Source organism: Benincasa hispida, chromosome 3, assembly GCF_009727055.1.
Source record: "Benincasa hispida cultivar B227 chromosome 3, ASM972705v1, whole genome shotgun sequence".
NCBI lineage: Eukaryota > Viridiplantae > Streptophyta > Magnoliopsida > Cucurbitales > Cucurbitaceae > Benincasa > Benincasa hispida.
Window position 1 is genome coordinate 6,941,559 of NC_052351.1, and position 69,497 is coordinate 7,011,055.

The window sequence follows — 69,497 nt, forward strand, 5'->3', positions numbered from 1 at the left end:
CATAACATGGAGATGTTTAAAACTGTCGTAACTCAAAATAAACAACTCAAAATTTCTCCTAAAGAAAACGTCCAACTTTGGCACCTACGTTTAGGGTACATTAATCTCAATAGAATTGAGAGGTTGATGAAGAATGGACTTCTAAGCGAGTTAGAAGAAAATTCTTTACCTGTGTTTGAGTCATGCCTTGAAGGAAAAATGACTAAAAGGCCTTTTATTGGAAAAGGTTATAGGGTCGAAAAGCCTCTAAAGCTAGTGCATTCAGACTTTTGTGGTCCGATGAATGTGCGAGCCAGGGTAGGTTATGAATATTTCATCACTTTTACTGATGATTATTCAAGGTATGGGTATGTTTATTTACTACAACATAATTTTGAGTCCTTGAAAAAGTCCAAAGAGTTCAAGGCTGGAGTTGAAAATGCATTAAACAAAATGATTAAAACACTTCGATCTGATCGAGGTGGAGATTTTTTGGATTCTGAATTCCAGAACTATATGATAGAACATAGAATAGTTTCTCAACTTTCAGCACCTGTGCACCTCAGCAGAATGGTGTATCAAAGAGGAGAAATCGAACCCTGTTGGACATGGTTCTATTGATGATGAGTTACGCTTCTTTACCTGACTCGTTTTGGGGTTTTGCAGTAGAGACTGCAACTTATACCATGAACTGTGTTGCCTCCGAGACTGTTGTTAGAACACCTTTGGAGTTATGGAATTATCGTAAAGCTAGTTTACGTCATTTTCGCATCTGGGTGGCCCAGCACATGTGCTTGAGGCCAATCCTAAGAAATTGGAATCACGTTCAAGGTTATGCCTCTTTGTAGGCTACCCCAAGGGAACGAGAGGATGTTATTTTTATGATCCTAAAGAAAACAAATTGTTTGTATCAACAAATGCTACTTTTCTTGAGGAGGATCATATAAGGGAGCACAGATCTAGAAGCAAAATCGTGTTGAATGAGCTTTCTAAAGAAACTACTAAGTCTTCAACAAGAGTTGTTGAAGAGCCTACTACCTAAACAAGAGTTATTGATGTAAGTTTATCTAATAGATCAAATCCACGTCAAGTATTGAGAGAACTTTGACGTAGTGGGAGGATTGCAAACCCACCTATTCGCTATATGGGTTTAACTAAAATCCTAGCTATGGTAACTAATGGCAAGGTTGAGGATCCTTTGTCTTACAAGAGGGAAATGGAGGATGTTGACAGAGATGAATGGATCAAAGACATTGACAACTTGTAGAAATACAAGTTATTTTTGCTCTTAAGTTGGAACAACTAAGGTTTTTAACGATAAATTCTCCTCATTTTTAGACGAAACGCATGGGTTTATTCAAACATTAGCAAACTCATACAAAAGAAGTTTTGTTAATAAATATCACGGCACTAACACACTGTATTGCAGAATTTCAATGCAAGGATTAACATTAACGTATTAGACAAGTGTCGCAGGAAAAGCTCTAACGCATGGGCCACGCGTCGGAGGGAGTTCAACGCAGAGAAGATTCATTGCTCCAGGCTGATTGTGTCACATCACCACTTGCAAGTATGGGCGCCTGCAACAGGCGGCGTTTGAAAAGCTTCCAAGAGTCAGGCGGCTAATCAAGGCATGGACTTTAATGCTGACCAGGACATGGATTTTAATGCTACCCATTCACCAAGTGGACGTGACCAACGCCTATAAATAGATGAAGTCACTCCAGAGTTAAAGAAGTTCGAAAATTATCAATGTCCTTACTCTCTGTATATTGTAGTCATAGTTTTAGTTCTGTAGAGGCTGTGCTGTGGTGCTAGACGATCAGAAGTGTTGAGAACCACCACCACCGCCGGTCAGGGATGGAGGAAGCTACTCTTGAGAAAGATACTCCATCCAAGTCCTAAATAAGTGATTGTACACAACGAGATTGAGCCAAAGAAATACAAGAGATTGTATTCTTTGGCTTGACTCAGTTTCCTTCTTCTCATTTATCACTTCATTTCATTTGATTAAATATTGCTTTTTTGAAGACTCTGTTTCTTTATAAAATTCATATGTTTGATCCATCATACTTGCCATTGTTTATTTCTTTTTTATGTTGAATGCATTAATACTTTGTGCACAATTTCATTCTAAAGCTCAAGTCAATTTGACAAATTGGTAAAAGCATTTTTTAACTTAGATTGTTCGAAAGAATAACTAAGCTGGTAGGACGCCTAGTACAGCTAGAGATAGACTTACTGGTGTCTATTGCATTTTGTGTTAGACGCATGCATCCTAGAGATAGGCTTTGTATGTCATTCGCGTTGAGAAATGTTGAATGAAGTCTAACGCATAAATAAAAGATAAACAAACCATTCCATCTCATTCACACCACATTCTAGTTGTGTACAATCGTCTTAGACCAACGCGTCTACTTACCTTAAACTCCATTTTCGCATGATCCATCATTCACTACTCAACTCTTTTGCATCTCTTGCACAAGCACAACAATTTAGTGTAAATAACACATTTCTCACATTTATTTAGGAAAAAACCCTATAGTAGATACAACGCAAGGTCTGCGTTTGGTTAACTGAATCCCTGGGTTCGACCTTGGACTTATCAGGAACCTAAATTAAATTTATACTTGGGGGTCTAGTTTAGGAAAACTTCAACGTCATTAGAAGAAGTTGTGTGCATTCTGCTGCAAATATCTAACGCTCCAACACGTTACATTTACTTAAATGCATCACTTATACTTATAACTTATTTCTCCAATTTATTTTATACAATACACTCCTAGAGCAAATCATGGTAGCAGCGAACAACCATGAATCTCAAAATGGAGTCTATGTACTTCAATTCAGTTTGGGATCTTGTAGATCTACTTGATGGGGTTAAATTTATAGGTTGTAAATGGATCTACAAGAGAAAGCGGGGTGCTGATGGGAAGGTGCAAACCTTCAAGGCTAGGCTAGTGGCAAAGCGTTATACCCAGGTAGAGGGAGTCGACTATGAGGAGACTTTCTCGCATGTTGCTATACTAAAGCCTATCTGGATCCTTCTATCTATGCCTCAAATTATGACTATGAGATATGATAAATGGATGTCAAGACTGCCTTTCTGAATAACAATCTTAAAGAGACCATTTACATGGTGCAACCCAAGGGATTCATAGTCCAAGGTCAAGAGCAAAAAGTTTGCAAGCTAAATCGGTCCATTTATGGACTAAAACAGGAATCTCGATCTTGGAATAGGTTTTATACTACAATTAAATCTTATGGCTTTGATCAAAACGTTGATGAGCCTTGTATCTACAAGAAGATCATCAATAGTTCAGTAGTTTTCCTAGTGTTATATGTAGATGATATCCTACTCATTGGGAATGATGTAGGTTTACTAACTATAGTTAAGAACTGGTTAGCGACCCAATTCCAAATGAAAATATTTTAGAAAGGCTCAATTTGTTCTTGGTATTCAGATCTTTCAGGATCGAAAGAACAAAATGTTAGCACTATCTCAGGCATCATATATTGACAAGATGTTGATCAAATATTCGATGCAGTACTCCAAGAGGGGCTTATTGCCTTTCAGGCACGAAGTTACATTATCTAAAGAACAGTGTCCTAAGACACCTCAAAAGGTTAAGGAAATGAGTCAGGTCCCCTATGCATCTTTCATAGGCAATTTGATGCATGCAATGCTATGTACTAGACCTGACATCTGCTATGCAGTAGGGATGGTCAGTAAATATCAGTCTAATCCAGGATATGATCACTGGACAATCGTCAAGAACATCCTCAAGTATATTCAGAGAACAAGGGACTACATGTTTGTGTATGGTTCTAAGAATTTGATCCTTACAGGATACACGGACTCTGATTTTCAAACTAATAAGGATTCTAGGAAATCCACTTCAAGATTAGTGTTCACTCTTAACGGAGGAGCAATAGTATGGCGATGCACCAAGCAAGGGTGCATCACGAACTCCACCATGGAGGCCGAGTATGTAGCGGCTTGTGAAGCTGCTAAAGAGGCCGTTTGGCTCAAGAAATTTCTAACTAATCTGGAAGTTGTTCCCGACAAGTCAAAGCCCATCACCCTTTATTGTGATAATAGTGGTGTTATGGCTAATTCCCGTGAGCCTTGGAGTCATAAGTGCGGCAAGCACATTGAGCGAAAATACCATCTCATCCGAGAGATTGTGCATCGAAAGGACGTGATTGTCACGAAGATAGCTTCAGAGCATAACGTTGTTGATTCATTTACAAAGGCCCTCACGCTACAGTGTTTGAGGGTCACTTACAAAGTATGGGTCTATGAGGCAGACCACGACTGAACTAAGGAAAGTGGGAGATCTTGTATTGGGCGTATTGTGGCCTAGTTTATTGTGTTGTGTACTTGTAATTTGATTATCTTGTACACCCCACTAGCTTTAGAATAAGTGGAAGATTGTTGGGGTTGATGTCCTAAATCTCGTAGGGTTCTATAGTTTGTAAACCATGCATGAACAAACATTTCAGTGATCTATAATATTTGATATGTGATTCACTCTGTCTATGAAATATATGATATTTTAGTTGCATTAACCACAAACCAATAAACTAACATTCAAGGTTATCATTGTAACTTAAACATGTATGTGGAGACATACAAGTGGATCATGTTTAAGTGATAACCTAAATGGTCTGTAGTATATGAATAATGTTGTGTACCTTATACTGGTAACACTACGAGTATGGCTCGCTTTATAGGTGTTACAATTGTTGTAAGGTGCTACTAATGATCTGATCTTGATCATTCATGTATTAGACATGCGAGGGGGGATATTCTATATAAAGGAGTTTGTATAAGACTAGACCATGAAATGTTTAGTCTCGTTATATGACGTCGTTCATAATAGAGACTTTCGTTTCACTAGGATGACCGTAGGTAACATGACCTTAATCCTGAGTGAGTTGTGAAGGAGCCTATGAAGGCAGTCCTTTGATTTGCATGGGTGAGAGTGGTCAGATCACCAACTCAACAAGCCTACCATTTTGGGAATTCGTCAGATTGGGGAGCTGGGAACTCAGCTATACAAGATGGAATTCACTTCTTCTCCGAAGCAGGGGTAAATAGATAAATTCCTCCCTTAAAGGCTTATTCCGGGTCTTAACAATATGGTGCCACACCTTATCTTGGCCCAATAGGGGTTTAGTCATAGTGGGACTATTATCTATTGTTTATTAGAGGGATTAATGGCACTTAAGAAGTTATAAGTAACTACAGGTGCAAAACGGTAATTTGGCCCAGCTATACTTATGAGCGATTTGTGAAGGGTCATCATACTATTGATTGGTTATATCCAATAGATACAGAAATATATTGGTAGTGCGAAGAGTGCAACTGTCGATCTTTAGTGGAGTGTCCAATAGTTAACGGATGATGGATAATGTGATTAAATAGTTTAATCAGTTATTCACGTATCGTTGGAGCTTCAAGCTACAGGTCCATAAGGTCCCTTAGTAGCTCAATGGATTTAAGTTGAAAATCAGTTTTTAGGTTAATTTGAAATGTTCAAATTAATAAGAGGAAATTTGATTATATATGATACAATTAAATTAATTCAATTATATATGATATAATTGATATAATGTATTTGATACATTATCGTTTGATTGGAGGAACTAATATTTGAATATGATTCAAATATATTTTCTATGAATTAGATTCATAGTTGTTAAATTTAATATAAATGTGATTTATATTAAATGACATAAAATAAAGAAAAAGAACTATGGTTTATATATTGTATATGATGTAATATTAAAACTATAGATTATAAATATAATATGATAAGTTAGTTATCATATTTATTTATAATTATTAATTATTTGATAATCCATTTTTCTGCATAACCTTCCTTAGTGGGTTATATAGTTTTTTGTGGCAAAATCGAATATATGAAATATGATTTCATTATTCCTAAGGATAAGCATTTTCCATGATCGAGTAACTACACGATAACTTTGAAAGCCTATGCGATAGACTCGCTTCTCTAAACGATCGAGAGTGTCTTACTATACGATAGCCTTGCTTCCTCGATCGTCTTCCTCCTCTAACTCCAAACTTCCCTCTAACCAAAATTAGTCAAAGCCCACCACTCCTGGATTCTCACACCGAGAATACCAAGGTCACTAAGTGGTAGTGTCCCTGTTGGTTCGAGTTTGCGTTGTTACTTACTGCTGTTCGAGGGAGGTCATGTTGTTCGACACGTTTGTGAACACTCGTGGGATTTTCTTAAAGATTAGTTCTTCAAAGGTATAATCTCTAAACCTTTTGTTTATTATATGAAAGCATGTTGTAGTTTAGTTTTATGCATAATCTGTTCTTATTGACTGTAAATGTATGCATTCAATCGAAATGGGATTTGAACGATCTGCTGACGCTCAAAGGTTCTCTGTCAAAAGAGTTCCATCAGACCCTTCACAAATCGCTCATAACTATAGTTGGGTAAAATTATTGTTTTACCCCTATAGTTACATTTAACTCATTAAGTACCACTGATTCCTCTAATGAACAAACAGTTTATAGTCCAACTATAAACTAAAACCTCTTGGGCTAGTGAGAGGTTGAAGCCTCATTGTTCAAGACCCAAAATCAGATATTAAGGGAGCAATTTATTTACTTTCCCTAAAATCGGGAAGGAGGGAATTCCATCTTGTGTAGTTGTGTTTCCAGTTCATTACTCAGACAAATCCTTAAAATGGTAGGCTTGTTGAGTCGGCTAACGTAGCCACTCTCATCCATACAGATCAAAGGATCACCCCTCATAAATAGGAGTTCATAACTCACTCAAGATTAATATCAAGTCACCTATGGTCATCTTAGTGAAATGTAAATCTCTTCTAGTAACGGTGTTATATAGAGAGAGTATTCATTTTGTGGTCCGGTCATGAAAGATCAGGATCAAATCATTTGTAGCACTTTACAACAATTATAACAACTACAAAGTGGGTCGTATTCATAATGTACCTAACCTTATCCATCTACTACGACCATTTAGGTCATTGCTTAAACATGATCCATCTGTATGTCAACCACATACATGTTTTAAGTTACATGAAATAACTTTGGATCTTAGTTTTATTGGATTGAATTAATGAAGGTTAAATGTTAATAAAATACCTCTTATTTCATTAAATACATGATTTTTATCTACAAACTACAAGATACATGAGATTTAGGACACCAAATCCAACACCGTGCAACAGTCATGGTGGAGTTCTTGGTGGTGGATGATAAATCAATCTACAAGTTATCTTAGGAAGACCATCCCTTCATCAAATGAGAGTTGTTTCGTCTACCTATCATCAACTCTTGAAGTTCCCTACTCCAAGTGGGGTTGGGATTGTAAGAAGAAAGCAATTGATGTCCCAAAATACTATCGAACTGCCATGAGAAATCCAAAGGGTAAAGTAGAGGTAGTGCATGCCACTAATGATATTGCTAGAGAGGGAGATGAGATGGTTCTTCAAGCCACAAGGGAGCTCAAGGTCAAGGCACATGCCTCAACACCCGTGGTGAATGATACGTCAATTGATGAAATAGATCTGGATGATATTACCAATCTCGAGCAAGAAGCTGAGCTCGTGCCTCGAGGAAAGCCAGTCAAGCCATTAGTGTTTGTCTCATTGCTACATGACACTTAAAGAATTAGCATCAGAACAAGGTAGGAAGTTAACGAGAGAAAAGCTGTTAAAGTTTTTTTTGAAAAAGTAACGTAGACATGTTTGCTTGGTCAGTAGATGACATGCTCGGAGTGGATTCACAAGTGATGGTGCATCAACTTAGCATTGAATCAAACTATTATAGATTTCTTAATGAACACTTTTATATTTTTCAACTTTGCTTCAAGTTTGCGAAAAAGAATGTCGTGGTTTCTTTCTAATTAAGCAATGAGAATTATCTTTTTGAGTCTTCTATTTTGCTCAAGCAACAAGAAGTTTGTCTTGAGTGGGAAGAGAATGCTATAAGTCGAAGCAAACGCTGAAATTACAAGTTTCATTAGATCAAGCTGCCAGTTCGAACCACTAACAAGTGTTACATGCTCTAATAATGATTTTGTAAAAAACAAAAAACAAAAGTTGAAATTCCAAGCTTCATTAGATCAACCTACAAGCTTAAGCTGCAAAGGATGTTATGACTTTGTCGAAGTAAAAGCTAGATATTGCAAGTCTCAATTGTTGGGGTTGATGCCCTAAGGCCTCGTGTCCTGTAGTTTGTAAACAACTTGTACGAACACTTGTGTTGTTAATATATGATATTTACTTCACATCTTGTATTTTGCTCGGTTAATTGTTTTATTTTCTTTAGCACAAACCAATAAACATAAAACCTCTGGTTATCTAGATGTGACTCAAGCATGTATGTGGTGACATACAAGTGGATCATGTCTTGAGTGATAACCAAAATGGTCTGTAGTATATAGATAAAGGAGGGAAACCTTATCTTGGTAACGCTACGGATGCGGCCTGCTTTGTGGAATGGTCACAAGTGTTGTGACTTGTCACAGATGGTCTGATCCTGATCATTCGTGTTGGGGACATGCGAGCAGGGGCGTCCTATACAAAGAGTTTGTATAAGATCTGACCACGAAGTATTAACGTCTCGTTATATAACACCATTCATGACAGAGACTTCACTTCACTAGGATGACCATAGGTAACATGACCTCAATCCTGAGTGAGTTAGGAACTCCAACCAGTAAGGGCGGTCCTTTGATTTGTATGGATGCGAGTGGCTAGGTCGTCGATTCAAACCTACCATTTTAGGGATCATTTAATTTAGGAGCTGAGAACTCAGCTACACGAGATGGAATTCACTCCTTCCCCGAGGCAGGGGTAAGTAGATAGATGGCTCTCTTAAAGGCAGATTCTGGGGCTTGAACGATGTGGCGTCACACGTCTTCTCTTGGCCCGAGAGGTGTTCACACATAGGTGGACTATGTTGTATTGTTCATTAGAGGAATCAGTGGTACTTAAGGAGTGAGATGTAACTATAGGGGCATAACGGTAATTTGGTCCATCTGTACTTATGAGCATCTGTGAATGATCATCGTACTCATGATTGGTTATATCCGATGGACACAGAAATATATCTGTGGTAAGAAAAGTTCAGTTGTTGGTCTTTAGTAGAATGTCTGACAGTTAACGGATGGTGGATCTTGTGGCTAAAGAGTTTAGTCAGCTATTCACAGACCATTGGAGCTTTGAGCCATAGGTCCATTAAGTCCCCTGAGTAGCTTGGATAAAGTCGAGAACCAGTATTTGGATTAATTTGAAATGTTCAAATTGACAAGAGGAAGTTCGATTATATATGATATAATTGGACTGGTCAATTATATATGATATAATTGGCTAAATGTATGAGATACATTATTATGGAGAAAATTAGATATAAATATGATTTATATCAAGTAGAGGAGAAAATACTATTGTAGATATGTGATATCAAACTATAGGAGATAAATATAATATGATTATATTTATTAATTAATTAGTTGATTAATTATATGATAATTAATCCTAATATCACGTTTGGACGTGAGTTAGTGGGCAACGCCGGTTATGGTAACCGATGGGTTAAAATGAAAAATATTTTTATTTTTGAATCGTTCAATCGATCGTCCGTCAGATCGCCCAAAAGAATTGTGAAGCGCACGTTGGTGAAAGAAAACGATCGCTCGAGAGCCTATACGATAGTCGCTTCTCCACCTAAACAATCGTCCACCTCATGCTAAACAATCACACACTCTCGCCTACACGATCGGATAGCTTCTCTAAACAATCGTATAGTGTGTCGGTTTAACTAAACGATTGTATACCTTTTCCTAAACGATCGTTCAGCAAATCCTACACAATCGTGTAGCTCCTCTAAACGATAAGCATTTCTACTATGTGATAGCAGCTTTCACCCTCCCACTTGCTTATCGGCTACACGATTCGTGTTTCCTCCATCCTTTACCAAATTCACCAAAGCCCACCCTTTGGGTTTTCACTCCGAGAATACCCAGGGTCTCATTAGTGGTGGTGTCGTCCCCGTTGCAGCGTTCGTGTTCGCGTTGATCGTGTTGTTACAGTCGACGTTCCCGTCAGGTGTTGGTAGATCTCTTGGAGGGTTTCTGCTACGTTGGAGTTTTGGAGTTTTGGAGTATGAAGATAGTCTTCAACTAGTATGGAACTTTATCCCTTATGATTTTGTTTGTTCTTAGCATGCCGATAATTAGGTTTATTTGTATAACTGTATGTGTTAAATGTATAATGTTATATTTCGGTCACGGTGAGATCGGAGTGATCCGAACGTTCTCATGGAACTCATCGGTATGAGATCCTTCATCAATAGGCCAAGCTACAAGCTTGAGCCACAAATAAAAGCTAGATAAAAATTTCAGTGGACAAAAGCTGAAATTATGAGTTTCATTAGATCCAGCTGCCAACCCGAGTTGTCAACCTAAGCTTCCAACTTAAGCCGTGAAAAAGTGTTACGTACTCTAATAATAAGTTTGCACAAAAAATAAAAAAACAACATCAACAACAAATGAAAATCATGAGTTAGGAAATTAAAAAAAAAAAAAAAAAAAAAAAAAAAAAAAAAAAAATCCATCTATGTGTCCAATGTCACCAAGTTCTGTTAGGGTTCTTGAGTCAAGAAAGCTAGAAGATGCCTTAAATGAATGTATCAGTAAAGTTCGAGGGGAGCCCAATCAAACTCCTAGAGGGGTAAATTAACCGCTAAGTTTGGATAGTGAGACCCACAGAGGGTAGCCCAACCAGAAGCTCATAGGAGGAACTGGGACCCAGGGGCTTAGAGGAGGGACCCATAGGAAGAGAGGTCAACCTAAGACGACCTCCCAAGAGAATGAGGACCTACAAAGCAAGGTGAGCTGCAAGGTCGAGCTACAGAGTCAAGTTGCAAGTTTGCATTGGAGTTGCTTTAAAACACCTTAGGTCAAGGGTTCAAGCCTCAGTTGTGTATTAATTTCGTTAAATTAGCTCCATCTCTAATTTTAGGCTAACGAAGGAACCAACCCAACCATTCATAAGTCAAATAAATACTCTCGACCATGACCCCATAAGTCAAGCTCGAAAGTGGAGGCAATTGTTATGGGGCAAATTTATCAAGCCAGGTCGAGTCCAAATAGTGGAACAAGCCTAGAGCCTAGCATCTCAAGAGGAGCAGAGCCTAGCTTAGTCTCCCAAGAGAAAGAGAGTCTAGCCTAAAAGGGCTCAGAGGTGGACCCATATATGAGCTATAGAGGAGAGCTCATAAGTCGAGCTACAAAAGATAGCTTAAAGGTAGAGCTAAGAAAGGAGGTCGAACTAAAAGAAGAGTTTGAGTTGAGAAAAGAGGTCGAGCTCAAAAAGAAGGATGACCTAAGAAATGAGGTTGACCGGAAAGGTCGAGCTAAGAAAGGAAGTTGACCTGAGAAAGAAGGTCGAGCTAAGAAAGGAGCTCACGCCAAGACAAAAGCTCGAGCTAAGAGATGTGTAATCGAACTATTAATTAAGCAATTATTGTAAAGAGTCATAATTAAATAATTAGTTTAATGGCTCATTAATCAATTGTTAATCGAACGTCGTAAGTCTACCCAAGAGTTGAGTATATTGAAGGCTGAAATATATAACAACTCAAGCAATGATGTCTCGGATGGGTAACAGTTGAAGTGAAGTCCAATAATGGCTTGGAAGTTGAAATAGCGTGCAAACTTCAATTACTAATGGGCCAACCTAAATAATCTTCGAGTTGCTATCAAAGAGAGGTATGCTAAGAAACACAGACTTATTTACTATCAGTTGAGCTATTTTTCAAACTTGATTCTAACTTGAGCGTCAGAGTGTGTTTGGTTCAACACCACATCGACGTTTAGATCTGTTCATTTTGTAGGATATTGAGCTACTCTTCCTCGAGAAATACAAATTCACCATTGGTGCAATTTTTGGCATCAACAGAAAATTAAATTTATAAACAGTACATCAACTTATTTGAACTGTTTTGTTGTGTACTTTTTAAGAGTGCTATAAAAAATGAACCAGAAGAATTATTAGATTACAATAATAATTATATAGAAATTTTTTAAATAAAAATATTGACTAACAATATTTTGTATTCAACCTAACGTTTGGTGGGCAATTACAATTAATTTTACTATTTTTTTTTGTTGCAACTAATTTTATCATTTATAAATATATTTCAAACAACAATTATTTGAATTGGAATCTAATTTTTGAGTATATAAATAAAATAAAATAAGTAAACATTAGTGCAAATTCAAGGGTAAATATATAATCTTATAACATTTAGAAACCATACTAAAGCTAAACACATAATTTAGGGGGAAAATATTTGTTAAAAAGTTCATAAAAACACTTTATTTTTTAGGGAATCCATAAGCATTCAAAGGTGAGAATGAAATTTTGAAGGAAATTTTTGTTTCTTTCGAGGGTGTAATTCTTAATACTGAGCAACTTACTGCTTTTTCATTTTTTATTAAAGCCAACAATTTATTGAATAATTTTTACGTTGCATTTTGAAAACAGCCATTTTTAATTGAAGCAATTTTTAATACTACAAAGTATCATTTTTTTTTTCTTTTATTGTTAACATTATAGATTTGTCATCTTAAATATTAACCACCAACATTAATGTCTATGAATCCCAATTTATTTTAAAAAACCAGAACATGTCATACAATACATGAAAATAGTATTGAAAAATTTTTAATACTATATAAAATTTCTTTATTTGTGCTTTTTGTGTGTGCATTTATTTTCAAGGAAAGTGCTAAGTTTACTAGCAGATCAAAAACTACAATTGAATTACAGATATTATTGTAATAGAATTGTTAAACTTTACAGAGTTATTTTATAGAACACATCTTGATTGTTTAAGGCATAATACTATGATTTAAAGATTTTGGTTCAAAGATTCACTTCCACATGTTCGAAAAGTTTGAAAATTATTTTTTTTCAAATTTGTAAAATAGATAAGATTAATTTTCACTATTATATTTAGCATAACTCAATTGGCTTATTAATAACCATAAGGTGGAAGGTTCGAATCCCCTAACTACAATTGTACTAAAAAAAATCAATTTCCCTAAAATTCAACTAGTTAAGACATATATGGTAATTGTTAAAATCGCTACAAAACACACTTTTAATCATTATCTATTTTCATTCCAGTAAAAATACTCAATTCAAATGTCTATGCTACCTGAAGTTACATATTTAAGTTTGAAATAAAAATTTTAGGTAAGAACTTAGAAGTCCATTAGAGACCCATAATGCTCCACGTCTCCCCCATTGGCATTTACCACACAGCAAACAGCAACTTTCCTCCACCAACCCCACTACCGAATTTGGTTGCGAAGCTGAAACAGACTACAGCATCAAATACACCAACCTCCTCACTGCCCCTCGGACAACACAGTCATGCGAGTCACAGCATCAGCAACCACTCCAGTTCTTCCTTCTCGCCCCGCCTTTGCCCACAACCATGTCCTTTCTCTTTCTCCTCTCGACATAGATCCCAATCTCCGCGTCAGTTTCCGCTACCTTCGGGCCTATGTCTCCACCAACGCCCCCCAATCTCCTTCCCCCGATCCCTTCGACGTCATTGCCACCGCTCTTTCCTCCGCCCTCATCCATTATTACCCCCTCGCCGGAACTCTCCGCCGTCACAACCACCGTCTCGAGCTGTTCTGTGCACACGGCCAAGCCGTGCCTCTCATTCGCGCCACCGTGGACTGTGAACTCGCGTCCGTGGATTACCTCGATAACCCGGATGAAACTTTTGTAGAGCAGTTGGTGCCCGATCCGGACGAGAATGAGGGGATGAACCACCCTTGTATTCTACAAGTTACGCTGTTTGAATGCGGTGGGTTCACTCTTGGGGCTTCCATTCATCATTCTGTGTGTGATGGACTTGGGGCAACTCTGTTTTTCAATGCTGTGGCTGAATTGGCCCGTGGGGCGAGGACGGTGTCGATCAAGCCAGTCTGGGATAGGGCTAGTTTGTTGAGCCCGAGGAATCCGCCCCGAATTGAAGCACCAATCGGAGATTTTTTGAGTTTAGAACATGGAAATTTGCCCTACAGTCAAGAAGTTGGAGCGGTGGTGAGAGAATGCTTCCCTGTTACGGATGATCAATTGGAGAGGTTCAAGAGCATTTTGTTCAAACAGTCTGGTTCTCGATTCACTGCCTTTGAAGCCTTGGGTGCATATATATGGCGGGCCAAGTGAGTTTAATTGTACTATTTTTGTTAATTTGAGGTCTCTGGGGCCTGGTCTTTGATTGTTCTTACTTTTGGTTTGGGATTTCTTTCCATTTTCAGAGTAAAAGCCTCGGAAATTGCAGGGAGTGAGAAGGTGAAATTCGTGTATTGGACGAACATACGCAAACAACTAAAGCCGCCATTGCCGGCGGGTTACTGGGGGAATGGTTGTGTTCCAATTTACGTAACAGTGACTGCGGAGGAGCTCAGAGAGCAGCCCATTTGGGAGACGGCGAAGAAGATACAGAAGAGCAAAATCAATATAAGCGACGAGTATGTTCGGTCGTTCATGGACTTTCAAGAGATTCATTGTGGGGATGGAATCACGGCGGGAAAAGAGGTGAGTGCGTTCACAGACTGGAGATATTTGGGACATTCGACGGTGGATTTTGGGTGGGGAGGTCCGGTTACGGTGCTGCCAATTTCTCGTTTCCTTCTTGGGAGTGTGGAGCCTTGCTTTTTCTTGCCTCATTCTTCTGCAATTTCGAGTGTGGCTGGGTTTAAGGTCTCCGTCGCTTTGAGAAAAACCGCGATGCCTGCTTTCAGAGAGGAGATGAAGAAGTTTGGTAGGGATGATTTCGGGGTTATTGACCTAAATTCACTTCTCTAATATCTGAATTTTTTAATTGTCCCACAGAAAATCTAAAAGTTTTAATTTAGCTTCCAAAATGAGCCGCAGCTCAAATGAGATAAAGTTTGATAGATGTAACTTAGCTTCATCAGTAAAATAATAATAATAGTTACAACGTTGGACCATATGACACGTTTATTTCTAAATTACAGCCACATAAAAAAAGAAAAAAAAAAAAAAAAAAAGATATATGCCACATCACAAAATTTTATTGAATACTTAGTCTACGCAATAATAGTTCGATAAATACAGGCGTACGGCCACCCAAGTTTTTTTTAAAAAAAAAAATATGTGAAAAATCAAGACACTGCTGTAACTTAGAGGGAATATAAATAATTTTTTGAACAAAACTCAATTTTATGGTCGCACTCAATATAAATTGCGAAGTCATAATTTTGTTTTTAAAAAGAATAATTTTTTTTACTAATTTTTTTATATAGGAAAGAAGTAGGGAGTATAAGAGTTGGGTGCAATCTCGATGCTCTTAAGTGATAAATTATCTTGATTTATGCTGATGAATTGTCTACCTTTAAAAATATAGACAAAATTCAAACATTTAATTTGATCGAACATCTATATAAATTGATGAAATTATAATTGAGTTCTTAAATGTTGTGATGTACATCAATCACCTTTGAATTATAAAAATGATTATAAACCAATCTTTAAATTATGACTTACCCCAAATTACTTTATAAAATATGATACTAAAATAATGTTTAGAAAGATTTGGTTTCAAGTCAACGTTGCCCTCTTAATTTAAGTAAGTAAAGCATACAAAATTTTGAGGGTTGGTGTTGGTGGTATTGTGCGTGAGAGTTGATGCAAAGAGATGTCATGGCTACTCATTTCTAAGATAGAAAAGACTTATATATTATTATTATTATTATTATTATTATTATTATTATTATTATCATCATCATTATTATTATTATTAGTATTATTTTGTTGTAAAATCGATGAGCAATACAAAGAAAATAATTGAGAAATTATAAAAATAAATATAATAAAATAACAAAATAACAAAAATTAGAAAATATAGAAGGATGAAGTTCTCCACCACTTTGATTTTTCTCCGGCAAAGATGCATGTCACTACAATATCTCTAATAAACCATTATTTATAGACAAATGTGACATTTCATGGATATTAAGGGTGTTACAATGTCCTTAATAAGCCACTATTTATAGACAAATGTGACATTTCATAGATATTAAAGGTGTTACAATATCCCTAAAAGTCACTATTTATAGGCAAATGTGATATTTCATGGATATTAAGTGAGCTTTGGCATTAAACATATGGAATAATCATAGATTGACACTTGGTTTGATGAAAGAATGACATTAATCCTTTAAGACCTTAGGCATTTGAACATCTATTTTCTTATATTTATAATAATTTTCAAATTCTTTAATGAGTATCATTTTTCTATATTTTCCCCTGAGGAATTTATCATCCAAATTATAACATTTTCTTGACCTTTGCTTTTAAACTATCTTTGGAGTAGATATCCGATGCAATTTGAGATAGAAATTGAGATTTGAAATATGCATGACAACGATTTGAAATGATGCAACAATGTTTGGATATGAATTTTAGTTCTAGGTCACCACCAAACCATTTCAAGTTTCAATTTTCATTTATTGTTATAACTGATTTTTTTCCCAAATTTAATTTTGAAGCAATTATAGAATGCTAGATATAAACTTGATCACTTTAAGAAGAATATGAATATTTTTTATCTGTCTCTTATACACATCTAGATGTGTATAAGAGACAGTGACCAAGATTTAAAATATCGATGTAGATGGAAATATCGAAGTCTCAATTTTACAGAAATTTATATTGATAAGTTGTCGGTTTTGCAGGATATTTTTGAAAAAAAAAAATAAAAGGAAATTTAAGTTAAAAATTAAACATTATATGATTTTCAAGCAAATTAACAAACTTATTATTTATATTTTATTTTTACGAGTAGTATTACGATACTTATTTTTTGTGTTTCGTATATTTTCTCACCGGTATTGTAAAATATCAATTCACTCATAAAATGTAAAAATATCGAATTTAATATGAGTAGGCTAAAAAGAACACAGGAAGCAATAAAGCAGAAGTCGGACTGAAATCTATCCTCTCTTATCCGCAACCTAACAAACCAATACAAGCCATTTATTAAAGTTGGGAACGAATCACCAAGGATTCGCACCCAGACCAGAACTCAGCGATGGCGTTCGCTCTTGGAGGATCTTCCTCAACTGCGATCTTGGCCTCTCGATCCCTCTCTTCTCCCTCCCCTAGGCGTTTCGTCCCTCTGCTCTCTCTAACCCCAGGTACATTTCCATAGAAATTAATCAATCTGCACTGTTTTCAATCTCTTCTTTATGTACTCTTTCGCTTCTTCCCTATTCCCGTCTTTTAATTCGTCTTTGATGTCTCCCGTTTCATTGTTTATTTCTTTTACTCGTCTCTTGAAGCCTAGTATTTGAAATTCTTGTGACGCGATTCTTGAGTTTCAGCTGTTCTCATCGAATTTTAGAGATGTAAGCAATTGGTAATTTTGCAGGTCATGGTAATGGGAAGAAGTCTATTGGGAGTATTAGGATTCAGGGGAAGAAGGGAAGGCCTCAGGTTCAATGCAATGTTGCGACTGAAATAAACACTCTTGAGAAGGTTTGTTACCCCCACCCACCTAGAATTTAGTTTGGTTCTGAGTATACAAGCTGCATTCATGAAGCTGTTTAAAACTTATAACTGCTTTTCGCTTTCCAGTTCCAGTAAGCTAACTGTATACTGCATTGTGAATATGAGAGCCTAAATGCATATGGAATGCTATCTGGTTCTAATAAGCGTTTTAAGCCTTTCCGACTAGCTTAACAATTTCTTGAATTTTGCATTTAGTCGGGGAAAGTGATTGATAAGATCTTTACTGATCAATGAACTATAAGGATCTCGATTTAAAAACAGTTCGGGGGGGGGGGGGGGGGGGGGGGGGAGGGGGGGGGGGGGGGGGGGGGAATGAAACGATAGAAAATTAATTGGATTTGTTTCAAGATCATACGAGTGAATAATATATTCATGATTTTTCAGGCCGCGAATATCTCAAAAGAGAGTCAGAGACCTGTTTATCCATTTGCTGCTATAGTAGGGCAGGATGAGATGAAACTATGTCTTCTCCTTAACGTTATTGACCCAAAAATCGGAGGTGTTATGATCATGGGTGATAGAGGTACAGGAAAATCAACCACTGTTAGGTCCCTGGTTGATTTGCTCCCTGAAATCAGAGTTGTGTTTGGGGATCCCTACAATTCTGACCCTGAGGACCCTGAATCAATGGGTATTGAAGTGAGGGAAAGTCTGGGGAAAGGAGAGCAACTTTCAGTGGTGATGACCAAAATCAATATGGTCGATCTGCCATTGGGTGCTACCGAAGACAGGGTTTGTGGGACTATTGACATTGAAAAAGCACTTACTGAAGGTGTGAAGGCATTTGAGCCGGGCCTTCTTGCTAAAGCTAACAGAGGTATTCTCTATGTGGATGAAGTAAATCTTTTGGATGATCATTTAGTTGATGTCCTACTGGATTCTGCTGCCTCTGGTTGGAACACAGTTGAGAGGGAAGGCATTTCCATTTCCCATCCTGCTCGATTCATTTTGATTGGTTCAGGAAATCCAGAAGAAGGAGAGCTTAGGCCACAGCTACTTGATCGGTTTGGAATGCATGCACAAGTTGGTACTGTAAGGGATGCAGAGTTGAGAGTGAAGATTGTCGAGGAGAGGGCCCGATTCGACCAGAATCCTAAGGAATTCCGTGAATCTTACAAGGCAGAGCAAGAAAAGTTGCAGCAACAAATTTCTTCAGCTAGGAGTTCCCTCTCTTCTGTGCAGATAGATCAGGATTTGAAGGTGAAAATCTCCAGGGTTTGTGCTGAGTTGAATGTTGATGGATTGAGAGGAGACATAGTGACAAATAGAGCTGCAAAGGCTCTTGCAGCTCTAAAAGGAAGAGATAAAGTTGCTGCTGAGGACATAGCTACCGTCATTCCCAACTGCTTAAGACATCGTCTTAGAAAAGATCCATTGGAGTCTATTGATTCTGGTTTACTTGTCATTGAGAAATTTTATGAGGTATTTAGCTGAGAAAGTTGATACAAATGGCCTTCTCTTTGCAACTCTTTTTGTAAGTTGTAACAAAGTGACACCAGTGTGCTTTTTGTAGTGTTTCCCTTTCCATTTATATGAGCAGAATTTCACAGATTTCCAATGCTCATGTAATTTAATTTTTATCTATATAGAGAGAAATCTATGATATTTACTGCTGTAAAGCGTGGTCCAATTATATCCCCTTAGAACTTCGTGCATCCTATATTTCATTGGAGTATTTCATTTTCAATTCAACAGTAAAATCAATGTTGCCATCGTCTACAAGAAAAGGTCAAGTTGAAGAACATATTTACATTGAAGGATTATCTAGATTAGCAGTGAAGCATCCGCAGCACAAACAGTCGATTTATCATTTACAATAATTTATTTTTGCTACTAAATCAAATTCGCCACTCTGATCACCATCAATAAAGAACTTTGGAACTATAGACAATGGTAATGTTATCATCTAAAAGAACGAATGAGTTCTGAACCCGGGTATACCTGCCAGCCCTGTTAATGGACGGCTGCTTAAGCTCTCTATGCCATGAATCATGTTCTGCAATTACAATATCAGAGGCCTTAAAGTTATAGAGAGTTCTCCAAGCATAGATCAAAAACGAAAAGAGAGATACCATTGAAGATGATATGCTGGCAACTGCAGCGAGTTTATTCCGAGCATTCACTCTCAAAGAGAACTTTCTCAGCACATGATACTGGTGGCTTCCTCTATTCTGGAATTTTATTTCTGGCTCCAAATGAGTGCAATAATCTTTGGAATCTTCTACCTTTTTATTCATATCAAACATTAACATCGAAATTTTATTTCAGTTAATGTCTGACTTTGATACCATACTAACACAGGACTATAATATAGTCTACACTTCAACAATATTCTCAATTCTAAGGCATAATAGTATCTTTAGCTACGACTCTTGGAACCTTGAAAATAGGGCTTTGCTCCAGAAAAGGTGGTGAGCTTTGGAGTACTATTGATGCAGCCCTTATCAAAATCCCAGCAGTTAAACCCCATATCACATACTTCTTATTCTCGGTTTCGTAATCAAAGAAATGAACAAGGTATTTGCATCCCATCCACTCTCTTTCCTCCGATCTCCGATTTTCATCCTGCATCAGATGTTTTAAGAGAACATCTACGTTGAGATTTCAATAAAGGGTTCAAGAACATAACAATTACTAGAAAATAGTTATATTTTTAGTTATCCACCAAACGAAAATAATAACCTTAATAAACATATCAAGTGGAGCATCAAATACTTCATCCACTTCAGCAGGATTCGGACTGGGAGTGAATGCATTTCTTTCATTCACAATGCCGATAACAGGAACCACTCTTAGGAGATGCTGCAAAGAAAAAGAAGGTCAACATGTATTGAACTGATCATCACAATCCCTAGTAAGTAAATGCTTCTTGCTGCAGTCAAAAATACTAAAATTCTGAAGGCTGGCCTCTGAGAGTCTAACAAAGCTGATCAACTCAGAGATGATCCAATGCTGGTGAATCCTGGACATTAAGGTTATGCAATAGTTCTTGTTCTTCCACTAAAAAAAAGTGAGTTTTCTTGATAAAACTTTAAGTTCTTCAAGTCCCAAAGGAACAAAAGACTTACTATTGGTGTTTCCATAAGCCAAGCGTAGTTACCTAATGACAGAAAGCATTAGAAACGGAAGCAGCAAAGTTTTAATCCCATCCACAAATTGCTTCTATAAGAAAAAGGAAACGTCTTGGAGTTTCCATCACTTTATGTTAAGAAGCCCTAACAGCGATGAAACCAAACTCCAGATCATCAGAAAACCCTAATGTACTAGCAAATAAACCTTCTAACATTCCCTAAATCCTCATTTTCTTTCGAACATTGGTTATTTATAGTTGGGATTAGCAGAAGCTTACATATAATTCTTGAAGCAGGATCATTTCATGCATTAGGGTATCAAAATTTGCAACCTTGACTTGATTTGATCTTCAATATTAACCAATTGTTTCCTATGATCTTAGAATTGAGTCTGTTCTGCACCCCACCAGAAGGGCGCCTCTTGAACAATCGAATACTTATCAGTTATAGCAAGTCCAGAAAATTTGTGGGGGAGAGAGAGTACATACCTTAGACAAGAATGGTTCGAGAACAGTAACAACATTTACGAGCGAAGGATCCAAGCCAATCTCCTCTTTTGCTTCTCTCGTCGCAGTCGCCCCATCGTCCTCATCTCCTTCCTCTGCTTTTCCTCCAGGCAATGCAACTTCACCTGCAAACAAATTCGATCCCCAATTATAGCTGAACGACGAATAAAAGGTACGAATCCGTTTCCATTTTCGGACGAAAAAGCAAAGCAAATTCCAATTCCCATATTCTGTTCTTTTTTGTATTTTCCTCTTAGATTCAATCGAAATCAAAAGGAGCAAACTCCCAAAAACTGCACTGACCCGAGTGAGTAGACAACCTCGAGGATCGTTTGGTGAGGATGACACGCAGATCGCCATCATTCCCTTCAAAAAGGCAAATCAACACAGCCGCTCTCTTGGGTCTGAATCTCTCTGGGTCTTGAGAAATTGGAGTGGCTGATTCAGGGAAACCCACTTGAGAGACAACCTTTCCCTTGCTCTCCTCACTGGTTGGCTCCTCTATATCGTCCAACAATGGAGGCGGTTTGTAAAGGCGGAGTTGCTGTGCCAAAGCGACTAATCTTCTTGAGCACCCAGAAGAGTCCGCAGAAGATTCCATGAGTTTTGAGACCCGAGTCGTGTACAGAGATGGTTTCGATAGCCTTCTTAATAATGAAATCATGAATTTAAAGCCCTTCAGATTTCTTCACAAATAAACCATCAATAAGTGAGACTGTCCGCTATCTACAACTATTGGTGTGGCTTTGGCCTTCTCCAGCTTTAGGCATTGCCTTGTACGAGGAGTTTGATTCTGGGCTCTGCGATTGGAAGAAGGGGACTCACAAGCTTTCTTTTAGTTTATCAATGGGTGATAAAATCGCTCTTTCCACTGTTTACGCGACACGTTAAAATACCTAACTGAATTGGCTCATTATCCACTTATTGCTTCTTCACGAACATAGATCGCTAAAGAGGACAAGTGCTGTAAGTTGCAACAGACCATAACTTTACAGGAAGGGATGTGAATGTGACTAGATTACCATACAAAAGTTTCCTTCTTTATATTATTGTTGTTTAGATACAGGGAAAGAAAGATGGATTTTAAGCCATTTATGTTGGTTACATAACAACCTCAAGCTATCAAATAATTTCAAAATCATTAACACTGTTCGTATCATATACATTATAACTTAAGTAATACTGTCTTTCTTTTTCTTTCAAATATACATAACAAGGAAAAGGAAATGAAATGTAAGAAATAATGACATGGGGTCAGACTGCATGCCAATAATACATTACCTCACACCACTCAATGAATGAACATCATCAGAAATGACATACAGAAAATAAATGGCTTCTACATCTTTTATTTTTTTTCTCTGGCTTTCTTTGATAAAAATATGAACACGTTTTGCATTCTATAAATGGCATCGATTAGGACGTTGTTTCTTCTTTCGTAGTGTTCCCTTTGTCATTTTTAATGCTTTCTTTGACGCCTTTTTCTTCCATAGTCAGTTTCTCGGTTGCTGGATAAGACAACCTCCGAGCCTTTGAAGTTGATTTCCCATTTGGGGAAGGTGGTTTGATCGAAACTCGTGCTTTAGGGGATGGTGAATTTCTCTGACTGACTTTGCTCGATTGCCTAATTGTAGATTTCTTTGGACTAACGAACTGAGATGGTACACGGCTTTCCCACGGACGAGCAGCTATCCATCGTTCTTTCCAGCTCCAACCCCAATCAGCTTTACCAAGTTCGTCCTTACCCAACCCATACATCTCATTGGAGTTTGCTCTCCACTGAAAATTTTAGAACATTATGAAATGACCCTTTGCTAGATTTTATAGATGGAGATTCCGGGCACCCTGATGTATAAAATGCAACGTTTTAAGTGATTAGCATACCTGATGTGAGAATGCATATGCCATAGCACGCTCGCGTTTAACAGCTGCTTCTTCTCTCTCATGTATCCTAGAAAGAATCCCGTCCATGGAGTCTGCACCCCCACACCACGCCACCTGCAATCCGTTCAAACTACTGCTTAACAACCAATGAGGCCACGATCATTTGCTCTTTGTGAAGGAAAAATGGAAAAATTAACTAATATGGCCAATGATGGAACTTGATAGACCTCAAATCTCTCAAGTATGCAGCAGAAATAAAATGAGTCAGATGTAACCATGAAACTTCAGAACAATACCAGATTATATCAGACCCTCCAGCCATAACTAGAGACTAGAGTCATCGAAAAAAGGTCAAAGTAAGCATAATTGATTTAAACACACGAATTTCTAGTCTATAAATAAATCGATTGCAATTTTCAAACACCTTTCTTTTCTTCCCCATTAAGAGGAAAATCTGAACAATCCTTTTTAATTTTGTCAATTTCTTTGGAGGCATCTAGACTTGCATTAACTCTAGCTGTTGAACATTGTCATTAACAGAAGTTAGTCCCTATATAGCAGATTGCTCGTGGCATCGGTTGCAAAATAGGTTAATGGTCTGGCTTTAAGCTTCCTCCAATGGTAATCTTCTTTCTTTCTTTTTTGATCTCTCCTAATTGAAAGAATTGACAAGCTCCAAATATGAAAGAACACTTCACTTTCGAAAGGAGGCTGAACCACCCTTTTCAAACCTTATGTTTTCTTTTGTTCTATGCCTAATAACGTAGCTAATTAAACCTAAAAGCTTTCCAAAGACTTACTGTGAACTCGTTAAAAAGAAGAGGTGGCACTTGGTTAAATGGGCAAAAATATGATTCCTCCGTGATTTTCTATGGCTTGGGTTCAGTAACCTCTAAAATAAAAACTGCTCTCTTCTTTCTAAATGGCTTAAGAGGATTCACCATCAGACAGAGGCTTTGTTGAAGAAAAATATAGTTTCTAAATTTTGCAACTCTAAAGATGAACAATTCCCGAGAATTATCCTCGTTCTCATCCCTAAAGGACCTTGAAAGTAGATTTTTAAACTAAAAGATTGGATATTCGATATAATCAAAGGCATGGTGGATATCAACCTCCAGCTTTTGGAATGATAATTGGATTGAAAATGACTCTCTCAAGTTCATCCTGAAGGCTTTCTCCTCTTTCAAACCATAATGATTGATCCATCAAAGGATCTCGGAATCTCTCTGCTCTTGATCGAGTGAGGTTCATAAGAGAGCCAATGCACATTTAAGCATTCAAAAAAGGAGGTATCTCTCCCCTGGTTGGGGTTATTTATGTAAAAGAGATGCTGAAACTTAAAGAGTCAAGTATTCTTAAAATATCGTTTTGCCAAGCGACTCGGGTATCTTAAGCTTCTCAACTTCAATTGGTGCACAGTTCTCCACACCAATAGCCTCTCCTCACATTTGCTCTTGATGGTCATCTAGGCAAATGAGAGAGGGAAATTCCGTGGTTGCAGCTTATCAGAATTTCTTTTGGCATATATGGCTTGAACAAGCTTTTTGTGACTACAAGCTTAGTTTTCCCTGTGCCATTTCAAAGAGCTTTTCCTAGTCTTATTCAGCTTGAAAGAAAAAGAGAAGATGATCATTAAGCCATGTGAAAAAGAAAACGATCAAGAAAGGCCATGGTTTTATTGGTAATTGTAGGATGCACAAAACAAAATAGAAAATAAGAAATGTATATCGGGAGCAAAATCAAGTAAATGTGAGAACATAAAACACCTGGGAGAAGCAGTGGACTGACCTCTATATCATGAAGCTTAGCCTCAAGTTTTCGTTGATTTTCTAATCTTTTTTGTCTCTGTCGTCCCTCTGTCACCATACAAAGTCGACGAGCCTTAATTTGAGCCTGTATATTGCTCCAGGAATGAAGATAGCCTAATGTAGATGTAGCATGCTTTCTAACGGAATTGCCTTGAGTCAGATTCTGCAGTCTGAAGGCCCCTTTCAAGCGACGTAAATTTTTCCTGGCCTATAATATGTAAAAATATAGTAGCATTAACAGCTATGTGAACACACAAGATAATAAAATGCTGCCTGCAGCCTAAAGCCTACTATGCTTATTTATAAAATATAATAGGTAAATTAGGTTCTCCTATTATTGCAAGATCCGGGGAAACGAAACTTTCTCTATATATATCCCATCAATCCTGGTTATGAAATATAGCAATAATAAACACCATGTTTAAAAAGGCATATGGGTAAGAAACATAAGAAGCATGTGAAATTAATAAACCCAGAATGAAGAATATATTTTAGAGGGGAAGAAGGCCAAATAGAAATAGTAACTCACACAATATGCTCGGTATGCTGTCTGAATCCGAACTGCAGCTACATCTTCAATTGGCATCCCAAGAGACTTACCGTTCCCATTAGTACCACCATTTTTAAACCTTGGGGAATCTTTTTGCAAATCATTCAATTTCTCCTGAGATGATGATTTCCATATCAAAAAAGAAAACTAATAAGATGGTAGTATATGAACTGTTAAACACCAATCTGTAAAACTTCAGTTAGTTTCCTAGCAATATTAGAAGTGCAGCTATCAAAAGGGGTAAACAGCTTGTATGACTATTCAACAGATCTTTGTTCAACCAAAGGAAATAACCCAACTAGTACTATGAAATCAATAGGAAAGACTAACTCTTGCAAATTCGACAATTCTAGAGATTTCAAAAGAAAAAAAAAATGTTAAGCATTACCAAATCAAAGTATTCCCAAAACTGCAAGAGTTTAGAACGCAATCATGAATCCCAACTAGTTTTTTTCTCTGCAAAAAAAGTTATCATATTCTAATGACTAATGAGAATTGAGTTTTACCCAAGTTTTCTTCCCCCAGGTGATCCCTTGATTGGAGAGGGGGAAAAAAAAAAAGGTATTAAATCAACCTTTGAGGTTAGCAAAAGCATACAGATGAAAAGATCAAGCTACGGCAAGCTTAAAGAACAGTCCTAACTATAAAAGAATGCTGGCACCTAATAGAACATGGAGCACATGTACATGAGAGTGAGAAAATGAGAGCTAATGGAGAGAAGTTTGTAACTTCTCCATTTTATTTCCCTTCTTTTCCATACTGAAGATCCAAGGATCATAATTTGTACAAAGAAATGAATTAAAACAGCCAGAATCTCAGCACTTATTGCATTGTCATACCTTAGTTTGTTTTGAACTGCTGGTTTTCACTTTCTTTAAGCGAATTACTGCCTTAAACCAGCGTCCAGAAACCATTTCCGCTAATAAAGCGCTTATATACTACACAAGCTAGAAACAATTCTGCGTTAGCCAAATGTCACTAATATAATCAGTAAGCAAGCGTTGACCAAGCGTTGTCTGCTTCAATAATATTTCACTGTTAGGTCTCCCCTTAAGAATTTCTTATTTGACCTGAGAATTACTGGCTCTTATGCAAATGCAAATTCTTAATGCAGATCCCACAGTAAATATTGAATTGAACTTGAAATAAACTAATCATGAAAGAAACAAAGAAAAGATGTTACCAAATGAACATTTGCATATCAAACATTCCACGCATTTCAAAATCACCAATCTCAGATCATAGCAACTAGTTTTTCAAACAGTGGGTCAAGATCACGCCATTTCAGTAAAAAACAACACAGAGATGCTGTTCCTCTGAGTCTCCGAAGAACAGCCAAAACCAGATTATAAGTTCTACTATCACAATCATCTCCACGGAAAAAATGGGAAATCCCAAAAAGAGTCATAGAACATAGTCAATAGTTACGACAACAAGCTCAAGAACCTACCAAATTTTCCCATCAGTAAGCTTCTAAGACATCAGATCTACCATTTCTTACCAAATTCAAAATCCCATATCTCAAACTTCAACATAGAAAAGGAAGTAATATTAAAAGGAAATAAATGGGGCTGAAGAATAGATATACCACAGAAAAAGCTGGAGAAGAAATCAATGGAGAGACCTTTCAAAACTTCTAATGCATAGCCACTCCCGATTTTTGAAAGAGAAGGCAGTAGACAACTGGTCCAGCTTTGTGAAGTCGTAGTAGTAAAGATGAAGGCAAGTCCTGAGGGTATAAAAGTGGTTGTTGCAATATGGATTGGCCATGGCCCATCACCAGCCTTTTTTCTCCCAAAAATTCCCAATGAAAATAGTTTTTTAAAAAAACCCTACAACAGAAAACCCTTAAAATACTCTTTCCCGCCCTCAATCAGAGGCTCAACCAACGCAACAGCTCATGAGAAGGAAGATCGTACGGTCCCCATTAAAGGGTTGGTGGGTTTCTCTACAGCGACATGGGAACGAACTCTTTGATCGAGAAATGGCGGAGGAGACGATTGAAGAGAGAGATGAATTGAGTGAAAATTTCAGGTGTAATTTGTCGATTATTGAACGAACCATAGAATTATTGAAGGAAACAGAACGTTACAAAATTGGTATTTCACCGGCACTCCTTTGCGACATCTGTACATTACGAAAATCTTGTCGGCCGTCATCCTTTTTTTCTTTTTTCCCTCTTTAATTTTCCAATCAATCACAATGTTGAAAATTCTTTTTTCAGAGACAATTTTGAAAATTCTTATCTAATAATAAATGAATGGAGGCCTGAATTTCTTTCTTTTTTATTTCTTTTCTTCCGTTTCGAACCCGAAGCTTTAAATTCTCTCTTTGATTTCATTTTCTAACCATTAAATAAAAACTCCATTGTCCTTCAAAAAGAAAATTGATATATTACAAATAATAAGTCTAATGAAACTCAACTTGTAATTTTGTATTTACTGGATCTATAAATTTCAAAAAATATGGAAAAGGTTAATCAGACATAAAATTTAAAAGTTTTTATTGGCCAATAGATTGAAAGTTTTTTAAAAGTTGAAAAAATCTAACATATGATACTGAAAATTTATAAAATTTAACAACAATTTTAATATATAAACTTATAATTCTCATTTGATAACCATTCTATTTTTAGTTTTCTATTTTTGAAAATTAAGCTTTTGCTTATAGTTTTCTTATTGTAATACCTACTTTTTTTTCATTAATTTTTTAAAATCATGCCAGATTTTATAAATTAAAAAGTATTTTTTAAAATATCTTGTTTTTAAAATTTTAGCTTAGAATACAAATATATATTCTTACAAGGAGTGAAAAGCTTATCAACAAATGAAGAGCAAACAACATCAATTTTAAAATAGAAATTCAAAAATAAAATGTCATCAAATCAGAATTTAGGGATTAATTTAGTTAGTTAACCTATAAAATGAAATATCAATTTTAGAAAACTAAAACTAATGTAAGGTTTGTACTAAAAAAATACAAATGTAATGTAATTGATAAATTATCTACTATTCAAATTCCAGCATCAGTTTATAATTTTACTAAAAATGTAATTCTAATAATTTAATAAAACGGATTCTTTATTTTTTTTTTTTAAATGTAGATTTTTGCAAGATCTAACATAATATATATAATTTTATATGTATTTTAAGTAGTGTCTACCAAATTTAAAATAGATTTTGAATGACCATTAGTTGTAAAATTTATCATCAAGATCAGTTGATTAGACTACACATAAAGATGAAATAGATGGCATAATTTGTCATGTAGTTAAAAACTTTAAGAAATGGTGGGGAAGTAATTTTAAAAAAAGAAAAAGATTGTTCAAATATAGTTTTTCTAAACCTTATCAATTTACATCATTTCACGACCACATGAATGGAAACCACTCCAGCACAATTCAAAAGTTCATTCCATGTTTTTTTTAAAAAGTTTTTGGCTAATTAAACATAATATACTATATTAATCTCAAACTTTATAATAATATATCATATACCAATTTTAAATTAGATAATAATTTCTCTTTTCTTATTAAGATTTGTAGATATAATTAATTTGTTCGTGCATGAAAATCAGTATAGGACAAATTAATTCATACTTTGATAAATAAAAATCGATACAACTAAATATGCATATTGTTTTATTGTCGATGACAATGGCTACTTCACAACCTTTGGATTTTAAACCGAATCCATTCATAAATTCCTCTTTCAAATCATGAACAAATAAAGTTGGGGCTTCTATCTAATGACAACAAAAGCATAAGACAATCATATCACAATCCAAAAACTATACGGTCTTTATTTTTCATAATCCACATAATTAATCAAAACTTAAGCTTATTTCCTCTCAGGAATGAAAATGCTACACTTATAAGACAACAATAGAAAAATATTAAAAGCTCACCATGGAGAAATTAATCTCCAAGTTCTTTAACTAATAAAACTCTACATTTATCTCTACACCAACTTTAAATCCAATATAATAACATTAACAAATTCAAATAAACTCTATGCAATTTTCCCTCTCTCCTCCCAAATCCACAAACTCAATTTGGCATACATCCATTTCAAGTTCGATATAAAACTCAAAACTCAACATAAGACCATTAACAAATTTAAATGAACTCAAACCAGTATAACATTTTGCTATATTTAAAAATGTTTTCAACAATTTTATCATTCAAAACAGTTATCCTATTTAACAAAATATAGGGAGAGAGATTCCAATGTAAATAATACTCTGGATAGCTAACCGTGCTCATGAAGGGGGAGAGATTCCATAAACGGCATGGTGAATAGTCAACGGATAGATATTTTAAGGATGGCCTTAGTGGAAATTGGTTTTTCAGTATTTCAGTTTTCGTTATCATCACTCCATTACTTGAATAGATGCCATATAACTATAATTCAATATGGTCCACTCATTGGTATGAAAATAATAAACATATCTAGACAAAAGCAATGAGTTAGCAATAATGAGAGATACGTTTCACTAAAAGCAAAACAAATCAGCTCTTCAACATAATCAATAGTTGCTCCTTTTACAAAATAGTATGAGATATTCTCAACTATCAATTTAACTCCCTCCTTCTCATACACCCTGCAAACATGAAAAGAGTAAGGAAAAAACTTTTTTAAGAAGTAAAAGCAAATATCAGTAACAATCTTTACGGGGAAAATCCAAGTAAAAAGTAATCGTTGAGTTGATATTTGTCAAACCTATCATCAAGTTGGTTTTGCCATCCAAATCGAAAACATATTGAGATCCAGAACACCCCCCAATTTCTATACTCAAGCGAAGTATTTTTTCTTCCTTGGGATCTTGCAGTTCTTTCATTCTCTGCAAGGCATGTCAAAACTAAGCAAAAATGTAAATCAAGATCGTTCAATGAACCCCAATACAGGTAGAACTGGTAACAAGAGAAATGCTCAAAATTCAAATTCTTTACTTGAACTTTAGAAACTAAAAGGACTAACCTAGAAAATCAAGGCCTAAATGGTATATCATAAGAGAATCTATAGGCCCGAATGGTGCACCATAAAAGAATAATCCAGAAAAATCAAGAACTAACTTAGAGGACAACAATGAAACGAATGAAGAATTCCTATGCCAAATGTATGTCAAATTCAAAAGGAAGGTTATGGGGGGCTTCTTTACTATAAATCTCTTCCCAAAAAAAATTAAAGAAGAAGCAAAGACTTACCTGAATCGTGCAACGACGAAAGTGTAGTAGCCCACCAGTCGTGGGCTCGATAGCAGCACCGAACAGCTGATGGCGTGGTGTCATGAGTATTGTCGTGGGTGCAGCGGCAGATGGTGTGGTGCAAAGAGAAAAGAGAGAGAAAAAAAACAAGAGGGAGAAGAAAAGGGGGATGACATGGTACAAAGGAGAAAAAATAGGGGGTGGGGGAAAAAAAGGGTGAAGAAAAGGGGGTTGGCGGCTGATGGGAAAAGATAGGGTTTTAATTCATCATCTCCCAACGTTTTTAAATAGCGTCGGAAAACTAGTTCTACAGACGGTAGTTGTTAAAATTATCGTTGGGAGATCATCTTTTTCCTGATGCCAAAAAAATCCTCGAAAAAAACTTTCGTCGGAAAAAATCAAATTTCTTGTAGTGTGAATCTTGCCTACTAAGGCGAGGTCCAAAGTTCAGGGTAAACCTGAGCTTACAAGATATTAGGAAGTATAGGGGTTTAGACCGGCCAACCAAAAGCTAACAAAATATATTCCAATAAGAAAACAATCAAGTTCGATCTAGACTGCTACCTACAACCTTGAGCACTATAAAGGACCTTGACACCACTGTTGTCACACATAATCATAGATGTGTGTCAAATGACAGACTTATTAATAGCCTCATTCAACTGCCCCCAAAGGGAAGGGTAAGTAAAATCGAAAGGCTAAATAATCTCCAAATGAGAGACCCAACATTATTTCTTTTATGCTTAACAAAACTAGTCACTTCTTGTACTAACGTAAGCATTGAAGTGAAATAGACTTGGTATCACACTGGTGTGAGAATCTCTTACCCATGTCACCTCAGAACGTATCAAGACCAAAATAAGGAAAAGTGAATCGAAGGTAAAGGTCAACGAAGATTCGTAACAAAGCCCAACGCAAACGAGATTCGAGCATGAACATGTTTATGATATTTTTATAAATATATAAAATAGAGAATAAAATTCCTGACTTCGAAATCAATTGTACCTTATGTCCATCAAATTATAATCATTTTAGCTAATACGTGAAAATTTTCTTATATTACAGAAATATGAAATTTTTTTCGTATTTTCTCTATTTATTATGTGTTACGTGAATATACATTTTAAAATAAGATAAAAGTCTATTAATATTAAGAGAGATCTATTAATTTCTATGAAAATAATATTATAGGATGAATAAATAGAATATCATACTTTGTATTAGAAATTTTCCAACTAACATATTTACAATCAATCATAAGCACTTACATATTAGCCATAAATTTGTCAGCAGCCAAGTTTTTTTTTTTAGATTTTTTTTTTCTCTTTCTTATTTAAGTTCCTAGTTTCCAACGATGCTTAAAAGTCAACCATTAGCTTGGCTGGCCATTTTGTTTTAAATATGGTGGGAATTAAATTGAAACTTTAAATTGAGTCCCAATTTATCTTCCCTAAGAAAGCCAAATTAAAAGGGGAAATCCGTCATGAATTTTATGTTTTTTTTAGAATTGAATTTTATGTTTTCTTGTAATTTTAATTTGGAATATTTTCAAGAACGAAAAAAAATAAGAAAAATTATTTACATAAAATAATAATATTTTAATTTTTTTTCTTATTGAGGTTCAGTATTTTTTTTTCTGTAAATAATTTGACATTTTTTCTATTTGTGAAAATTTCCTTTTAATTTACTACCAGTTTTGAGAAATAGATATTTACTTATAAAATTTGGATGGTTATATGATTATTCTAATAAAATAGTATAGCCTAACTTTTTTAATATCGAGATTCGAACTTCTAATTTTTTTCTTTATTAAAAACATATCTTATTTTAGTTAAATTATGTTGGTATTGGCGATTAATATAGTTTTTTTTTTAAAGGATCAATTAGTATAATTTTTTTTAGTACAATTAGAGAGTGAAAAATTCGAATTATGTAATTCAGAAAATGAGAATTAAATGGTTATTAAAAAAAATTATGGAGAAACATAAATGAAAAGAAAATAAAAATAGGGGAGAGAAACTTGGAAATTATTTGTCACGTTCACATTCATTTTGTCGTGGCCTGAAAATCTTGAGCTATATGGAACCATTTTTCAAAGTTTGAAACTACAGTGTAGGCCAATTGTGATAAAATGAAAACTATATTTTAATTGATATTAATAAAACACGGACCCATAACGTTTGAAACTAAACCATTTATTTTGACGTTGCATGGTTCTTTCAAGGAAAAATATCTTTTCAGTTTTTAAGTTTTTAATCTAGTTTCTATTTAATTTTTAGATTTTAAAATATTATATATTTAATCGTTAAGTTTTGAATTTAATTTTTAATTTAGCTTCTAGATTTCAAAATTTTTTATATTTAAATTTTTCTTCAATTTGGTCCCTATCTCTCAAGATTTACACTTTTAACCAATTTTTCACTAGATAATACTCACTTCCGTATTTTGGAGTTAATTTATATTAATAAATTAAAAATTATTAAAAAAATTATAATTAACTAAGTTTCTCACTATTTTTATCACTTTTAAAATTAAATTTAAAATTTACTTTTGATTATTTTAATTAATTAATAGAAATTGACGTCAATCATTGAAAGTAAGTCTTTAATGAAAAATTGAGGTTAAAATATAAAATCTTGAAATTCATGGACCAAATTGATGCAAAATTCAAACTTCAAAGGTAAAATTATAACATTTTAAAATTTAGAGACTAAATTGAAATAAAAATAAAAAAAATTAAAGACTAAATGTGTTACATTTTCCAAATAGAAACTAGAATTGAAACCTAAGGACAAAAACTGTATTATTCTCTTCTTTTTATTTTGATTTCAACATGTTTCACTTTCAAATAAAAAAATAATATCAATTAATTATCAATTTTCTAAGTTAAACTATATGGTATATTGAAAAACTCAGAGATTCAAAATTCTAGTATTTTGGTTGAGGTTAATTTTTTTATCTCCCATCGATAGTAAACCATTATTTCAGTCCCTGTAATTTGAACTTTAGTCCATTTTAATTTAGACGATAAAGTTTCGTCAAATTTTCAATTTAGTTTTCATAATTAAAATTTTCAGATTATTACCATCATCGTATTATAGATATAGCATATTTTGAGCTAATATGTACATCAAATTTTGGATAAATATGTAGGTATAAAATAATTTTTTTTAATTTTTTCAGAATTGTTTTCAAATATAATAAAATGAACAAAAATATTTATAAATATAATAAAATGTAAATTGTCTATTAATGATAGATACTGTTAGATGTATATCAATGTATACCATTTATAAATAATGATATTTTATTATATTTATAAATATTTTCAACAATTTTGTCATTTAAAATAATTTCAAATGTGAATAACTTATAGTTTATAGAACTTAATAGAAAGTAAAACTTTTAAAACTACATTTGGAATTAAGTCTAATTATAACTTTTAAAATATAATAAATGACAAATTGAAGCCAAGTCCAAATCATAAGACCATGAATTAACAATACAAAATTATGTGACTTTTGAATTCAAACTATATATTATTCGTTGTTTTAGAATGTACCATTAATTATATACATATACAATATATTATATATATTACATATTATTTTGTAAAAAAAAATTGAAAAAATTTTATTTTATATCTAAGAAAGATAGAAATTGTTGTGAATGAGGGAAAAACGAGTACGATAAATAAATAAAATAAAAGAACTAAATAACTAAATTTAGAATAAATAAAGAAAATTATAGAAAAGATAAAATAAAATAACTAAATAACTAAATTTAGAATAAATAAAGAAAATTATAGAAAAGAGAAAATTTCTCGAAAAATCTCAACTTTCTCTAAAATTCATGGAATTCAACTCATGTATGTTTGAGACGCTATGCATAGATAGTTGAATGACACATTGGCCAACATATATGGTAATGAAAAAATGGTACTTAACACTGGACAATAAACATGATATTAATGAGTATCTATTATTATTATAATAATATTTATAATAAAAATAAAATTTTGACAAAAAGAAAGATGAAGGTGTAGCATTCACAGAATTGCAAATTCTTAGAAACATCACTATTCCCTACAACTACAAGAATTGTTAAGTCAAATTGGAAAAAGGTTAGGAAGTAATACCGTACTGCCTCAATTTTCCGACCTGTCGCTTCTATCAAGCATACTTTCCGCCCCTCAATCTGAATTAATTTAATTATTATAACCAAATATAATATATAAAATATATATATATATATTATATATATATATATTTTAACATGTGCATTGCACACATACTTTATTTATTATTAAATTTAGGTACGGAAATATGACAAATGCATTTACAATTTCTTATAAACATTCATCTAAACATATTTTAAAAATCGGTGAATGGATAACACATCAATTATCATCTCAACACTGTAGGAAAGAATTTAGATTGTATGGCTAATCAGGTGTTATCTCATAGTTATTGGTGATACTGTAGCAAGTTTGGACTCTTAATCATGTGGTGTTCTGTGGTGTGGTGGTCTCCATTTCTATGTTGGTGGAGGCTATTCGTGCTTCTATGGTTGAGTCTGTAGGGCAAGCTAATTCGGCGGTGGATGCTTTGAATCATCATGTTGGTTCGTTGGGAGTTGAAGACTGTCCTCGTTGGTTACCCCCTTCCTCTGACCATTGCTTTGTCCCGTGACGTGGGATGGAGACAGGGGGAAGGGGTGGGGGCCTTGGGTTGGGTCTTGTGAGATGGTGATGGGAAGCTTCATCAGATGGGTTACTGTTATGTGTACAGTGAGTTTGATTCGTTGATGTTGGAGGTTTGGGCTAATGTTGATGGGTCGAAGGCTATTGTCTCTTGGGATTGGTGTTCTATTATTGTTGAATCTGATAGTTTATCTGCGATGCGTTTTATTGTTGGATGAGGAGATAAATTTGACTAATGTTCGCTCTTTGGTGAATGATATTTTGGAGGCGAATAAGGATGGAATTGTGCATTAATTTATATATAATAGGCAGTCCCAGAATCAGTGGACCGTTTGGTTAAATGGGCAATGAGTGAGGTTTGTTCTCATGTTTGTGGGACGATTTCCCACTTTGGATCCGTAAATTTTTTTAAGCAGAGTTTTCTTGTATTCATTTTGACTAGTCATTCTGTATTCTTTGTTGGGGGAAAAAAAACCTAGATTAATATGGTTCAGGGGAAATTCTAAATTATGTCATATAAATATAAGAAAATTTAATTCTCATTAAAATCATGTAGGATAAGAATAAGTACGAGAATTTTCCAACTAAGTTTTAATAACTTGCGCAACAACCCAAACACTTCATTTAGATTAAAAAAATAAAAATGATTAATTATAATTAAATAAAAATATAAACTAGAGTTGTGCTTAAAATCATATATAATTGAATGCAAACTAATAGACTTAGCAATTTTCTATTTGGATGTAGACACACTCAAAGAAATTTGTAGAAATTGAATATGTCATATTACATTGATTATGGATTATGTTTTGTCAAATTGCCAATTGCTTTGCTTATCTCTATTAATAGGCATTATTTAAAATGATCATAGACGTCTTATTTATAATTCTATGCTTGTATTGACGAAATAGAAAATGCTGACACAAAATGAAAAATATATTAAAATTTTAAAAGTTCCTTTTGCAAAATAATAATAATAATAATAATAATAATAAAAGTTGATCAACTCATTAAGATATTTTTATTGAAGAAGTTAATTAGGAGATTACACATACATTAAAAAATATAAAAAAAATTTAGGAGGTATCAATCTTCAAATAAATCTATTCATTTTAAATGTTGATTATCCAATTATGAAGTTAAAAAATAACTGAAAAAATTCACTATGTTCTTCGCATCTGTTCAACCAATTAAAATAAAGCCATCAGAGAGTTCAAATATAAATAAAATCATCAAATAAATCAGTGTAATTAAATATCATTTTTTTTTTACTAATTTTCCATTAAAGAAATATTTATTTATTTAAAGTTCAAATAAGGTCCTCGTCCAATCTTTACAGGTCATAAGCCCTTTTGTAACTTCCTATTAATTTTCTTGCACGAGATTTTACTTATATAGTAAATAATTATAACATTCATAAATCATTGATATGCTCTTTAATAATTGAATCTCTTTTGTTGAATAGGAAAATTTTGCCTTTGCAAAAAATATATATAAGTATTCATTTTTTTATATAAATGTACCAAACTTAATTGAGCATTCAAATTTCAAAGTTGTTTTTATTTTAGAAACACCACATTAATTCTAGTTGAAATGTGAACTAGTTTTCACGAGAAAAAAGAAATGCTAAACTGTTTAAGAATATATATATAGGCGAAAATGATAATTTCCTTTTACCAAAATTATTTTGTAAATGTTCATTTGATATTAATTATCTCAAATTTTTGTGCTAAAACAAACCCCCAAAATTTGAAATTCCAAATGTCACACCTTTCTTTTTCTTTTTTAATTGTTTCTCAAAGTTTTCTCTCTCTCATCTCTATGAGTGGTTCAAGAGAGATTGTTTTTAGTTATAAAGAATTTAAGAACTTTTTAAAATCCTAAAATTCTAGTATGAAGATTATATTTATGCTATTTTTATCTAGTCGCTAAAACACACATCCTTAACCAAAATATTACACATTTATATTTCCACCTCATTATATCCTTCAACTAAAATAACATCAAAATAAAACATTTAAAAGTTAAACTAAATCAAAAAATAAAACATCATAATTGAAAATTACTATTTATACAAATAAGGTGCACTTAGGTCGTAGGAGAATGTTGGGGCCATTAAGTGTCGAATCCAGATTTCGAATCCTAAATCTAAGACATTACGATGTGTATTTGTATTGGAAGCATAAAGTAAATTAGTTTCTCTTATTTTTTAAAAATACGTATTGCCTTTTATTTTAATTTAAATAAAGTCAATATTGAAAACAACTATGGAAGACTAGAAGTCGTGTTTAGGCAAATAAATATAGCGAAGTTTCCCTCTTTCTAATTAATTATAAGTTGTTCTTGTAGGTTCTAACATGTATGTCTTGGTTTGCAATTAAAACCAAAACACAAAACGCTCTTACAGCTCTCCGATTCATTCAATCATGGGCTCCGACGACGATGATCATCATCATCATCTCCGGAAGTTCGGAACCCGCCACAAGATCATGATCTCTGCAATTTTCAGTCTATTCATAGTTGTTCTTGTCATTCTTTTCCTCCATTTTTATCTCCGATATCTCCAAAGGCGCCGAAGACAATCCAGATTAATTAGTCTCGAACAGCAGATTTCACGAGCCGATCGCCAAAATCACACCGCGGCGGCGGCGGCGCCTAAGGCCGGCCTGGACCCTGTCCTTATAGCCAGAGTTCTGCCGGAATCCATCCACAAGCAAGCTGATCATCGCGGCGAAATCGTAGAGTGCTCCATTTGCTTGAGCAACATCGAAGAGAAAGCCGCCGTCAGGATTCTCCCAAATTGCAAGCACATATTCCATGTGGAGTGTATCGATATGTGGCTTTTTTCCAATACAACCTGCCCTGTCTGTCGGACGGCGGTGGAGCCAATACTTACAGCGACGAACGAGCACGGCGAGGTTCCGACGGCTCCGCCGTTGGTGGAGGAGCAATCCGGCTCTAGGTTTAGTTCGTTTAGAAGGACAATGAGCAGAGAACGATCTCAGGCGGTTCATGCGACGGCTCCACCGTTGACGGAGGAGCAACCGAGCTCTCGGCTGAGCTCTTTTAGAAGAATGATGAGTAGAGACAGAGAGAGATCATTTAGGGTTCATAGTTGTGGAGAAGCATCTGTTCGATCTGCAGATTTAGAGAGGCAATGATTTCAATTCTTCTATACACTTTCTAAATTTTCAATTTGGCTTACAATTTCTCTGCTGCATGTACAGATAGTTTTTATTAAAATCTATTTGTGGCTCTGTTTTTTTCTTTGGTTATTTCAATATTGTTCTAATAACTGAGGATTTTGATTGGAGTTTGCCTCTTATGTTTCCATAAATCTTCCTACTTCAATTCTTTATACATTTAATAATAAGGATTTTTTTGTTCTCATCTCTTCACTTTGGGCTAATAACCCACCCAACCCTTTTTTTTACAACAGACCCTCTAAACATAGGAGTGGATATATTAACGGTTGAGTTATACTCATGTTGGTTCATATATCTAACTCACGAAGTATGATGGTTTGACAGTTTCACACTATTATGCCTTTTTATAGTACGGCAAAATTTTCACACCCATATTTTCAAAGGAAGAAATACTATCAAATAGTATTGAAAATTCCCATAAGGTTAATCGAACATAGGATTGTTCAAAGCTAAGTATGCTTAATTTTGGAGTTTCTATGACTGAGTCACTGAAAAAAAGATATACCTTGTTACTATAGGTAGTGACTTTCAATTTTTTAAAACTTTTTTAACTATACTTTCATGTCCTTAGGATTAACCCTATTTAACATAGGATCCCTCTTGTTATCTCAATTTATTATGTCTCTCTCCTAAATTCGGGGTATTACAGTAATAATTATATTCACATATTGTGTTTATTTATATATGGTTAAATTATAAAAAATTAGTTCCTTGTTTTGATAAAAAAAGTTCGAACTTAGTCCTTTATAGTTAGAATTAGTCTCTATGGTTCAATAAAACCTCGAATACCTACTTGTTGATGAGGATTTTATCAAACCATTAAGATCATTTATAAGATTTTATCAAATCATTATAACAACTATATTCTAACTATTAAAATCATATGAATTAATTTCTAATTTTTTCCGGGACCAAAGTATATAAAGTAGAAAAATGGTTTCTAAATTGCTTTGGTTGGTATTAGTTGTGAGGATTAGTCAGAGAAATGGAATCGTAAAGCAAAATATTTGTACAGAAGTAATGCTGTAATCCAAATCAAATTTCTAGAGGAAGTTGTTAATTTCAATCTCGAGGTGGAAGATTTTTCAAAGCCGTGTAGGAACTTAGGTACTTTATTGAATTAATAATTTCTTCTCTGAATATTTTACATTTCTGGTGGATATGAAAGGAGTTTGAATCTGTGTTATTCTCAGTTTGATTTTAATAATAAGAGTTTGGTCAAAACTGACGTATGAATATATTTCACCTGTTCAATATTTGAATCGAGCTTTATTTATTTGTTTTAATTATTATTCTTACTTGTTTTCCTTTGTGTTTTTAGGGTGGTTGGTATTTGTGTTGTTCATGAACCAACCACAACCAGATTGAAAGAAAAGGTAGACATAAAATACTAAAAAGTTGGCAAAAAGATCCCCAATATTAATAATAATACCGAGTCATTTTCACACTATTGCCACTATTTTTTAATTACAGTATTGATAATTAAAAAATGCCGAATTTGTTGAATAAATTAATCAGATGATATCGTGATTGAATATATATAATAAAACAATAGCCACGCTCCTGTAACACCCAAGAAAATAAAACCTTATCCATTGCATTAAATTTGTAGACAAAGAGCACTTTGTGGGCATGATTTTTTTTTCTTCTTTTTTGCTTAAATATATTTTTAGTTCTGAAATTTGATGTTGATATCGATTTCATCTTAAAGTTTCGTAACAACTACTTTAGTCGCTTACATTTGTAAAATCCTTCTAAATGAACTTTGACTTAACAGAATATTAATTAGACCGTAATGTGCTGATTTATGATCTCCCGTCTGACTCTTATTTAGATGACTTTAATGTCACTTGATAGAACGACCCTTCAAATATCTCTATAATAATATGATATTATCCACTTTAGGCATAAACTCACATGATTTTACTCCAAAAAACTGTATATCAATGAAGAAACCAATGTGAGATTTTAGTTGTATTTCCAACAAGTTCATTGGATAACATTTTCGTACTCGGTTGTTTTCTGGTCCAGTTTCGTTTAAGAACTTTATAGAGAGAAACAAAACGAAACACAAGTTACTCACCATAGGCCCTATTATCTTGCCCAAGCCCAACGTGAAAATACCCCTTTATAGCTTTTAAATGGAAAACATGGTTGACTTTTGTTGGGTGTTTTCATTATTTATCCCATCCGAATTACCTTTGATGTCAAGGAACGAACTTCCTATTAAATCTTAATCTGCGGGAGAAAAAGAAAAAAGAAAAAGGGACAAAGAAGGGAAGAACGATAGCATGTAAGTCGAGGAAAATAAATATTTGAATATAAGCATAAGCATCCTAATGTTAAAAGTCGGTTGTTATTAAAATACATTGAAAGTCAGCAAATAGTAGTAGCAGCATCCAAATTTAAGGTTGTCTAATTACTCATCTCGCTGTTTCTGTCACTAAATCGGGAAGAAATGACCCAAAGCCTGAAACCAATCTAATGTTTCTTTTACAATCTCTAGACTTTCAATCGTTAGCATTTTACACCATGAATCTGCAAACTCTTTAGCATTATAAACTCAATATCAAAACTTCTTCAGCAGATTAACTCATTTCCATTTCAGTGGTGCCTCCTATCATCTATTTCTTCTCAACATGTATCTCCCCATGTTTTCCATCCATCTCTTTAGCTGCACATTAAACTTTAACGGAAACCTCTTCCTCTTCCTCTTCCCCGTCCACCCCAACCTCTTCCTCGGCCACCCCTCATCCCTCCACGACCGCCATAAGATAACCCTTCCAATGCCCTATTAACAAGCTGATTTTGTAAACCACCAGATCCACGACCTTTCTTTGATGGTATGTTGTTCGATCCATTAGCTGCATTAGCAGGCCGTTTTCCCCTGCACAGAGAGTCGTTTTTTTTTTAAGTGAAACGTTATATCAAAAATAAAGCAAACATAGGAAGCTTTTTGTCCAAAGGTACTCATCCAAGGAACAGAGAATCTTGAGAAGGAAAACAATAATTGACCAAAAGGCCTAAATTGCTAGTTTAACTTACCCAGCTGCAGAAAGGGTAGTGGACACTTGAGCTTTTGTTACTTCCTTCCAAGATAGGTTGATGCTGTTATCCCCAATAAATGAGGGTGCCTTGGCGTGTAAGGGCTGAAAATTAAAAACAAAGATTGGTTAAGAATTAAGATGAATAAAATATTAAATGTACAACTACGTTGCGAAGCTTGCTGCCTTTTCACCTTTCCCATCGCCAAAATATTATTGCAGGTCCGCAAGCCAGTTTTGGCATTTTGCTGTTGGGTTTTCTGCAAAATTCAAAACGAACAATGATCACATGCTTATGGGCATGGCAAAGCTATATGAGAGACCATGGGTTCAATGAGAGAACTCACAATGTTACTTTTTGCTTCATCCGACTTGGCTGCTGCCATCGCCTTGTTGTGTTCATCCATCCCTTGAGTTAATTTCTTAATGGTAGCTCTAGTTAAATCCTCAACATTAGTTAACCTGTAGGTCAGAAATTTGATCAACCATCAATCCAGATGGAAAGAATAGATAGCGTGGGGGTGAAAGGCTCAGCAACGCTTTCAAAAGGGAAAAGACAGAAAATGCGAAACCCTACTGACCGACAGTGATAAAACAATTAGATCAATAACCGAAACCAAAGGAAAGGAGGATTAAATGACCATATCCAGTTACAGATAACTTAAAAAACAATATTCATGGCATTCTGCACGGATGAGATTGGCTCATAATGGCATAATCAACTCAACCCATAACTAAATAAATAAAAGAGTGGACCGTTGGAGTTGCCAATACATACTAACTAGATAAGTTAAGCCCCTTCATGGACAAATAATAATATTACCACATTGATCCATCTTATAAGACGAGAAAGTGTATCATCAATTTCTTTTAAATGATATTGAAGCAAAAATTACAAACTGCTTAAAGAAAGAATACCTTTCCGTAAAATCCTTGTAATTATCAGAGAAGTCCTCCCCCAATCTATCTGAAGGCTGACCAGTAACAATCTTGTAACCACATAAGCTATTTGTGGCATTGGGGACCTAGAGTACGAATATGGAAGAATGCCACACCAATGACTTGCATAAGATTCTGCCGCTATAATTTGCTTACTAGTACAGGGACCAAGAAAATAGCTAACCTTGTGAGCCAAATGATGAAACGTATATAACAGGCACTCAACATAAGTAAAGTTCATCTCTTCTCCTGTCTTTCTCCCAGGCATATACTTCTGTGAATAAAAGGGCCCGAAGCTTTTAACAATAGAATAATAAGCAGAAAAAGCAAGATAATTTTGTAACCAACTGATATTTGACAAGAACATAGAGATTAAAGGCAGTCCAAAATTCTTCCAAAGATCATAAACTAATTCTTGCATACGTCTACAGACATATCCCATACATATATTTAGTAGGGGTGTTCAAAAAACTCAAAGAACCCAACCAACCCGAAGCTTTTAACAATAGAATCTGTCTCTTATACACATCTAGATGTGTAATAATTTTGTAACCAACTGATATTTGACAAGAACATAGAGATTAAAGGCAGTCCAAAATTCTTCCAAAGATCATAAACTAATTATTGCATACATCTACAGACATATCCCATACATATATTTAGTAGGGGTGTTCAAAAAACTCAAAGAACCCAACCAACCCGACCCGAGTCATAACTGTTAAATCCTTGGCACCTCTCAATCTACATAATTCGATGTTTTTTACATCTAGGTTTCTAGTTTGAGGTCTTGAATCTGACGTGAAGTTGAATTGTAATGTGGGCGTGCTACTGAAATGAATGTGATTCTCGATGGTTCATGGTCCAAATCTTGCCCCTTTTTGCCGTTTTGTTCGTTTGAATTGAGGGTTTTGGATGTTTTCTTATTTTAAGGTTTTGGAATCTTCTTTTTTAATCTACGGGCCAATTTTTGAGTTTTGGTTTCTCATCTTAGTGGGATGTGTTGCTTTTCATATGGTTTGCTCATTCTTCATTGGATTATGACCATGGGTGATTGCTGCAATTATTTGGTTTTGCATCCGTGTGGATTTTGATGAATGATATGAGATAAAGATATTGCTAGTGTAATTCGTCAGAGAGATTGTGAGAAGCAGCAACCTGATGGACCCAACACAACCCAACCAAGTAATATGGGTTGGGTTGGGTTGTCCTCTCTCTAATTGGTTGGTTGGGTTGGGGAACTAATCAACCCGAAATTTCAGGTTGGTCCAAAATACCCCTCCACTCCCACCACACCTAACTCAACCCGTGTACACCCCTTTATATAGAATAAGAGGCAACAGTATTTTGAAAAAATATAGTGGACAAAAAGGACTCCTTGAAAGGCTTGAGGATTGCAAAAGTGCTTCCCAGGAAGCCCAACCCATAGGAGTCATTATATAACCGTGCACCTTTTGGAGCGTGAGGGGAACTAAAGTGCAATACTCCGTGAAGAACAGAAGAAAGTGGATTTTCTTGGGGTGGAGCGCATAACAGAAAATATAAATAACTGTTTATATATGAAAAAGTGGGTATTATATTTTTTAGAACTTAAAGACTGTTGCATAACCAGTAAAACAAATCCTGTTCATGGAAGATCATTAGAAAATATGGTATTACTAACAATAAGATAATGAAATGCTTAGGAAATTATAACTTCTGTACAAAATTAATATGGAAGTAAGGGATTTTGGAACCTTTTTTCCTTTAATTTTTTTATTAAAAGAATTGGGGGGAAAAAAAAAACAGGTGCACCATGGACCACACAGCATACCCTCACTCGCTTCTTGCAACAAAACACCCTTTGCTGGCCATTCCCAAAGAGACGTGCTTTTTCCAAACAATGACATCTAGTCCTCTCCACACATGCCCAAATCTCCCCTACAACCATTATTAAAACAGATGAGAGTGCGGAGTTACCTTCAATAGATGAACAACAGAAGGAAGGAATTGACGTGAATCTTGAGGCGTAGTATATGGTGAAAATTCTGCAAGGGCTTTAAGCAAATCCAGCTTGCGTTCCTCGGGCAACTGAAAAGCAGAATGGAAAAGGAATTAAACCATCAAGGCCCTGCTTGATTGGATGTTTCATTTATCAGAATGGAAAAGCAGAATGGATGTTCCTCAGGCATATGAAATTTTTCTACAATGCTCATTGGATTTTTCATTTCTCAATGAAATTGTTTCTTATCCCATAAAAAGCTCTATTTGATAACAACATTTTTAGTCATCTATCTTTTAAATTTATGCTTGTTTCATCCTAAATTCTCTATTATGATTTTCACCTATCTTACAGAAACACTTGAATTCCTAGTCAAATTCTAAAAACAAAAACAAGTTTTTGAAAACTATTTTCCTCTAGTTTTCAAAACTTCGCTTGGTTTTTGAAAACACGAGTATAAAGTAAATAAATAGTGTTTATAAGCTTAATTTTCAAAAACCAAATAGTTATCAAATGAGGGGGCATACGGTATTGACACAAATTTTAGATATCAACTCCAGTGCAAGGATTATGATTACATGGTGAAGATTTCTTATACATAGGACAGCAGCAGTTAACCTGGCAAAAGACATCTTCAAGGGAAAATAAACGTTCTACTTTTCATTTGAAAATAGAAAATTGAACAAATAATTAGAAAATAGATCTATGCATATTTTAAAATTCCTTGGTGCCTCTGCTCAAAGAAATAAATAAAACCCTTAGCTCCCTACGATATCAGCATCTGTTATTCAGCCAGACAGCCCTAGAGTCGTAGTGAAAAACAATTAGTCTAAAAGAGTAGTCCTTGACATGTATTTTACTTTGATTTTTGAATGCCCTAACCAACATATTCACACCACAAGATAACGGGCTAAATGTAAACCAGCTAAACCTACTACATTTAGCTACATTCCGTTGCCAAAGCAACTCATAAGATTTCAAATCCGAGAAATGTGACCACCACTGTTGGAACCAATTTCTTTTAAGTGCATTTATCTTTTCACTAGCTCCATTGCATTGTGGTTGTCATTTGTCAATTAAGAAAAATATGCTCCAAATTTAGAAACATAAGGAAAGAGCCTTAAAATAAAATATGATTGCCTAATAGATCAGGGATGGAATTTAGATGATTTGTTTTACTAGAAAGAACCTTTAATATGATTTTGAAGAAAGTGAAATAGAGAAATCATTATTACCTTCTCAAAAACTGGAATAACATGTTTGTTCAAGTAGCTGAGAAACTTGCAACTTGACGCACCCCTCTGTGTATGACAGCATGGAAGGTAAGCAGTCTCAAAAATATTTGAAACATGGTGAAATTATTACTCACTTATATACAAGATAAAATGTACATACCACAACAAAAGGGATAGCCATAAAAAGGCATGATATCAACCTGTCAATATGATCTGCATCTGAAACCTGCATTAAACCCCCATTTGGTGTAATGTAACTAATAGAAATAATAGTAGAAATAATGGGCAACTCGATGAGAGTCTATTTTAAAAAAAAAGCTGAAATAATAGTAGAAATGAAAAGGGAATGGAAGAAAATATGTTTGGCTGCAAATATCAAAAAGAGAAATCTTGATACTAACTTGGTAACGTGATAGTGGTTAGCAAGATAATAATTTAACTCAAACAAAGAGAGATCACCAAATACTCTAGCATGCCCAAAGCATTCACAAGATAGACATTGTGTTCCTCTTCCTATATTTCGAATGAAACTTTATTTCTTATTTCAGTCCTAAACGCAACTAATCTAATTTATAGTGCTGTGAAGTAGACTCATAGTTGTGAAAAATTTTACACTTTCAATCTGTCATAAAGATTCTCAATGGACAACTGGTTATTGAAGAATTACAACCTCAACTGATTATTGAAGAATCACACACTTTTCAAGTTTCAAAAGAGGATCCTATTAAAACTAAAACTATTTCACTTCCACTTTGGTATCTAAGCCATCTGTTTTCAATCTCAAGAAACTAAAGTTAAACATCACTTTGTACATATGGTGTATGTTGTAGTCTAGATATGAATCCTCTCAACATGAAAAATCCTGCTAGAATGTTTAAACATAAGATGGAAAACATAAATACTGTCACATTTCCTCAAATAGACCGACTACATGATAAAGAAATCAATATACACAAAAGAAAATAATTTATTAATAGAACAAAGAAATGTAGTAGGCAATCATGAGAGCTAGAAGGATTTCATTACAGAGTTAAACAGGATGGAAATGTGAAGAAATAGAACAGAGAAATGTATACGTATATGCATTACTATATATTTTCTTAGGAAATATTATTTGCAAACGTGAAAAATGTTATAATAAGCAATAGATACTCACATTGAACTGAGCATCTAAATCAGCTTGCCCTTCAATGATTCCAATAAGTTCTTTCAATCGCTCTGGTGGGGCTTTTTCTCCAAATATACTCAAGCTTTTTAAGAAGTCCATAAACATTCTAAATTCAGCTCCAGTCACATCTTCTAAACTCTGAAATAAGCTGAATAACATTACTTGCTCATCCTCTAGTAGAGCAATAAAATCAAACCTGAGTTGTATAACTCAGAATGGATTAATAGCCAAAGGGGAAAAGGCTTTAGATAGGTTAAAATGTAAGTATTTTCATAAGTTACCTTTTTTATCAAATCTGTTATGTGTCTTTCCATTTCCTCTTGGGGCTTCAAGAGTTCAGATTTGATGGTAAAAACCTACAGATATAAACAGAAGAATAAGATCCACATCCACTTACTAGTAAGCTGACCCAACGAATTACAAATATTAGCTGCAAAGGACATTGCTCATATCTCCCTCTCACCTTCTCTCTAATAAAGCTTAAGACCTTCTCACGAATAACTTCATCAGTAGTTGGTTCATCAACACTTCCAATGTGTTTAAACAAGGCTGTCAATGAAGCTGCAACATCGCACAGATATACAATGAGAGGATGAGGCCGTTAAAACTTTGTAAAAAAAAAAATGTTCCTCTTTTCAGTCTCAATAGGAATGGCGGGTAAATACACATTGATGACAGAAACGTGTGCCCTTTATGCATGATTATTGAAAATTTTATTCTAAGGGAAATTCATGAGTTCCAATCCAAAAAGAAAAAAATGCAAAGGACCTCATTAAATCCACCATTCATACACAGAAGAAGAAAATACCCCAATACTTATACTGAATTAATATTTAATATCACCAGTCAGCTTGAAGTTTAGTTGATCAAAATTTGAATGTGTGTGCATTAATGTATCTTTTATTATTATTATTATTATTTTTTTTGTTCAAAGGAGTGGGGATTCGAACCTCTAGGCTCTAACATTGGATTATATAATGACATAACTAACCGAGCTATGGTCAAGTTTAAACTGTGTATGTATCTTCATGTACAAAAAAAATGGACACCATATCGTAATATTTAGAATCTACCTTTAACATCCTGCCTCAAGAGAGCCATTAGAGCTTTATGAACAGCATCACGCTCCACAAATTCCTCTAAAGCATTTCAGGTTACTAAAATCAGTTTTTCAATTAAATAAGACAACAGTAATCTGTAACATCTTTTACAAGTGATCAATAATTTACCCGACGCAAGAATTTGAACAAGAATGTCAACAATTTTGCCTATATTTTCTGGTGTGTCCTTGCAGAAAAGAGGAAGTCCTCGAATTGCCTGAACTCGTATCTGCATAGTCATATAAACAGAAGAAACCTTACAAATAAAACGTAGAAAAACCAGCTCAAAAAATGTATAGAAAATTCATTACGATAAGAGTGAAGAATTGCCCTAGAAACGCCCGATTTCCAATCCACCAGGCAGATATAGCATTTATATCTCATATCCCTTCGTTCTATAACTTCCTTTTTTTACATAGTTTGTCAGCTATACAGGATAAGCAAAATGGATTGTGAAGTCGGAAATATACGAACCGCCAGCTCTTCTTCTTCAATCAGATCAATATGAGCGTCGATGGCTGGACCAGAAAGGCTGGGAAAGAACTTGAAGAACCTAGGAATGAGTTGAGCGGCCAATTGCTTGGCTTTGGTACTCGTTTTTGCGGCGTCTATTATCCCTTGGTAGTCTTTGACATGCTGAAACAACAGCGAACAGAGTTAATCCGAAAATCAAAACCCGCCACCACATATTCAAAAATCTCTAGAAGGAGGAGAGGGAGAAGGAGAGGGCAGAGTGAAAATGAGCAGGAAACCTGAGACTTGTCCTCCGCCTCATTGAGACGCTCGCCGAACTCATAGAGCTTCTCGATGTGCTGGGCCTCTTCGGAAGGCTCACTCATTGGCGCTAATTTGGAAATTGAAACTGCAATTGGAGAAGAATGGAAAATGGCAGCAAAAGGAATAGGAAGAGAGTGTAGTGCAGAAATGGGGAACTGGAAAATGCGAGAAGAAGCTTGTGGAAGAAGAAGTTGCGAGCGAGCTGCCGAGGGTAAGTGAAAGAGTTGGCCTGAGGGTTTTGAAGGGTTGAGAGCAAAGCAGTGAAAGGGGCTGTCAGTTTCTTTTAAGATCGCGTCCGAGACATGTTGATCTGTTTCATACCTTGGTTTTGTGAAACGACGGCGTCTTCCAAGCACCAAACGCACCGTTTTGACGTCCAAATAATTGACTGCGATTTGGATCTTTCTCCAAATATAACGATCGCCGTTAGTACCCAATACTTTTTCTTTATTTTGTTTTTTTTAAAAAAAAATTATTTTTACCTTCTTTTTTTTTTCCTTTTTGCCATGTAATTATCCATTTTATTTATATTATGGAGAAGAAAGAACGTAGTAAAACAAACTGTGTGGAAGTAATTTTATTTTTCTCATTCAATAACTTTTTTACTAGAAATCACATTTTCGACTTTTGAAATGATATACATATTTACATAATTACATAATTATGGTAATTTCCTATCTTTATTCTATGAGGTCAACAGTGGAAAGATAATGACTAAATTTGATCAAATAGGTTCAAAGAATTATTTAGTAGTATTAACATCAAATCCTATAAAAATGTGCTAATAATAAAGTCATTTTATATTTTGAAGGGTGCGGGTTAAATCAAAAGTTTTTTTTAAGATTGTTTACAAATATAAAAAAATAATAAGAATATTTACAAATAATAACAAAATTTTATAATCTATTAATTATAAACTGCAATAGACTACTATATGTGTCTATCATAGACCGATAAACACATATAGCAATTTATTGCTGTCTATCACAGATAGACTTTAATATTTTACTATTATTTATACATATTTTTTATCAATTTTGTCATTTAAAATCATTTCTCTTTTCCTTATTATAAAGTACTTTTACAAATAATTTTGCAATTAAGTTAATGTTCTTCAAGTAGGGGTATACATAATCCAGGTTGAACCGAGTTGGAAGATTTTTGTGGACCAATCAAAAAATTCGAGTTAGCTAATAATGAACCCTAGTAGTCCAAATTGGTCGGGTTACCGGGTTTTTTTTAACACCCCTATCTTCAAGTGTCCAATTTTTTTTCCTTGGTAATAAAGTTGAGAATTAATCCTTATTGTTACTTGAAATAATTATTGTCAAAATTGGCAGAACAATAATAATTAATAATTTATATTAAAAGGAAAAAGATATGGAAAACAAAACGTACTGGAATTAAAATCAATGGCATTTTGAAATGGAAAAAAAAGGATTTTCAATTTAAATATGAATTGTGATGCTTAGAAGTAACTCGTCTCCGTTTGTTAAAGTTAATAAACAACGGACAAAATTAAATGGGAAAGAAAGATTGTCACACACTTCATTTCTAGTTCCCTTCGGGTAAACAAATTTTCTTCATTGGTCTAAACATTCAATGCGATTTTTACAAACCAGAAGATTTTGGATCTCGGTAACATTTTTAAGAGAGATGAAAATTAAAAACTAATAACTCATAAATTGAATTTAAAAGAAAAACATGGATCTCTGATTCCAAATTTCACAGTAAGACAAATTTTGGGCATTCAAATTTATATCTCTGTAGTTCTCAAAAATCGTACTCTCATAAATCAAACATTAAATAATAGCAAGCCATCCTGAATTAATGAACTAGAACTCATTTTCCCATTTATAACTCCTTCCCCAACTTCCACAAGGAAAAAATAATAGAAATGTCAACTCCAGTATGCAAAAAAAAACCTCTCCGTTCCCATTATTTGAGATGAGGCATAAATCAACTCTGCAGGGAACAGGGAACACTTCTCGATCATACGAACATACCAAGAATAAAGCGTTTGATTATTCTCTCAACAGGTCAAAACAGCCTAATCAAAGTTTAAATAATAGCCCTATAAAGGCTTGTCATGTTTTGCTAAATTTCTTATTATTACCTCATAGAGGGCACCTTTGTCTAGTTCCGCAGCAATCATAAAATGGGCATTTCCAGCGCTTGTAAGACATCCTTGAACTCAAAATCACGTGTTTGTCTGTTGAACCGTTCAAGCAACTTGTACCGCACATCGTTCAAATAGAATGATTGGGTGGTCTCTAAAAGCCATTCTGCCTCCTGGTCGGTGAGCTTACTTGTAAACACAATATCGCCTCGAACAAGCACCAAATCCTTGCTCTCTGCAAATTCTTTGTAATAGGACACGGTGAAGTAGGGAGCTGCTTGAGTTCCTCTTGCCTTGTAATCTTCAAGGCCAGTGAAAAGGATATACGGCAGTTGTACTGCAAAATGAATTACATATGTAACCAAGTTAAGGATTTAAATTGAACTATAAGCATTGCTGGCAGGATTAAATCTGACATTCCACAGCCCAACATATACTTGGATCTCGTTCTACAACAATTTTCCAGCGCTATAAAGCACAACCACTGTTTTGAGTAAGCAAGACTTCAAACTACTAAATTAGCCATACAACGGGCAAAGAAAAGAACAAGCAATTGTTTCATCCAGATGTAAGACCCTTTCACATAGCAACCTGAAGTTTATTATTGTAGAAGAAACCTGATTTCTTTGAAACGCCAAAGCTAGATGGACTGAACCTAATTCACAGATCAGGCTTCTGGGTTGAAAGGTCGGTTTATCATATCTTTCTAGAAATATTATTTACCTCTTTTTTTGCCCTCCAGAGTTTCTATTCCAACAACACACTAAGAGCAGCAACTTGCAAATGTATTTTACGCTTCAGGAGAAGAGAAACGTAAAATGTTACTAGCCAATGAAGTTGAAGGCTATTTTTAAGGAATGCCTGGTAGAAAGGAAGCAAGGAATCTTAGAGGGGTGGAAGTCTGGAAGATGTCTGGGATGGGAGGTAGCTCCTAACTATCATAGATACAACGTCACAGACTCTCAACTATCTTTTGTACTTATGGTATTTATTTTTGGTATTTGAGGGCCTTCTTTGTAAGCTTTGGTTTGTTTACAGCAGATATCCTATTGCTAGAGTATGGATAGAATGTTAAATTTATACTAACCCAACAACTTAAGCTTTTGGATTAATTGGTGATTTAACACTTCCCTTCTGTTTTTGTACCTCAGTTCACTCAATAGAAGTACTTTCTTTTCCTAATAAAAGGTTCCAAACAATCAAGACCTCACATCTGCATTGCACAAGCATGGTTTTACCTGATACATTGACTAGAGAAATAGTGACAGCACCAGTAAAGTGTGAATTCATGTCTCAACCCTAGTGTTCAGTAACAGCTCAAGAGATGTGTTCTCATTTACTCAAAAATTTAAATTCTATCCATTTTGTGTACCGACTACCACCTGTATTTGAATAATCTATAACAAACCAAATGATGGATGATTCATCAAAAAGTTATTCTAATTTCTATGAATATTTAGTTTTTCTTAGAATATCATTCTAATTTCTACTAAACGAAGAGAGAGGGAGAAAAGGAAATACATCAAAGGATTAAGTAACGGTATCAAATTATATAACTTTCAGATAAGGACCCTTTCTTTCTATGTATATAAACAGAGAATTTAAAGCCACAAGTTAAAGGCTAAACCTTGAACAAACATGGTAGTATAACCACTTCCACGCCACATAGGAATGACAAAGTATCGGCTGCAAGAACGCACTAAAGTTAGAACAGTAAAATACTGAAAATGACTCAAAGAAGGATTCACAAAATGTTCGATAATTACCAATCTGCTGCTCGTTGTTCCAATAAATGATATAGTTTAGCTTTCATTGACACCCCAATATGACCTCTTCCCAAATGATACTGGTAAAGCAGAAGCCGGGAAAAAAATGTGAGAATAATTGCACATGTGGGGGAAAGGGACAACGACGAGATCATCCATAGTTTCACTCAAGTTATTAATATTGATTAGATAACATTTAACCAAGGTTTGAGTTTGGAAGTATGCCCAACTGAGCTAAAAATAATGTCCTCCGTTTAAGAGCTTTAAATTAAAAAATCAATGAAGAATAATTTACGAATTCATTGTCGTTGTCCCAATAAATGGATTATGCACCAAAAATCAACGAGGAACACTTTTGTTTTACGGCTCTAAAAGCTACATATGCTTGTCTCTCGGTCCTAGATTCTGGAAAATTTGCGCATACTTTGAAAATGTGGAGTATATGAATTCATTTCATCCGAAATTCATGAAGAGCAAGTGACTAAATTCAAAATGAGCTCCTCTAACTCGTAACTAACTGCAAAGGTTCCACCGACTTTAAATTCCAAAATTGCTCCATAGTACCCAGTTCGACTATAAAGTATTTTAGAATCTTACAAACAGAAACGAATATTGGGGCTAAAATTAAACAAAATTAAAAAGAAGTAGACGAAACATTACATCATCCCAGATGGAAGCGAGGTCCTCCGGTGACCGATCTTTAGCCCTCTCCATATCAATGATCGAATCCAACGGCTTCGGTTGCAATGGGGCGAACCCAGTAGCGAATCTTGAAGTCCGAAAGAAACCTAGCGAAGACCATTTGAGGAAATCACAAGGAATAGCTTCCTTTTGCAGTTTCTCAAGCCTCACATTAGCAAAATAAGAACGAGAAGATTGCCGAACCACTGGCGAAGCACTGGCGAGAAGAGTTTTCACAGAACCAGCAATGGTCCTCGATGTTCGTAACGAAGAGCTTCGCATCGCAGAGAAGTGAGATTCAATAATCAAATGGGGGAACAATTTTTTTATCGCATCGCCCGTTCACACTTTCATCTACGAGGAAGAAGAACGACGGTGGCAAAGAAATAGAGTCCTTGCTGTGAAACCCCAGCTCACTGTTCCAAGCTTATGCCATGAAAACTCTAGGTCGAAACTGAAACTAGCAAATTTGTGCAGTAGATACCTGAGAAATTCTATCAAACAGTTTGTGTGCAATTCGAACACCGACTCTTCTTTGACATCATCGTCACGAAGCGGGCGAGAAAGAGCGGCCCGTCGACTGTCGGGCGGAAAAGGGCCGCCTGAAAACTGAATCCGGAGTACGCAGATTTGAGTACCAACCCCGGCTCATAGATTGGGCTGAACCGAGTGCGTCGTTCGCATACGGTGAGCTCAATATCCCATTAACCTCGGCCACAAGCCCATGGTCCCATCACATTCCGATTATTTCCATCTATCATATCTAAATTGATAATTATTGTAAAATTTTGAAGTAAATTACCTTTTCTATTTTTGGCATATCGAAGTAAATTACTTTATTGTGAAATATTACCTTAAAAGTGAAATATAAAATACTCTAGATTTTAATCATGTATTTAAACCTTGAAAATGATGTAGGGTACATCTTTCTATTTTTTGAACTTTGCAAATTAGGTCATACATCAATCGTTTTCAATGATTTTAATTTTTTTTTTTACCGCGGTTTTTTTACCAGTTCAAAGTTAAAAAACGATTCAAATGAAATTTGTGAGAGAGCATGATTGGAATTACGTAATTCAATGGTACTTTGTATAATTTAATGTTGGGTCTATTTAGTCCTATATTTTTAAATTAATTAAAAATTATTTTTAATCTCTAAACTTTCATATAAATAACAATTTAATTTCTATTATAGAAATTAATATTAAGATTTAATGGGATTGGTGTCCTAATTCTCCCGGAGTCTCGTTGTTTGTAATGATACACATTGTTTGATGAATAAAATAGTTGTTATTTCATTCTGGCATTTACTAATATCCAATAAACTAAGCTTCATGGTTATCTTATTTAAACTTAAGCATGTATATGTAATATACAAGTGGATCATGCCTTAAATGATAATCTAAATAGGTCTGTAAAATAAGGATTAAGGTGAGATATTTGATCTTGGTGACACTAAGGATATGGCCCGCTTTGTAGAGGTTTACAAGTGTTGTAAACTACTACAGATGGTAGATCCTGACCATTCATGTGGAAACGTGCGAGCGGGGGTGTCCTATACAAAAAGTTTGTATAAGATCGGACTACGAAATGATTAGACTCTGTATATAACGTCATTGATACTAGAGACTTACATCTCACCTAAACGACTATAGGTGACACGACCTCAATCCTGAGTATTTTGGGAACTCCTGCCTTTGAGGGCGGTCCTTTGATTAGTATGGGTGAAAGTGGTTAGATTACCAACTCAACATGCCAATCTTTTTGGGGACTTGTCTGATTTGGGAGCTTCAATACAAGATGGAATTCACTCATTTCCTAAAGTAGGGATAAGTAGAGAAATTGCTCCCTTAAGGCTGATTCCAGGGCTTGAACATATTGGCCACAGCTTCTCTTTCAAAGAAAGGACTCAGTCATAGTAGGACTACGACTTATGTTCATTAGAGGGATCAGTAGTACTTGAGGAGTTAGATGTAACTATATGAGCATAATGGTTATTGATCGAGTTGTACTTACGAGCGATCTGTGAAGGGTTGTCGCACTGCTGATTGGTTAAGATGGACACATAATATATATGTGGTAAGGAGAGTTCAGCTGTCGATCTTTAGTGGAGTGTCTGGCAGTTAACAGATAGTGGATCCCGTGACTAAAGAGTTTAGACAGTTATTCACGTACCGTTTGAGCTTCGAGCTACAGGTTGATGAGGTCCCCTTGGTAGCGCAATGGATTCATTTGAAGATCAGTTATTGGTGTTGATTTGAACTGTTCAAATTGACAAGAGGTAATTTGATTATATATGTGATCAATATGATGTATGAGATACATCTAGTGGATGATTAATGTAAATGAGATTTACATTAAGTACCATGGAATAGAAAAAGAGTTATGCTTTATATGTTTCATAAGATGAAATGTTAAAACTATAGATTATAAATATAATATGATAAGTTGGTTATCATTTATATTTATAATAATATTTATTATTCGATAATTAATTTTTTTTCTCTAATAACCAATTGAGTGAGAGGTTATTAGTGGTTTCATGCTAATCGTGAGATAAAAAGAAAATTATTTTTCCTAATTCTAGTAATGTTAAAAATTGTTGAATTTGAGATTTTTCTCTCTCGGAATAATTTCACATAAGTTGTCAAGTAAATAAGATTTACTAAGTGACGGCTTGGATAAGGTAAACGATCATGTAGTATTTGTAGGCAACAGACACTTAGCTAAGTGATAAGCTAAACGATCGCATAACTTTTGCTAGACGATCGCTTAGCTTTTCCTAAACAATTGGGCATTGACCGGTTATGCCATTTGCCACTTGCTCAATCGTTTACATGATTGTTGTATCCTCCGTCTTCTGCCTCAAACCAAGTCCACACAGAGCCCACCCTCTAGAATCTAACACTGAGAATACCAAGGTAGCCTTTTTGCGGTGTCATACTCAACTCGACACTGTTGAGGTTCTGTGGAGGTCGTTCGTGTTGTTGGGGTGTTCGTAACTGAGGCGATCGCTAAGTTCGAGTACGCGGTGTTCGTGTAGTGTAGCAATCGTGTTGGACGAATGTTCGAGGTTGCTGTGTTGCTGTGTTCGAGCGTTCGGGATCAATGAGCTCGACAATGAGTCTACAATTGTGTATAGCGTTTCTTCTTAATCATTTGTATTATCATGCTATAATTTTTGTAATTAATGCATAATCGTATGTTTCCGTTTATGACTATAATTGTAAAATTCATATATGATTATAATTTGGAATGATCTTTTCGTTGCTCATAGAAATCCTAATGTTCGATTTCCTTCAATTGGTATCAGAGCCAGATTGTTCTGATATTCTAAATTACAAGTCTGTTTTGGATTTCATTTTACAGTCTCGGTGAGTTTCTGAATTTTTATTTAATTGTTAAGTGCATTTGTGGATGGAGTTGATGAATGTTTTCAGGTTTAATTTCCTTTAGTTAAAGCTTTCTTCAATTACAAAGTGTTAATTTGTAAGGGCCCCTGTGTTTTTTTAGGGTAATTAACTTGCAATTGAGTCTGTAATTCAAAGAGTTTGAGTTAGTCGAGTCGTTCGTGATGAAGTTTCGAAGCATGAAGATGCGGTTCTTAATGAGGAAGAAGACCAAGTGTTGGTTGTATCGTATAGCCTTAGGTAAACGATCGTTGGGATTTATCTAAGCGATCGTGTAGATTTTTCTATATGATCGTGTAGTATTTACTAAACGATCGTTTATACTAATGCTAAGCGATGGGGTAAATCGTTTACTCTACCGCGTAGAGTTGGTTGCCCGATTGCGTAGGCGCTAGAGGTAGACGATCGTAGTGGGAGCATGTGATGCTCATCGTTTAGTATAAGACGCGCACTAGATGAACGTGTAGTTAACAAGCCTCATCGCTTAGTTACTGACTATACGATCATGGAGTAAATCGCGTAGTAAATCGTTTCCCCTGTCTCTTATACACATCTAGATGTGTATAAGAGACAGGAGCATGTGATGCTCATCGCTTAGTAAAAGGCGCGCGCTAGATGATCGTGTAGTTAACAAGCCTCATCGCTTAGTTACTACCTACACGATCGCGCAGTATACGATACGAAGGCACCTGTCTCTTATACACATCTAGATGTGTATAAGAGACAGATACAATACGGAGGTGCTAGCTAAGCGATCGTTTAGGCGATGGTGCTTTGCCGCATCATAATCGTTTAGATGATCACGTAAGATGGGCATTGTGCGTAGTATGCTAAACGATCGCGTACCTCATGCTTCATCGCTTGGTAAAAGGTACACGATTGTGTAGTATTTGCTAAACGATTGTTTAGCTCTGGGAGCATTGTTAAGCGATAGAACGAAGCGTTTCTTTTATCGTGTAGACGATCGCGGGGAGTTTAGTATACGATAGAGATGTCCAATTTTCCCACGGATACGGGGACCTACGGAGATTCCCCGATAGACTGGGAATGGGGGAAAAATTCCCTATAAGCTAAACGGGGACAGGGATGGGGAATGGTATCCCCGGCCCTGCTCCGTCCCGTGGACATCTCTAGTACACGATAGTTGGAGACTCATTACTTTTCCTAGACGGTTCAAGACTTGGTTCGCCTGTTTGAACCGGAGACTCCTTGTTTTTTGTAATAGTTAGCTTTAATTTTGTGATTTTAAGGCAATTCTACCTGGTTCATCAACATTTGTTTCTTATACATGTGATGTATGATTCTTATATGGGAAAGTGTTTGATATATAGTTTAAAACCCACCTTAGGTTGTGCAATTATTCATGCATCATGTATTATAAATGTTATAATATAGCATGAAGAAATTACTTGAAAGCATGCGCATGCATCATGAAATATAAGAGTTATATTTTGCATGCAGTGAGCATGGTCATGCATCATCCTTTTATTATAAGTGTTATAGTCTAAACGTGAATGGAAGCATGTTATACTTGTTTCATTGTTGTTTTGTATAAGTGTTATATAAAAAAAAGTAACAATGAATGAACAATGCATTGAGCATGACACTTAGGTTGTTTATAAGCGTTATGAATGTCTTGCATGTGTTAGCTTAGCATTGTGGTGCTGGTTTTCGTTCATAAGTGTTATAAAGGAAATTAGACTTAAAATCAATAAGAAAGAGTTGCATGCGGACTTAGGGTGAACTCAAGTTTTTTAAAAGGTTTTTAAAATTGGATTGAGATAGACCTAAGTTTGTTTGGTTCTAAAGTGTTTAGTAACTTAGATTAATCTTTTAAAATCGGTTTAAAGGATTAAATTAGTTGGCATAAAAAATTAAATTTGTTTTAAATCTATCTATAAGGGACCTTTTGTCTAAGGCGGGCTCTGGCTAGGCTGGGGTTCTTAAGTTGACGGAAACATAACACCCCTACTTGGAAACCTACCTGGAAAGGTGAATTAGATAGATTTTCAACAAGCATGCGCCAATTTGGTCAAAGACTCCGTTAAAGAGTTTAATGGATAATGATTAAAAGGTTGTTTAACTATCCAAGGTAAAAGTTACTCTTGGGCAAACATAAAAGTCACTTAGTTAAAATCCTTAGCTGTGTTTTTTTTAAGTAAGCTATATTGGATCTACACCAGCATGCAGCGGAAGAAATCAGGATCCATAAGCATTCTAATACATTAATTTTGGTTGAAAAGAAACATGCTAAAAACAGAGTTTAATGGATTTCATGAACATACCTTGGCCGAACCAACGAAATCTCCATTTCTAGCTGCAAAATTCTTTGAATCCTTGTGTAGACCACCACAAGATCTTCCCTACTATCCTCTTGGTGCTCTAGATTGAGTTGTGGGACTCAAAATAAGTTGGAATCAAAAGAAATATGGAGAAAGCTCACCGAATAGAACCCATTGAAGAACACTTTCTTCATCCGAATTTTTCAGCAAAAATTCAGTCGGTTCTTATGCCTTTCTTCATTCTAATCTCTTCAATATATTGCAGACTATCATGCAAAGAGGTATGTTGCATGGGATGCAGCTCATGCTTGGAGTAAAGCAAAGAAAAAATGGATTCCAAGTAAGCTAGTTGAAGATGAAAAAACCCATTTTTTCAAATTTGTGTAATTTTTCCATTTTTCAAAAATCCAAAATTGATTTTAAAATAATATTTTATTTCTAAAATCAACATTTATTGATTTTACAAATTAATTTCAAAAATTATTTTTCTAATAAAATTAATAAATAATTATTTAAACAATTTAAATAATTCTAATTAATCTAATATTAAATATTAAATTAATTTTACACAAATCCATCTTCATATATTTAAATCATATTTAAATATATTTTCTGCAATTTCGTTTGATTCTAATTTGAACGTTTCAAATTAACTTATCACGCCACTCTAGAGCTCTCCATTTCTGAGCTAGTAGGGGGGCCTCATGGACCTACAGATCATGGGCTCCAACGATTCGAGATTAATCGGCTAAACTCATTAGACCGATCTAACCCCCATTCGTTAACTTATGGGTTACTCTACTAAAGCCCCTAGTTGAACTCTCCTCACTGTAGATATATTATGTCCACTCGATATAACCATTATTAGTAAGTTAACTCTTCATAGGTTGTTCGCAATAACAGCTGGGTCAAATCTCTGTTTTACCCCCGAAATTACCTCTTGTTTCTTAAATCCCCACTGATCCTCAATCAACAATTGTTTTGTGATTCAATCACAAAATCGAGTCCCTCTCATGCCAAATGAGAGGGCGGGATCCTTTGTTCAAGCCCCAGATTCAGCGCTTAAGGGAACAACCTCTCCACTATCCCTAAATTGGGTAGGAGTGAATTCCCTCTTGCACCCTATGTCCCCAACTATTTATCCAGTCTTACCCCTAAAATGGCAGTCATATTGGGCCGACGCTGTTGAGCCAACCTCACCTATGCAAATCTAAGGGCAATTCCAGATAAACAGGAGTTCATAGTTAGCTTAGGATTAAGGTCAAGTTACCTAGGTCATCGCTTTGAAATAGTCAAGTCTTAAATAGTAAACAACGTTATAAAGTAAGAGTGACTCATTTCGTGGTCCGATCTTGTACAAACTCTTTTGCACAAGGACACCCTCACTGCTCATGTCCAACATGAACGAATTAGGATTACTTCGTTTGTAGCACTTTACAACTCCTTGTAACAATTACAGAGCAGGTCGTATTCAATAGTGTTACCAGAATAAGGTACCCAACCTTATCCATGTACTATAGATCATTTTGACTATTTACTCGAACCTGATCCACCTTTATGTCTCCACATAAAGTTCAAGTACTCATCCAATAGTCAAGAGACTTTTAGGTTTATTGGATTTCTATTCCAGTAATAGATCTATTCAATAACACCTTTATTGAATTTTCAGAATAAGCTCAATTGTTTACATACCACGAGTTTTAGAACATAAAACCCAACAAAAAACTCTAGGTTATAAAATACTTAGTGGGAGGAAGAAATGTATCTGATATGTCTATGATTCCACTCATGTTTCTCCCTGAATGTTCACACCGTGAGATTCATGCTTGGCCTCGTGGTGCCCTGGGAGCACCCCCCTTCAGATGGTGTTTGCATGAGTCAATATCAAGGTGGACGAAGAGAGTGTTTATAGTAAGTGGGTGAAGGGTGTGTGCCAACACGTCCTATGGTTTCTGTCATTGGTTCACACCGTGAGATCATTATGTGCTCCTTCGTGGCGTCCTGGGAGCATTCCCCTTTCGGATAATGTTTGCATGAGTCAATATCAAGGTGAACGGAGAAAGTGTTTATAGTAAATGGGTGAAGGGTGTGTGTCAACACGTCTTATGGTCTCTGTCATTGGTTCATACCGTGAGATCAATCTGTACTCCCTCGTGGCGCCTTGGATTTTTTCCCTTCAGATTGGCTACTTGGGGCGGATCTCTAGGGCCTAAAATGGCGGGTCACACTTACAGGAGATTGTTAAGTAAGTTAATGATCTCTTGGCCAAATCAATGATGGCTAGTCGTTATAGAAGAAAAAGTTGTTTTGGTATGAATGACTGGTTGAGAACTTCTCAATTCAGATGAGGGATAATTAACCTCCCTTCGGCGGCTTTTGTCCTAAACCTTTGAAGCGACATTGCGAAACTAGATGTCACATGGGGTTCATATTAGTTTTACTAAAACCTTATTGGATGTTGTTTTGTTTTACAGTAGGTATCTGCTTAAAAACTTAACGTAGGTCAATGCTTTTCTTTTCAGCAACTTGTTAGTATTTTCGTGTAGTGTTTTTAATATGACCGACTAAATACAGTGGAAAAAATCGTGTGAAACGTATTTCGTGGCAAACGACCTTGTATTTGTCATGGTCGAGGAGTGTCCTCAAGTCCCGACCCTTGATGCACCGCAAACTGTTCGCAATGCATATGAGGTATGGATGAAGACTAATGCGTTGGCTCGACTTCACATTTTGGCTAACATACCTAATGTTTTGGCCAAAAGGATTGAGAACATGGTCATTGCACGCGAGATCATAGACTCATTACAAGATTTGTTTAAACATCAGTTCTTACTTTTCGAGCATAAAGGGATGGATGATGAACTCAGTAGTGTCAATTATTCTGACACTGATCCCACTACTCTCAAAAGAGGAGGAAAGACAGTAAATCTGATTTATTGGTCTTGGAGACATGTTTGGTAGAGAATGATGATTCTGCCTGGATCTTTGATTTGTGTGCTACCAATCATGTTAGTTCCTCTTACCAAGGATTCAGTTCCTGGCAAACGTTGCCACAGGGAGATATGACTCTACGAGTCGGTACTGGTGAGGTTGTTTCAGTTGTTGCTGTAGGCAGGCTGAAGTTATTTATTGATAAGAAACATTATTTGTTCCTGGATAATGTTTTTGTAGTTCCTCATATTAAGAGGAACTTAATCTCAGTTTTTTTGTCTCATTGTCGTCTCATTTTCTAAGAATAAAGTATTTATTTTCAAGAATGGAATGGAGATTGATTATGGTTCAATGGAAAGTAACTTATATGTACTAAGGCCGTTAGTCATAAAAGCCTTGTTTAACATTGAAATGTTTAATATGACAACAATAGCTAAAAGACGAAAGGTTTCTCCTAAGGAAAACACCCATATTTGGCATCTAAGGTTAGGTCACATCAACCTCAATAGGACTGAGAATTTGGTGAAAAGTGGACTTTTAAAGAGTTTAGAAGAAAACTCCTTGCCGAGAATCATGTCTCGAAGGTAAGATGACCAAACGACCTTTTACTGGAAAAGGTTACAGAGCCAAGGAAGCCTTGGAGCTTGTACATTCAGACCTCTGTGGTCCAATGAATGTTAAAACTTGGGGTGGGTATGAATATTTCATCTCTTTCATAGATGATCATTCAAGGTTCGGGTATCTCTACGTAATGCAAGGTAAGTCTGAAGCCCTTTATAAGTTCAAGGTGTATAAGGCTGAATTTGAAAATTTGTTAGGTAAGAAGATAAAAACACTACGATCTAATCGTGGTAGAGAGTATATGGACCTCCAATTCCAGAACTATATGATAGAACATGGGATTGTGTCCCAAATCTTGGCCTTTGGTACACCTCAGTAGAATGGTGTATCAAAAAGGAGAAACAGAACTTTGTTGAACATGGTTTGGTCTATGATGAGTTATGTCCATCTTCCAGACTCGTTTTGGGGTTTTTACAGTGGAAACTGCATGTTATATCCTGAACAACGTTCCCTCAAAAAGTGTTTCTGAAACACCTTTTGAGTTATGAAGAGGCCATAAAGGTAGTTTACGCCACTTCAGAATTTGGGGCTATCCGACACATGTTCTAGTGACTAACCCAAAGAAGTTGGAACTACGTTCGAAGGTTTGCCTCTTTGTAGGCTACCCTAAGGAAACGAGAGGTGGATACTTCTATGATCCGAGTGAGAACAAAGTGTTTGTTTCTACAAATGCTTTCTTCTTGGAAGAATACCACATGAGGGATCATAAGCCACGGAGCAAGCTCATTTTGCGTAAGATCTCTAGTGAGACTGAGATTGCTGAAGGTTCAATAAGAGTTGTTGAACAGGCTGACAGATCAACAAGAGTTGTTAAGGTCGGTACATCTAATCAACCAGCTCAAGAGTTGAGACTGCCTCGATGTAAGGGAGAGTTATGAACCCACCAGATCGCTACATGGGTTTGATTGAAGCCCAAAACGTCATTTTGAATGATGGGGTCAAGGATTCGTTGTCTTTTAAGAAATAAATTGAGGATGTTGACAAAGACAAATGGATTAAGGCCATGAATCAGGAAATGGAGTCTATGTACTTCAATAATGTCTGGGAGCTTGTTGATCCACCTGATGGGGTAAGACTTATTGGGTGTAAATGGATTTATAAGTGAAAGAGAGGTGTAGATGGAAAGGTGCAAACCTTTAAGGCTAGACTCGTGGCAAAGGGTTATGACCAGGTCGAGAGAGTCAACTATGAGGAAACTTTCCCACCTCATGCTCAAGTATATCAGGATTCTCTTGTCCATAGCCACATTTTAAGATTATGAAATATGGCAAATGGAATTCAAGACTTCTTTTCTTAATGGTAATCTTGAGGAGACTATTTATATGACTCAACTAGAGGGGTTTACAGTTTCAGATCAAGAGCAAAAAGTTTACAAGCTTAATAGGCTCATTTATGGGTTGAAACAAGCATCTAGATCTTGGAACATTGGATTTGACACTGCGTTCAAGTCATTTGGCTTTGATTATAACGTTGATGAGCCTTGTGTCTACAAGAAGATAATCAACAGCTCAGTAGCTTTCCCGGTACTATATGTGGATGATATTCTACTCATTGGGAATGATGTAGGGTATCTGACTGACATTAAGAAATGGCTAGCTGTCCATTCCAAATGAAAGATTTGGGTGAGGCATAGTATGTTCTAGGGATCCAGATCATTCAGAACCGTAAGAACAAACGGTTAGCCCTTTTTCAGGTATCGTACATTGATTAAATATTGATAAGGTACAGATACATGATTCCAATAGGGGTTTATTACCCTTCAGGCATGGAATCGTTTTGTCTAAGGATCAATGTCCTGAGACACCTCCAGAAGTTGAAGAGATGAGATGGATTCCCTATGCTTCAGCTGTAAGAAGCTTAATGTATGCAATATTGTGTACCAGACCCGACATTTTCTATGCAATAGGGATTTTCAGTCAGTATCAATCCAATCCAGGATTTGATCATTGGATGACGGTCAAGACGATCGTCAAGTATCTCCAGAGAACGAGGGACTACATGCTCGTATATGGAGATAAGGATTTGATCCTTACAGGATTCACGAACTCTGACTTTCAGACCGATAGAGATTCTCGCAAATTGACATCAGGGTTAGTTTTCACTCTGAATAGAGGGGTTGTAGTGTGGCGAAGCATCAAGCAATGATGCAACAAGAACTCCACTATGGAAGTCGAATACGTAGCCATTTGTAAAGCAGCTACAGAGGCTGTTTGGCTGAGGAAATTCCTTTCAGATTTGGAAGTTGTTCCAAATATGGATTTACTTATCACTCTTTATTGTGATAACAACAGGGGTGGCAAATTCGAAGGAGCCTCAGAGTCGTCGTCGGGATAAGAACATAAAGCAGAAATACCACTTGATCAGGGAGATTGTGCATCACGGTGATGTGATAGTCGCGAAGATTGCGTCGGAGCACAACGTTGTTGATCCCTTTACAAAGGCTCTCCTATACAAAGAGTTTGTATAAGACCGGACCATAAGATGACTAGACTCTGTATATAACATCGTTGATATTAGGGACTTAGATCTCACCTAAACGACCATATGTGACAGCGTTTTGGGAACTCCTGCCTTTAAAGGCAGTCCTTTGATTAGTATGGGTGAGAGTGGTCAAATTGCCAACTCAACATGTCTACCTTTTTGGGGACTTATCTGATTTGGGACCTGGAAACTCAATACATAAGATGAAATTCACTTATTTTCCGAAGCAGGGATAAGTAGAGAGATTACTCCCCTAAGGGCTGATTCTGGTGCTTGAACATAGTGGCCACAACTTCTCTTTGGAAGAGAGGATTCAGTCATAATAGGACTATGACTTATGTTCATTAGAGGGATCAGTAGTACTTAAGGAGTTAGATGTAACTACAGGGGCATAACGGTTATTGGTCGAGCTGTACTTACAAGTGATTTGTGAAGGATTTTCGTACTGCTGATTGGTTAAGATGGACACATAATATATTTGTGGTAAGGAGAGTTCAATTGTCTGTCTTTAGTGGAGAGTCTGGTAGTTAACGGATGGTGGATCCCGTGACTAAAGAGTTTAGACGGTTATTCATGTACCGTTGAAGCTTCGAGCTACAGGTCCATGAGGTTAGCTCAATAGATTCAGTTGAGGATTAGTTATTGGTATTGATTTGAAATGTTCAAATTGACAAGAGGTAATTAGATTATATATGATATGATCGGTATGATGTATGAGATACATTTAGTGGAGGATTAATATAAATGAGATTTACATTAAATACCATGGAATAGAAAAAGAGCTATGGTTTATATGTTTCATGAGATAAAATATTAAAACTATAGGTTATAAATATAGTATGTAAGTTGGTTGTCATTTATATTTATAATAATATTAATTATTCGATAATTAATTCTGTTTCTCTAATAACCAATTGAGTGGGAGGTTATTGGTGGTTTCATGGTAACCGTGAGATAAAAGGAAAATTATTTTTCCTAATTTTAGTAATGTTGAAAATTTTTTAATTTGAGATTTTTCTCTCTCAGAATAATCCCACGGAAGTTGTCAAGTATATAGGATTTACTATGCGACAACTTGGATAAGGTAATCGATCGTGTAGTGTTTGTAGGCGATAGACACTTAGTTAAGTGATGAGCTAAACGATCACATAGCTTTTGCTAGACGATAATTTAGCTTTTCCTAAATGATTGGACACGATAGGTTCTGCCATCTCTCACTTGCTCAATCATTTACATGATTGTTGTATCCTCCGTCTCCTGCCTCAAACCAAGTCCACACAGAACCCACCTTTTGGATTCTCACACCGATAATACCAAGGTAGCCTTTTTGGTGGTGTCATACTCAACTCGACACTATCGAGGTTCTGTGGGGGCCGTTCGTGTTGTTGGGGTGTTCATGACTGAGGCGATTGTTGAGTTCAAGTGCGCGGTGTTCGTGCAGTGTAGCGGTCATGTTGAACAAACGTTCGAGGTTGTTGTGTTGTTGTGTTCGAGCGTTCGGGATCAAGGACCTCGGCAATGAGCCTACAAATATGTATAGCCTTTCTCCTTGATCATTTTATTATCATGCTATAATTTCTGTAATTAATGCATAACCGTATGTTTCTGTTTATGACTGTAATTGTAAAGTTCATTTATGATTGTAATTTAGAATGAACTTTCTGCTGTTCATGGAAATCCTCATGTTTGATTTCCTTCATTAGTGGAGTGACCCATTAGGTAACGAATGGAGGTTAATTCGATGTAAAGAATTTAGCCAATTAATCTCGAATCGTTGGAGCCCATGATCTGTAGGTTCACAAGGCCCCCCTACTAGCTCGTAAATGGATTAGCCTTAGAGTAGCGTGATAAGTTAATTTGAAACATTCAAATAGAATTAAGTGAATTAATAATTATATGTTTAAATTAGAATTAAACGAAATTGGATAATTAATTAATTTTTAAATATGATTTAAATATTAAATTAATGAATAGGTATTCATGAGGTGGAATTTTTGTAAAATTAATTTAATANTTATTAGTTTTATTAGAAAATTAATTTATGAAATTAATTTTGTAAAATTAATAAAGTTTTAATTTTGAAAAATGAAATTGATTTTAGAAATCATTTTGAAAATCAAAATGGAAAAGTGGAAAATTTCCACTTTCTTAACCAAGTAGCTCACACAATTCCCACCCACTTCTTGATTCAATCTTTCAAGCATGAGGTGCTCTTCGTGCAACTTTATTCTTTACATGATAGTCTTGCAATAAATAGGAAAGATTGAGCTGAGAGTCGAGTATGAAAAACTGATGCATTAGTTGAGTTTTTGCTGAAAAGCTTGAGGTTGAAGAAGGTGTTCTTCCATGTTGCCTCAGTGAGCTTCTTCTCCAAATTCCCTCCATTCAAGCTTATTTTGAGTCTCACAACTCAATCTAAGGCTCCAAGAGAATAGTAGGGAAGGTCGTGAGGTGGTTCACGAGAAGATTTGCAGCTGAATTCAAGTTTCAAGAGGTTCTACAAAGGTATGACTTGAAACCCTCTTATTATTGTATGAGCATGCTTTATTTATAGCTAAAATTGATGAATTAGAATGCTTATTGATTCTTGTTGCTTCCACTACATGCTGATATACTTCTACAGTAGTGCTTGCATGTGTCAATTGCTTAAATACTTCAATTTATCAAAAATTGGAGGGTGATTTTTTATTTTGCTGAAGAACTTACTGAAGTTCTGAAAACTCTCCAAAAACTCTCACCTCCTTCACTTAGTTGATCACAATTATGAGTTTCACCACTCAAATCCAAGTTGGAGAATAGTAGAAGATACTCATGGTGGTTTATTGCTGATTTGAAGCTCAAATTTGTGGAGTGCAACTTAGATCTCGTGGAATTTTTCAAAGATATTCGTTCTTGAAACCCTTCTCTTTGAAATTCTTTTCATGCATGCTTTTAAAACTCAAATTAAATATAATTAAAGTGCTTATTGATTCTGATTGCTTCCGTTGTATGCTTATATATTCCATCAATTGTAACAAAATTGAAAGTATAAGACTACAAACCAAAGCTCAAAAACTAAATTGTTGCTTTCATGAAAGTTTAGGAACCAGAAATGTTTTTTAATATTTTTTTAAAAAAATACTTTTAAATTGTATCTATCTAGTTCATGTATATTAAAAATTAAATAGTAAATTACTTTTTTTTTACTATTTATATTTATTTATTTTACCATTTTGAAGTAAATTACTTTGTTGTGAAACATTGCGTTAAAAGTGAAATATAAAATACTATAGATTTCAACAATGTATTTAAACCTTGAAAATGATGTTAGGTACATATTTCTATTTCTTTTTATAGATTAAGCCACTTTTACCAAATCATAATAAAAATTGGTATACTCCTAAGGAAATTTCACCGACGGATCAATTGCAATGAATTTGAATCCCAAACGTCATTGGATTGATTTTGTTCACGTTTACTTAAGAATATGAATTTTTTCAAATTTACTGTTAGCTGATAAGCCTCCAATTATGCTGCAATGTCAAAAAATAAATAATAGAGGAGATAAGGGGAGGTCGGCGGTTGAGTCGATTAAGAAGGTTGGGGGACCACAGCTAAACTACTTTTAGTTCTATTGGGACAAGTCGAGGTTTAAAAGAAGAAAGAAACCGAAAGAAAAGGCAGTGAAGTTTGAATATCTGGAGTGAGGAAGGAGAGCTCTCGAGCGTGGGAGTTCGGAAGTCTATATCGTGTACAATCCATCGTAGTGTGCCGCTCATCATCTATCTCTTCTACTAAGCGATTGAGTAGCAGAGTTCAGTGATCGTATAGCTTTTGGTAGGCGATCGTATAGTATTTGGTAAGTGATCGTGTAATATATTGTAAACGATCGTGTAGTATCTTGTAAGCGATCGCAGAGTATTACGTAAGTGATCATCTAGTATTACTCAGCGATCGTGTATAGACTGTAAGCGATCGTATAAAGTTTGTAAATGATCGTTTAGAGTTTGATAAGCGGTCATCTAGTATTTGTTTGACTCATATAATTTAATGAAGAATCCATTCATCGTTTAGTTGCTATTGCAGGTGATTGTGCCAACTCGTTACGATAATAAAGTCTTTTAAGGATCAGTGTCCTAACAAATTGGTATCAGAGCAACCACCTGGGCAAGCATGACTCAGAAACGTTTTGAAGAGAAACTGGAGTTAGTAGACCAAGAGATCTCTGGACTCAGAGTCGAAATTCAGAAATTGCCAACTATAGAGGAAAATTTGGCCTCGTTAGCGAAGAGCATTGAGCGATTGGGATTGCAGGTAGAGAAACATAAGCAAATGCTCATTTCCTATGTTACAGAAATGGCCAAGAGAAAGGCAAAGGTGATGGAAGAGGCAGAAGGATTGAATGTCCATAATGTGTGCGGAACAAATCGTTCGGTG

The 69,497-nt window shown here is 35.2% G+C and overlaps 8 protein-coding genes across 17 annotated transcripts; 3 read left to right on the forward strand and 5 right to left on the reverse strand.

The window, feature by feature from the left end:
- The first annotated feature begins 13,269 nt into the window (after positions 1-13,269).
- Positions 13,270-15,035, forward strand: LOC120072818 (spermidine coumaroyl-CoA acyltransferase). The gene is made up of 2 exons (XM_039025329.1): positions 13,270-14,243; positions 14,340-15,035. Exons 1-2 carry the CDS (start codon positions 13,438-13,440, stop codon positions 14,887-14,889), a joined length of 1,356 nt encoding a protein of 451 aa, XP_038881257.1. The 5' UTR covers positions 13,270-13,437; the 3' UTR covers positions 14,890-15,035.
- Positions 15,036-17,026: 1,991 nt separating this feature from the next.
- On the forward strand, positions 17,027-19,185 carry LOC120073040 (magnesium-chelatase subunit ChlI, chloroplastic-like). Its single transcript, XM_039025613.1, has 3 exons — positions 17,027-17,243; positions 17,477-17,583; positions 18,001-19,185. The coding sequence occupies exons 1-3, from the start codon at positions 17,138-17,140 to the stop codon at positions 19,048-19,050; spliced, it is 1,263 nt and encodes a 420-aa protein (XP_038881541.1). The 5' UTR covers positions 17,027-17,137; the 3' UTR covers positions 19,051-19,185.
- Positions 19,186-19,338: 153 nt separating this feature from the next.
- On the reverse strand, positions 19,339-22,163 carry LOC120073042 (nudix hydrolase 15, mitochondrial-like). Of its 2 annotated transcripts, XM_039025615.1 has the most exons (6): positions 21,497-22,163; positions 21,176-21,318; positions 20,299-20,418; positions 19,996-20,181; positions 19,689-19,841; positions 19,351-19,612 (listed from the first exon to the last, which is right to left on the reverse strand). In XM_039025615.1, the coding sequence occupies exons 1-6, from the start codon at positions 21,855-21,857 to the stop codon at positions 19,523-19,525; spliced, it is 1,053 nt and encodes a 350-aa protein (XP_038881543.1). In that variant the 5' UTR covers positions 21,858-22,163; the 3' UTR covers positions 19,351-19,522. The 2 variants fall into 2 exon arrangements, with proteins under 2 accessions (XP_038881542.1, XP_038881543.1); XM_039025614.1 differs by having other exon boundaries at positions 19,339-19,841.
- Positions 22,164-22,328: 165 nt separating this feature from the next.
- On the reverse strand, positions 22,329-27,601 carry LOC120073043 (protein IQ-DOMAIN 1). 8 transcript variants are annotated; one of them, XM_039025620.1, is made up of 6 exons: positions 27,060-27,601; positions 26,275-26,373; positions 25,415-25,549; positions 24,866-25,093; positions 23,078-23,191; positions 22,329-22,972 (listed from the first exon to the last, which is right to left on the reverse strand). In XM_039025620.1, exons 2-6 carry the CDS (start codon positions 26,347-26,349, stop codon positions 22,610-22,612), a joined length of 915 nt encoding a protein of 304 aa, XP_038881548.1. In that variant the 5' UTR covers positions 26,350-26,373; positions 27,060-27,601; the 3' UTR covers positions 22,329-22,609. The 8 variants fall into 8 exon arrangements, with proteins under 8 accessions (XP_038881548.1, XP_038881549.1, XP_038881546.1 ...); XM_039025621.1 differs by having other exon boundaries at positions 26,275-26,382; XM_039025618.1 differs by having other exon boundaries at positions 27,024-27,601.
- Positions 27,602-29,899: 2,298 nt separating this feature from the next.
- On the reverse strand, positions 29,900-30,862 carry LOC120074364 (iron-sulfur assembly protein IscA-like 2, mitochondrial). 2 transcript variants are annotated; one of them, XR_005480964.1, is made up of 3 exons: positions 30,642-30,862; positions 30,157-30,295; positions 29,900-30,037 (listed from the first exon to the last, which is right to left on the reverse strand). XR_005480964.1 is itself a non-coding variant. In XM_039027460.1 (3 exons), the coding sequence occupies exons 1-3, from the start codon at positions 30,723-30,725 to the stop codon at positions 30,009-30,011; spliced, it is 234 nt and encodes a 77-aa protein (XP_038883388.1). In that variant the 5' UTR covers positions 30,726-30,862; the 3' UTR covers positions 29,900-30,008. The 2 variants fall into 2 exon arrangements, 1 of the variants encoding a protein (XP_038883388.1); XM_039027460.1 differs by having other exon boundaries at positions 30,157-30,277.
- A 6,796-nt stretch (positions 30,863-37,658) lies between these two features.
- Positions 37,659-38,656, forward strand: LOC120073913 (E3 ubiquitin-protein ligase ATL41-like). Its single transcript, XM_039026828.1, has one exon. It carries the CDS (start codon positions 37,770-37,772, stop codon positions 38,502-38,504), a length of 735 nt encoding a protein of 244 aa, XP_038882756.1. The 5' UTR covers positions 37,659-37,769; the 3' UTR covers positions 38,505-38,656.
- A 2,187-nt stretch (positions 38,657-40,843) lies between these two features.
- On the reverse strand, positions 40,844-48,852 carry LOC120074494 (apoptosis inhibitor 5-like protein API5). Its single transcript, XM_039027637.1, has 16 exons — positions 48,766-48,852; positions 48,488-48,649; positions 48,143-48,242; positions 47,987-48,052; positions 47,377-47,474; positions 47,195-47,269; positions 46,902-47,051; positions 45,906-45,971; positions 45,746-45,811; positions 44,489-44,599; positions 42,717-42,806; positions 42,512-42,618; positions 41,941-42,055; positions 41,788-41,853; positions 41,595-41,698; positions 40,844-41,436 (listed from the first exon to the last, which is right to left on the reverse strand). Exons 1-16 carry the CDS (start codon positions 48,850-48,852, stop codon positions 41,238-41,240), a joined length of 1,662 nt encoding a protein of 553 aa, XP_038883565.1. The 3' UTR covers positions 40,844-41,237.
- A 1,761-nt stretch (positions 48,853-50,613) lies between these two features.
- On the reverse strand, positions 50,614-54,097 carry LOC120074472 (ATP synthase mitochondrial F1 complex assembly factor 1). The gene is made up of 4 exons (XM_039027608.1): positions 53,336-54,097; positions 52,676-52,755; positions 52,537-52,595; positions 50,614-51,246 (listed from the first exon to the last, which is right to left on the reverse strand). The coding sequence occupies exons 1-4, from the start codon at positions 53,636-53,638 to the stop codon at positions 50,942-50,944; spliced, it is 747 nt and encodes a 248-aa protein (XP_038883536.1). The 5' UTR covers positions 53,639-54,097; the 3' UTR covers positions 50,614-50,941.
- Between the last annotated feature and the right edge of the window lie 15,400 nt (positions 54,098-69,497).

What these genes read in the sequence shown, in the direction of transcription:
- LOC120073043 (XM_039025620.1), bottom strand. Translation starts at nt 26,349, where the DNA reads ATGGTTTCTGGACGCTGGTTTAAGGCAGTAATTCGCTTAAAGAAAGTG. An exon ending in GCAGTTCAAAACAAACTAAG is followed by an intron (nt 25,550 to 26,274) that starts GTATGACAATGC and finishes TCATCATCTCAG; the next exon opens with GAGAAATTGAATGATTTGCA. An exon ending in CATATGCATTCTCACATCAG is followed by an intron (nt 22,973 to 23,077) that starts GTATGCTAATCA and finishes TAAAATTTTCAG; the next exon opens with TGGAGAGCAAACTCCAATGA.
- LOC120072818 (XM_039025329.1), top strand. Translation starts at nt 13,438, where the DNA reads ATGCGAGTCACAGCATCAGCAACCACTCCAGTTCTTCCTTCTCGCCCC. An exon ending in GCATATATATGGCGGGCCAA is followed by an intron (nt 14,244 to 14,339) that starts GTGAGTTTAATT and finishes TTCCATTTTCAG; the next exon opens with AGTAAAAGCCTCGGAAATTG.
- LOC120073913 (XM_039026828.1), top strand. Translation starts at nt 37,770, where the DNA reads ATGGGCTCCGACGACGATGATCATCATCATCATCTCCGGAAGTTCGGA.
- LOC120074494 (XM_039027637.1), bottom strand. Translation starts at nt 48,852, where the DNA reads ATGAGTGAGCCTTCCGAAGAGGCCCAGCACATCGAGAAGCTCTATGAG. An exon ending in TTGAAGAAGAAGAGCTGGCG is followed by an intron (nt 48,243 to 48,487) that starts GTTCGTATATTT and finishes ATGACTATGCAG; the next exon opens with ATACGAGTTCAGGCAATTCG. An exon ending in TGGCTATCCCTTTTGTTGTG is followed by an intron (nt 45,812 to 45,905) that starts GTATGTACATTT and finishes TGTCATACACAG; the next exon opens with AGGGGTGCGTCAAGTTGCAA.
- LOC120073042 (XM_039025614.1), bottom strand. Translation starts at nt 21,857, where the DNA reads ATGATTTCATTATTAAGAAGGCTATCGAAACCATCTCTGTACACGACT. An exon ending in CACTTGATATGTTTATTAAG is followed by an intron (nt 20,182 to 20,298) that starts GTTATTATTTTC and finishes CATCTGATGCAG; the next exon opens with GATGAAAATCGGAGATCGGA. An exon ending in AGCAAAGCCCTATTTTCAAG is followed by an intron (nt 19,842 to 19,995) that starts GTTCCAAGAGTC and finishes ATGAATAAAAAG; the next exon opens with GTAGAAGATTCCAAAGATTA.
- LOC120074364 (XM_039027460.1), bottom strand. Translation starts at nt 30,725, where the DNA reads ATGACACCACGCCATCAGCTGTTCGGTGCTGCTATCGAGCCCACGACT. An exon ending in TTCGTCGTTGCACGATTCAG is followed by an intron (nt 30,278 to 30,641) that starts GTAAGTCTTTGC and finishes CATGCCTTGCAG; the next exon opens with AGAATGAAAGAACTGCAAGA. An exon ending in CAAAACCAACTTGATGATAG is followed by an intron (nt 30,038 to 30,156) that starts GTTTGACAAATA and finishes TCATGTTTGCAG; the next exon opens with GGTGTATGAGAAGGAGGGAG.
- LOC120074472 (XM_039027608.1), bottom strand. Translation starts at nt 53,638, where the DNA reads ATGCGAAGCTCTTCGTTACGAACATCGAGGACCATTGCTGGTTCTGTG. An exon ending in TCGCTTCCATCTGGGATGAT is followed by an intron (nt 52,756 to 53,335) that starts GTAATGTTTCGT and finishes CTGCTTTACCAG; the next exon opens with TATCATTTGGGAAGAGGTCA. An exon ending in TACTACCATGTTTGTTCAAG is followed by an intron (nt 51,247 to 52,536) that starts GTTTAGCCTTTA and finishes TTCATTTTGCAG; the next exon opens with TACAACTGCCGTATATCCTT.
- LOC120073040 (XM_039025613.1), top strand. Translation starts at nt 17,138, where the DNA reads ATGGCGTTCGCTCTTGGAGGATCTTCCTCAACTGCGATCTTGGCCTCT. An exon ending in TCTGCTCTCTCTAACCCCAG is followed by an intron (nt 17,244 to 17,476) that starts GTACATTTCCAT and finishes GTAATTTTGCAG; the next exon opens with GTCATGGTAATGGGAAGAAG. An exon ending in AAATAAACACTCTTGAGAAG is followed by an intron (nt 17,584 to 18,000) that starts GTTTGTTACCCC and finishes ATGATTTTTCAG; the next exon opens with GCCGCGAATATCTCAAAAGA.